The 72,089-nt window shown below is 39.0% G+C and overlaps 3 non-coding genes across 3 annotated transcripts; 1 reads left to right on the top strand and 2 right to left on the bottom strand.

Moving 5' to 3' along the window:
* Positions 1–24,420: 24,420 nt before the first annotated feature.
* Positions 24,421–24,527, bottom strand: LOC114404016. The gene has a single exon (XR_003664777.1). It is a non-coding gene; the product is annotated as a small nucleolar RNA R71 (small nucleolar RNA).
* A 15,957-nt stretch (positions 24,528–40,484) lies between these two features.
* Positions 40,485–40,588, bottom strand: LOC114403951. The gene has a single exon (XR_003664718.1). It is a non-coding gene; the product is annotated as a small nucleolar RNA R71 (small nucleolar RNA).
* Positions 40,589–47,583: 6,995 nt separating this feature from the next.
* On the top strand, positions 47,584–47,690 carry LOC114404003. The gene has a single exon (XR_003664766.1). It is a non-coding gene; the product is annotated as a small nucleolar RNA R71 (small nucleolar RNA).
* The last annotated feature ends 24,399 nt before the right edge of the window (positions 47,691–72,089 follow it).

Below are 72,089 nucleotides of genomic sequence, written 5' to 3'. Positions count from 1 at the left end.
CGAACTTCTACTGGGGCAACGCCGTATTCCTTGGTTTACAGGATGGAAGCAGTACTCCCATTTGAGGTAGAGGTCCCTTCCCAGAAGATACTAGCAGAATCGGGCCTAGAAGAACCAGAGTGGGCTCAAACACGCTACGACCAACTCAACCTTATTGAAGGTAAGCGTTTGACGGTCATGAGCCATAGGCGCCTGTATCAACAAAGGATAAAGAACGCGTTCGACAAGAAGGTACGCCCGCACAAGTTCAATCAGGGGACCTTGTCCTGAAAAAAATATCCCACGCTGTTAAAGATAATCGAGGGAAGTGGGCCCCGAATTACGAATGACCTTTCATTGTGAAAAAGGCTTTTTCTGGGGGGCTTTGGTGCTCACCAACATGGATGGCGAGGAGCTACCCTCGCCCGTGAACTTTGATGTCGTTAAGCGATATTATGCTTGAAATCTGGGGCAATTGAGGAAACCACAACATGTTCTTTTTATTTTTGTGTTTGTGTGTTCTTCTTGGTTTCCTCCTGGGATTCTTGTCCGCTGTAATTGTCTCGTCACAGTTCTTTAAAAGAAGAGAACATGCGTATGAGGTTTCAGTCCTCACTTTGGTTTTAAACCATGTGCAATTTGTAATAACCTGAGCCCTTTCGCTCAGTTCATGGGGTGCCCCAAGCACTTAATTAAAACTGAACCTAACTAGCTTTCACTAAGAAGATTATTGCATTTGAAAACATTCATGAATACGCATACGCATGCATATTTTGTGATAAATAGGGGCAGAATTGTCTTAGGCAACGATCAGAGGTCGAGACAAGGTTAAAGGCAGAAACCAATCAAGGTAAGACGACGACGCAATCACGGTTTGCCACACATTGTTGTTTCCTACTTTTAGGTACTTAGGGATGGACGCAAGTAGAGGCTAGGGTCACGACCAATAGGTCGTCATCCTTTGCCTAGACCGGGACAAACGGAAAGTGCCGCTGCAAAGCAGCCTAGTATCCTTTAAAATCTCCAGTAATTATTGCTGTTGTGTCTATAAAGTAAGTATTAGATGCCTAATCTACCCTGAGGGGTTTCGAGTAAGCGAACGCTGGCTCTTAGGAGTCTTACTTATTTCCTTAAAAAAAAATGCAGGTTAGCTCACCTAGGTGAGCTGAGCTCGCCTGGGCGAGCAACCCCTGCACGAAATGGGTAAAAAGGGGGAAGGGGGAAGGTTTCTGCACCAAAAATTCTTCCACCCCCCCTCATTAAAAAAAGAAGCTACGAGAATCACCAATTTTTGCAGCCTAGGTCACCATTTTTCGCGTTTTTGATTCCATTTTGCTCTATTATTCATCTCCAACAAGTAAGTACCTCATTCTTGGGCTCTTTGGCTTTCCATTGATATATTTTGGTGCTCTAAGTTGCATGTATTTGCTAAAAAACGTGAGGGATTTATCCTTGAATTATTGCTTGATTTTGTTGAATTGAGGGGTTGTAGGGGATGGCCTTAGGCCTAGGGTGCATTCTGAGGTGATGGGGCATGCCACATTGCCCCCATTCCTTTGATTTTCATGCTTAAACATGCTGATGGAAGCTTACTTGTGGGGCTTCTATGGAGGCCGGATCTTTGAGCTTCAATGAGGTCCTTTAATGGTGATTTTCCACCATGGAGATGCAGCGGAAGACAAAGGAGAAGAGGTGAGAGGAGGCGCCATCCACTAGGGAATAAGCCATGGAAGAAGGAGCTTCACCACCAAGATGAGCCTTGGATAAGAAGCCTGGAAGGATGCTTCAATGGAGGAAAATAAAGAGGGAGAGAAAGAGAGAGGGGGGGGGGGGGAACACGAAATTGAAGGAATAAAAAAGGGAGAGAAGTGGAACTTTGAAGTATGTCTCACAAGACTCTCATTCATCAAAGTTACAACAAGTGTTACACATGCTTCTATTTATAGACTAGGTAGCTTCCTTGAGAAGCTTTCTTGAGAAAACTTCCTTGAGAAGCTTCTTTGAGAAAACTTCCTTGAGAAGCTAAAGCTTAGCTACACACACCCCTCTCATAACTAAGCTCACCTCCTTGAGAAGCTTCCTTAAGAAGATTCATAAAGAAGCTAGAGCTTAGCTACACATACCTCTCTAATAGCTAAGCTCACCTCATTGAGATGAGAAGCTAGAGCTTAGCTACACACCCCCTATAATAGCTAAGCTCACCCCCATGACAAAAAACATGAAAATACAAAAAAAAATTCCTTACTACAAAGACTACTCAAAATGCCCCAAAATACAAGGCTAAAACCCAATACTACTAGAATGGCCAAAATACAAGGCCCAAACGAAGGAAAAACCTATTCTAATATTTACAAAGATAAGCGGGCTCATGCTTAGCCCATGGGCTCGAAATCTACCCTAAGGCTCATGAGAACCCTAGGACCTTCCCTTGAATCTCTAGCCCAATCTACTTGGAGTCTTCTACCCAATGCCCTTGCGGGATAGGATTGCATCATATGCGCCCACCAAGTGTTCGGTGAAATGCCTCAATGGCATTTGCGCATGATTTTGTGGAACTTAGCTTGTGAAACAAATTGTGCGCATTGTGAGTGTGTGGGTAATTTGTAGAAGCTAGACTAAAGTGTCAAAAGGATGACTCATGCCTAAGAATCTAAGTTTCCGGTTTTGAATGTAAAAGATGCATGAGTATTAGAATATGTTTGAGGAGTTTTTTGACTAGAATTCAAAGCTTGCTGCCTCGTGAGGAATGCCTTGCACTTAGATAGCATGAAAAAGCTCTTCGATGATATGTATGTATGTAAATATGTTGAATAAAATGCCTTGCAAAATATGAATATATATAGCATGAAAATGCCTTGCATAATATGAATATATATAGCATGAAGTGCCTTACAAAGTGTTTGGATGGGTAGCGTAAAAGTGTTTTTCAAAATATGTGCATTTGTGAGTAGGTAGCAAAGGAAGCCTTCCAAAACAAAACGTGTATATATATAGGATGTAGCATGAAAAGGTTTGTCAAAAAATATACACATGGATATGTGTCGTAAAATGCTTCTCACAAAATTTTTATGTGTACAAATGCATATGTGTAATAAAATAGCACGGCCCCAATATGATTATTTTATAAAGTGCATGTTGACACTCGCGCCATATGAAGTGTTGTTTGGCTCTTGTTTGTAATGATTGGTATATTTCTTGTAAACTAACTTTCCAAATGTTGTCCTCGCAGGAAATGCCTCCGAGGAAGCTTTCTGCAAAGAGATTTAGGAGGGACGCCGCGACCGAAGGAACCAGCGCCGCTCCAGAGTTTGACAACCATCGTTTCAGGAGCGCAGAGCTCCAACAGCGTTTCGAGGCCATCAAAGGATGGTCGTTCCACCAAGAGAGACGCGTCCAGCTCAGGGACGATGAGTACACAAATTTTCTGGAAGAGATAGCTTGCCGGCGTTGGACGTCGCTGGTCACTCCCATGGCTAAGTTTGACCCAGATATAGTCCTAGAGTTTTACGCTAATGCTTGGTCCACGGAGGGGGGCATGCGGGACATGCGGTCATGGGTGAGGGGCTAGTGGATTCCTTTTGATGCAGACGTCCTCAGCCAGTTCCTGGGTGACCCGCTAGTGTTAGAGGAGGGTCAGGAGTGCAAGTTTAGTGAGAGAAGGAACCGGGCCGATGGATTTGATGAAGAGGCCATTGCCCAGCTGTTATGCATACCGGGTTAGGATTTTTCCCAGACTGCTGCCGGGAGGCGGGTGCGGATCATGCGCTCCAGCATGACCACGTTGACCCAGATATGGATGACATTGCTGCTCAGCAACGTCCTGCCCAGCAATCATAACTCCGACCTCCCTCTGCTGAAGTGTCAGCTGGTGTATGCCATCCTGACATGGATGAGCGTCCATATGGCTCAGTTGATTGCTAACGCCATTTATTTATTTGCAGGTATTCCACCTACCAGGCACCCTCTAGACCCAGATAAGTCTAACAGGGCCTTGGGGTTTCCAGCATTGATCACGGGTCTTTGCCAGTCATTTGGGGTTCCCGTCACACCTAGTAAGGTGATTCGACCGCCGATCACCCGAGCCTTCATTGAGAAGTATTACACACCTAGACAGGCGCAGGGTGATGCACCGCAGGCCGCAGATGCACCACCACCACCTCATCAGGCTGATCCAGCTGGGTCATTTGGCATGGAGCAGTATTTACAACACTTGGTTCGCCAGCAGACAGCCAACCACAAGGGGCAGGTGCAGATACATGAGTGTCTCTACCAGCTCAGCCTCAGTCAGCAGAGCCAGGGTTTCGCTCTTTTTGCGTGCTCTACTCCAGATCAGTTCAGGGCTGAGGTTGCATGGCCCGGAGATTGGCCTGAGGCCCAGGCAGGGGAGGCGCCCGCAGAGGCTCCCGACGATGCAGAAGAGGCCCACATGGATGAGGAGATGACAAATTTACTCGGTTTCTTGGGAGGGAGTGGAGCCATATGACCAGGGGATCCCCAGATTCATATTCTCTTTTATGTTTCCTCTTTTATCTGTTACATATCATTTTATTTTTATAACTTGAGGGACTAACGTTTGTTTTGTTTTTTTCGATTGTCTTTTGTTTTGTGCATACATTTTGTTTGGACTGTTGCGTTAGTGCTTACCTCGTTATTGTTGATAATGTTTGTTGAAATTCCGGAACCTTGTAGAGTTTTCCTTTAGGAATGTCGTCCTAAAAATAAAACGAACAAAAATCATGATAACGCCAAGAATAGAAAAAAGAAAGAGGCGTTGTGAACAAATGTCGTGTCTATATATAAAGAAAAGAAAAGAGTTTTTTATATGTAAAAAAATGTATGGAAAGATTTTGTGTGTGTGTAAATAAGGTGTGAAAAGAAATTCTTGTGTGTGAGTAATGAGTGTATATAAAGAAATTTTTGTATAAACCACGAGTGTATGTTGAAAAACGAAAAAGAAATCTTTGAACAGGAATAGAGTTTTTATATAGACCGTTTTGATATAAAGAGAAAGAGTTTTTAATGCGTGTGTATACAAAAAAAGTTTGTCGTGTATAGGAATGTAGGTGTACAAAGAAAAGCTTTTCTCATAGATGGTGATGGATGTATAGTTTTTGCAAACATAAAAAATGAAACAAAAAGAAAAAAGAAAGAAATACCTCGAAGGTCGGCATGTTATGGTCATAGGAAGCATAAATCATTTGCAGAGAGCAAACATATCTTCTGGAAACAAGAGACTGATGCTAAGAGTTTATTTTCCAGAATGACCGAGATAAGAATGGATGGATTCGTTGAACCGATGAAAGAACATAATTTGGAAATATTGGGTCTACTTGTGTAAATCCCAAGCCTTAGTATCACAATGCCATAAACTGGATGCTTGAGTACCCACCTAGCTGTAGCCATGACTAATTTTGCACGTTGTTCCCAAATCATCATTGTTACGCGTGCCTCGTGGGAATAATATGGAAATTCAACCCGAGACCGACACCTTGACACACGAATTGGTTTTGCCCCAGATATCAAAATCGGGCTCGCACGATGAAAAGACCATGTTGAGACACAACCTTAAGCTACTTTGAACCTTGGCCCATGAAAAGAATCCTCATCCTTTCCCCCGAAGAAAAGGATAGCAGAATCTCCTCAAGGGAGAGCGAATAACGAATGCTAAAACCCAAATTCCCAATCAAAGATTGGAAAGGAAGAAATGAAAAGAAAGAAAAGAAAAGGAAAAAAAGGTTTCCTGATCAAAGATCGGAAGAAAGTAAAAAGAAGAAGATCGAAGGAAAAATAGAATAATTCCCGATCAATACAGGAAACCAGGAAAGAGAACAGAAGATCTTCTGACCAGATAAATTTTCGGCAGGATAAATGACTGCTGGCAAAGGAAAACCCATTTTTGAAGTAGTTCTTCCGTTGGGATTGCCATTCAAAGTCGCTCTCGATTGGTGATATCCCGCCCCACATAAACAAAGAGGAAAAGACCGAAACACCCAACTTCCTCTCCAAAAACACTACCCTCGAGAAAATCCTATTGATCCATGATTGCGCGTGTGATCTTTTGGTTCGATAGGAAATCATGTGCAAAATAAAGTCATGGTGCAGCTATGGTTTGGGATTAGGGTAAAACACTTACCTGTGTGAGTTTTTATACACTATGAGTGATTTTATTCCTAGTTTCAGTTTGACCCGACGTTTCCCCTGAATGTTCATTTAAAAGCTAAATGTTGACATCCTGCCTTTCATTTTTTATTACAAGGAAAATTGCTTTTGGCATGAGTATATTGTTTCTCTAAAATATGGTGCTCTCGTGAATGATTTATTTTTCATTGCTAAAGCATGTTCTCCTTTTTAGGTGAAAAAACTCGGTGGACATTCGGTCCTGCCAACAAATCAAGTCTGGAGCCCCATGAATTGATTGTCATTCATGCATCCTCCACCATCGAGTCCGAAGCCCCACGAATTGATTGTCTAGCGCTGTTCGTGCATCCTCTACCATCAAGTCCGGAGCCCCATGAATTGATTGTCATTCATGCATCCTCCACCATCGAGTGCGGAGCCCCACGAATTGATTGCCTAGCGCTGTTCGTGCATCCTCCACCAATGAATCTTATTCGGAGCCCCATGAATTGATTGTCATTCATGCATCCTCCACCATCGAGTCTGGAGCCCCACGAATTGATTGCCTAGCGCTGTTTGTCTATCCTCCACCCTCAAATCTTATCCGGAGCCTCATGAATTGATTGTCATTCATGCATCCTTCACCATCGAGTCTGGAGCCCCACGAATTGATTGCCTAGCGCTGTTCGTGCATCCTCCACCAACGAATCTTATCCGGAGCCCCATGAATTGATTTTCATTTATGCATCCTCCACCATCGAGTCTGGAGCCCCACGAATTGATTGCCTAGCGCTGTTCGTCTATCCTCCATCCTCAAATCTTATCTGGAGCCCCATGAATTGATTGTCATTCATGCATCCTCCACCATCAAGTCTGGTGCCCCACGAATTGATTGCCTAGCGCTATTCGTCTATCCTCCACCCTCAAATCTTATCCGGAGCCCCATGAATTGATTGTCATTCATGCATCCTCCACCATCGAGTCAGGAGTCCCACGAATTGATTGCCTAGCGCTGTTCGTGTCTCCTCACCATCCTATTCGGAGCCTCATGAATTGATTACCTAGCGCTGTTCATGCGTCCTCCGTTATCAAGTGCGGAGCCTCCGGTGACTGGAAAATATGGTTTTTTGTTATTTTCCCGATCAGTTCCTTTGCCAAACATGTGTATACGTATATATTATGTTATTGTTGTTTTTTGTTTGTGTTTGTTTTGTGTTGTGCAGAGAAAGAAGGAAGAGAGACGGGAGTCGTCATAGACTAATCACGAAGAGGGCGAAGACGGACGAAATCAGTGTTTTATCTTTTCTTTCCTCTTATCTCCGATAAAAGGTAAGTAAAGAAGGGCAACTGTCATACCCTAATTTCATCCGGGGGCTATTGTTTGATGGCATGCAACCTTTGTTTGACCGCTTCGAGGTACTTGGCACCCTTTATTGCACAATACGTGAAGTTCCGTGACATGCCAGAGATCAAAAGGAAGCATTGTTACACAATCCGTGAGATTCCGTAACATGCCGGAAATCAAAAGGAAGCATTGTTACGCAATCCTTGAGGTTCCGTAACATTCCGAAAGCCAAAAAAGGAGTAATTACGTGACCCGTAAGGTTCCGTAACCTTACGGAAAGAAAACAAGCATCGTTATGAAATTCGTAAAGTTTCGTAACGTTACGGAAAAAGAATCACAAAAAAAAGCAAGGGGGTGTATTTAGTAAAAAAAGGGGTGCAAATAGAAACCAGGCCCACTTGGGCCTTCCAGGATGTTCCTCCAGAAGGCGGTTGCTTCTGGAGAAAGCAACCTGGCTCGCCTGGGCGAGCTGGGTGGCAAGCTCCTCCCCTATTTTCCTATAAATAAGGAGAGGAGAAAAGGAGAAAGGGGTTCAGCTCTTCTGGTATTTCAGGATCACTTAAAATTAGTGAGAAAAATTGTTTCCGTGAAGAAAATCCAAGCCGAGGCGCTTCTGTAACGTTTCCGTGGGTGATTTCATGAAGATTTTCAACCGTTCTTCGTTGTTCGTCGTTCATTCTTCGTCGTTCTTCGGTCTTCAACCGGTAAGTTCCCGAAATCGGACTTTTCAATTCATGCTATGTACCCTTGGTGGTCCCCATTTGTTTTGTGTACTTTTATTTTCGTTTCGTTTACTTTCCGTACCCCCTTTTGACGTGCTTTAGTCATTTACTTAAGTCATTTTCTCGCCTAATCAAAAAATAAAATAAATTTTCATCGATCATTTGAATTGTAATATCTGTTAATCTCTGTTAAAATGAAATCCGACCGTTCGGTCATGCCATAACCACGTTGGAAACCAAAAAGAGGTAAAATAATAATATAATAATAAAAAAATATCTTTTAGTAAAATAAACCAAAAAAAAATCAATCGGACGTTTCTCTTTGGGATTTCTCTTTCTTAATTGAATTGACAAATAACTAAAGTGAAACTAAGGCTAAAATCAACTCGCAAAGTCAAGCTCGTCCTCAAAAAAATCACTAAAAAGGATTTTAAGGTTCGATACCTCAGTTTTTCTCACCAAGTAAAAATGGATCCTTTTAAGGTCCAACGCCTTAAAAGGACCACCTTCCAAGTAAAAAGAATCGCTTGATTCGTCCTTTAGAAAGCACTACGTAGGTCTGATTTCCTCTTCGATGGAGGGTACGTAGGAGCAAGAGCCCTGCTTTTGTCGACCTCAAAAATTAAAAAAGAAAGAAGAGTTTAGATACACAATTTCACACATTTCTAATTTAAGGCTATTGTCCTTTGGGACAAATGTGAGAGGTGTTAATACCTTCCTCAAACGTAAATACAACTCCCGATTCTGGAATATTCTTCATGATCGGTTTCCTTCGGTTTTTCCGACGTTTTCCACAAATAAACGTTGGTGGCGACTCCGCGCATTTTCCTCCTTTGGAAGACGCACCCGTGAGCCTCGCCTCGCTCGCCCGCAAAAGGGTACGTTGCGACACTAATCTCAAAAACAGATTTAGGACTCTCCCACTCAAGAACGACTTCTATCTTAGAGGGATCTACAACTATACCCCCTTGAGATATCACATGCCCTAGGAACCTAACTTTCTCTAACCAAAACTCACACTTGGATAGCTTAGCATAAAGTTGTTGGTCCCTAAGGGTATGTAGCATAATCCTCAAGTGTTCTTCATGTTCCTCTCTAGTCTTGGAGTATACCAAAATATTATCTATGAATACTACCACAAAACTATCAAGGTAAGGGTGAAAGACTCTATTCATGTATTCCATAAACATACTTGGAGCATTAGTCACACCAAAGGGCATGACTAGATACTCATAGTGACCATAACGGGTCCTAAAAGCAGTCTTCGGTATATCCTCAGACTTCACTCAGATCTGATGGTAACCTGACCTAAGGTCTATCTTGCTAAACACACAAGCTTCTACCAGCTGGTCCATAAGGTAATCTATTATAGGCAAAGGGTACTTGTTCTTAATCGTCACCTTATTCAACTGGCGGTAGTCTACACACAACCTCATGGTCCCATCTTTCTTCTTTACTAACAACACTGGTGCTCCCATTGGAGATACACTGGGTCTCACAAATCGCTTCTCCAAAAACTCCTCTAACTTTTTCTTAAGCTCGGCTAACTCTATAGGAGACATCCTATAAGGGGCTATGGATATGGGTCCAGCACCAGGTACCAGGTCTATGGAAAACTCTATCTCTCTCTTGGGTGGTAGACCAAATATATCCTTAGGGAACACTTCAGGAAACTCTTTGACAATAGGGAGATCACACATGGAAACCTTTGTCTCTATTTCCAGGTTAGACAAGATCATGTACACTTGAGCATCTTCCTTTAAAGTTGTCACAACTTGGTTGGAAGAGATAAACAACATATCCTTACTCACTCCAGAATCATCAAACACCACAATTTTATCAAAACAATTTAACAAGACATGGTTGGAAGATAACCAGTCCATACCCAAAATAACATCAATTTGGCTCAAAGGCAAACAAATAAGATCAATAAAAAATGTTCTACCAGAAATTTCCATAAGACAATTCAAACACACATTAGAAGTAAACACAGAACCACTAGTTGGGGTCTCTACCACCAGATCTTTATTTAAAGAAGACATAGAAAGCTTAAGTTTCCCTACACATGAACAGGATATAAAAGAATCGGTTGCACCGGAATCATATAGCACAAGTAAGGGAATCCCATTTATGAAACATTTACCTTGGATTAGACCTTTGGATTATGAAGCTTTGAAACCATTAAGGGTAAAGACTCTTCCCTTGGCCTTCGGATGTCCAGTTTGGTCATTCAGTCCCCCACCATTTTGCTCCTTCTTGGGATATGGACAATCTCTCTTAATATGCCCTTTTTGTCTACAATTAAAACAAATCATGCCTTTATCAGCACAATTTGAGGAGATGTGCCCTGGCTTACCATATTTGTAACAAGTGGTCTGAGTGGGGAAAGTATTGGGTTTGCTACCACTACCACCTACAAACCCTATAGCAACAGTTCTATGATTGATGGGGCGGTTACCATATTGCTTGGGAGGGGTCGAGTACGGTTTTCCCCGATGTTGAGGTCCATTCTTTTTGTTCTTCACTGGACCTATACTCCTATAATAGGTCGCCCTGTTTCGGGAGTCTTCATCCCAAATCCAGCACATGTTAACCAAGAGTGGGAACTGACAAACACCCTGGTAATTCACAGCTTGCTTCACTTCAGGTCGCAAGCCATTCAAAAACTTCACACATTAGGAACTTCACATCTTGACCTTCAGCCTCTAAGCATTGGCGAGTATTCTCCCACCAATACTCAGCTTCTTCCACCATAGTATATGTACCAAAAACAACTTTTTGCCCCTTCGAACATGCCATCACTCGAAAGATTTTCTCGATTTCCCTTATCCAATTCTGAGCACCATTAGGGTTGTATCCTCCATTGAAAGTAGGAGGATTGATTCGTTGGAAGAGATCCAACCCTTGGTACTCAGCAGCTCCAACAACTTCTCCCCTATTTGGATTCCCTATAGCCTAAGCTAAGGCTTGGAGAGCATTAGCTATCGCACGATCATTCCGTCCAGCCATCACTCCCTATACACACACCAGGAAGTGAGACATGGAAAGAATACACACAAGAAAAAGAACAACACAAAAATCACAACCATCAGAAGTCCCTACTTGGTTACTTTTAAGAGTTGATGCCTCGAGAAAGTATTCCTCTAAACTAGTCCTCTCTTGAGACATTAACACTCACTTTCCATCATTTGTATTTCCTGATCGCTTGCCATATGATCCCATTGCACTTCACAAATTATACATATGGCCAGTCTGATAACTCATGACACGACATTGAAACTCATGGTATAACAAACATCAGGAGAAGAAACATGTTATGACTACAACAATCAAATCTCTATAACTCATGGAAACACAACAAAGTGAGTAAGTTCCAATTGCAAACAACTAACATTAAGCATTCATCAAGGCAACCACAAAATGAAAAAAAAAACATAGCAGACTCACAACTCACTGGCCGAAAAGGTTCGACCGGCTCTGATACCACTAATGTAACGACCCGCCTCGTCGTTATGGAAACTCCTTTAATTTGCTTATGAAAAATGAAAGTAATTTTTTTCTCGATATACATTCACCAAACAACACACCATTACTTAAGTGAATATATATATATATATATATATATATATATATATATATATATAGGTATAGTAACTCAGTACACATCATTCACATAATGGAAAGTAAATTTATTCATAAATATAATTAAATTTGTAATTTACATCCTCAATTCAACAAAAGGATTATGGAACCAGCTATAGAAGATTTGATTAACAAAACACGACTCTCTCCCAAAATAATCCCAATGTCATCACGTCGGCTCGACAACTCCACAAAAGAATCTCACTTCTCGTATTCTACTACTGTCATTCTACTCCCACGAACAAAGGTTCGCGATCATCACAGGTACCAACCACACGGTACAAAAATTGCAAGGGGTGAGTTTATTATAAAAGAAATTAATACAAAATCAAATAACCATAATTAGTAAGAAAACGTTAACAAATATCATAAGCTTACACAAACATTCATTAGTCCAACACACACTCAACAAATAGTCATCATCCGTGCATAGTTCCAATCAATCAAGCTCAGTATGATGCATGCACCTGACCTCAACTCTCAAATGCAATATGGTACCATCCCCAAGGAAATAGCCTAAGCGTGTCCACACGACACTCTCACTTAGGAAAACTAGGTAGTAAGTGTCGAGGTCACCTTGTCGTGCATAGGCAACTTCCCCCCCATGGTGATCAACCCGGGTCTCAAGGGAGTTCCAAACCGAGTGACATGCCCCCAAGTACAAATATTCCTCCTCATAAGAAACTACAAGTACTTACTAACAAAGTTTATACTATTTCCATGTCATATGAAGTATGAAACATGGGCCCCATCAATGCACTGACCGTGGATAATTAAAGATTCTAAGCCATTCCCCTCCAGAGATGCTTAAAACTCTTTAACCACTCTATTTTCCCCACCAGGGATATCCAACAAGGTCACTGCCTAGTGCCCAATGTCATCATACCTACGAAGTTCAAGGTGTCAGATTTTGACAAGTACAAGGGTACTACTTGCCCCACGAATCACCTAAAAATGTACCGCAGGAAAAACTCTTGATGCATTTTTTTCAAGAGAGTCTGGTTGGGGCGGCTATCACTTGGTACACCAATCTAGAATCTTTCGGGGTTCGTTCCTGGAAAGACTTAATGGATGCTTTCCTTAGGAAGTATCAATACAGTTCTGATATGGCCTTGGATAGAAGACAACTGCAGACACATGTGTAAAAGGGAGTAGGAATCTTTCAGAGAATACTCCTAGAGATGGAGGGATTTGTTGGGTTAAGTAGTACCCCCCAATCATGTAAAGAGAAATGGTAACAATGATAGTAGACACATTACCTGTGTACTACTATGAGAAGATGGTGGGATACATGCCTTTGAGTTTTGCAGGTCTAGTGTTTGCAGGCGAGAGGATCGAGGTGGGCCTAAGGGGAAAATTTGATTATGTTGCTTTGACGAGTTCTAGCAATAGGAGGCTTGGGGCAGGTGGAGCAAAGAAAAAGGAGAGAGACGCCCACATCGGGACTGCAGTACCCACATGGCCAAGCTCCCCACAGACCCCTTACAACCCCATGTATCAGTATCCCCCGCACCAATATAATTACTTGGCTAATATCGAGTTTCCCTGATGGAAGCTTGCTTGTGGAGCTTCTATGGAGGCTGGATCATTGAGCTTCAATGAGATCCTTCAATGGTGATTTTCCACCATGGAGATGCAGCGGAAGGCAAAGGAGAAGAGGAGAGGGGATGCACCATCCACTAGGGAATAAGACATGGAAGAAGGAGCTTCACCACCAAGAATGTGCCTTGGATAAGAAGCTTGAAGGGGATGTTTTAATGGAGGAAAAGAAAGAGAGAACAGGGGAGCACAAAATTGAAGGAATAAAAGAGGGAGAGAAGTGGAACTTTGAATTCTATTTATAGACTAGGTAGCTTCCTTGAGAAGCTTTCTTGAGAAAACTTCCTTGAGGAGTTTCTTTGAGAAAAATTCCTTGAGAAGCTAGAGCTTAGCTACACACACCCCTCTAATAACTAAGCTCACCTCCTTGAGAAGCTTCCTTGAGAAGCTAGAGCTTAGCTACACACACCTCTCTAATAGCTAAGCTCACCTCCTTGAGATGAGAAGCTAGAGCTTAGCTACACACCCCCTATAATAGCTAAGCTCACCCCCATGACAAAATACATGAAAATACAAAAAAGTCTCTACTACAAAGACTACTCAAAACACCATGAAATACAAGGCTAAAACTCTATACTACTAGAATGGCCAAAATACAAGGCCCAAAAGAAGAAAAAAACCTATTCTAATATTTACAAAGAAGAGTGGACCCAACCTTGGCCCATGGGCTCAAAAATCTACCCTAAGGTTCATGAGAAGCCTAAGGCCTTCTTTATCATCTCTAGCCCAATCCTCTTGAAGCTTCTTGCTTATGGCTCTGGTAATTGTTCCTTTCCTTGGGAGGATTGCATCATCCCCTCCCCCTTGAAGAGGATTTGACCTCAAATATGTTGGTTCCTCCTCCTCTATATAAGCTCCACTTGCAAAAGGAATTAAATCAGAAATATTAAAAGTGGTGCTGACTCCATACTCTCTTGGGAGGTCCAACCTATAGGCATTATTATTGATCTTGTCCAAGACCTGAAAGGTCCATCCCTTCTAGGGCTATGCTTGGATTTCCTTTTAGTAGGGAATCTATCCTTCCTATGATGGAGCCAAACCCAGTCCCCCTCATTAAGAACTAGCTCCTTTCTTCCTCTATTGCCCTTAGTTGAATACACCTTTGTTTGGTTCTCAATTTGGGTCTTAACCCTCTCATGCAACTTCTTTACAAACTCTGACCTAGATTCCCCTTCTTTATGTATAAAAGAAGTGTCAAGTGGGAGGGGAATGAGGTCTAAGGGTGTTAAGGGATTGAACTCATAGACAACCTCAAAAGGGGATTGCTTGGTGGTTCTATGAACCCCCCTGTGTTAGGCAAATTCTACATGAGGAAGATACTCATCCCATGACTTATGGTTGCCTTTTAGAAGAGCCCTTAAAAGGGTGGATAAAGACCTATTCACTACCTCTGTTTGCCCATCAGTTTGTGGATGACTAGTGGTAGAGAAAAAAAGCTTAGTTCCTAGCTTAGCCCATAATGTTTTCCAGAAGTGACTAAGGAACTTAGCATCTCTATCTGGCACAATGGTCCTAGGAAAACCATGAAGTCTCACAACTTCCCTAAAAACGAGTTTTGAGAAGTGGGAAGCATCATCCACCTTGTGGCATGGTATAAAGTGTGCCATCTTGCTAAACCTATCCACCACCACAAAGATAGAGTCTACACCTCTTTGGGTTCTAGGGAGCCCAAGGACAAAGTCCATACTAATGTCTACCCAAGGTGCAGATGGAATGGGTAAGGGTGTGTATAGCCCATGAGGCATTACCCTAGACTTGGCTTGTAAACAAGCCACACACCTAGTGCAATGCTTATGGACATCTTTCTTCATATGGGGCCAATAGAACTTTTCTTTGAGTAAGACAAGGGTCTTGTCTATCCCAAAGTGGCCTATGAGCCCACCCTCATGGCTCTTCTTCACAAGTAATTTCCTGATGGTTCCTTGGGGTATGCAAAGCTTTCCCTCTTTGAACAAATACCCCTCAGCCAAATAGAATCCATCTTGGGCCTTTTTCCCACAACTCTTGTAAATGGGAGAGAAATTTTCATCTAAAGCATACAAGTCCCTAATGTTATCAAATCCTAAAATTTGAGCTCCTAGGGAGCAAAACAATGTGTGTCTCCTAGAGAGGGCATCAACTACAACATTTGTTTTTCCCTTTTTGTATTTGATAACATATGGAAATTTCTCTAGGTACTCTACCCATTTTGCATGCCTTTTGTTTAACTTGCTTTGCCATCTAATGAACTTAAGTGATTGATGATCACTATGAATGACAAATTCCTTGGAAACAAGGTAATGTTCCCAAGTTCAGAGTGCTCTTATTAAGGCATAAAGCTCTTTATCATAGGTGGGGTAGTTAAGGGTGGCACCATGAAGTTTTCCTAAGGACTGAAAGAACTTGCCTAAGATGTCCTAAGTGATTATCTAGGCTCCTAATGTACACTAAAATATCATCAAAATAAACAACTACAAATCTACCTATTAAATCCCTTAATACATAATGCATAAGCCTCATAAAGGTGCTTGGTGCATTAATGAGCTCAAAAGGCATCACTAGTCATTCATACAAACCAAACTTGGTCTTGAAAGTGGTTTCCCACTCACCACCCTTTTTCATCCTGATTTGGTGATAACCACTTTTAAGATCAATTTTTGAAAAGATGTTGGCACCATGCAACTCATCAAGTAAATCATCAAGTCTAGGAATGGGGTGCCTATACTTTACAGTAATGTTGTTGATGACTCTGCAATCTGTACACATTCTCCACGTACCATCCTTTTTGGGCACCAACAACACTGGCACAACACAAGGGCTTAGGCTCTCTTGGACCCAACCCTTCTCCAACAAATCTTTAACCTGAGACTCTATCTCCTTAGTCTCCTGAGGGTTAGTCCTATAGGTTGGCCTATTAGGAAGGCTTGCTCCTGGGACTAAATTTATTTGATGTTCTATTCCCCTTAAAGGAGGTAGCCTAGGAGGTATCTCTTTGGGAAATATATCACCAAATTCATGTAAGAGTTCTTGGACCTTTGAAGGTAAGGTCTCAAATGTAGGAATTTTGGCAGTGCTAAGGGATGTTTCCCTTGATAGGAGAAGGTAGAAAGATTGTTTAAGAAGGAGTGTTCTTTTAATATCACCTTTTGTTGCAAAATGATTTTCCTTCTTAACAATCTTCTTGGAGGAATCATTTTCCTCTTTTCCTGTCCCCTTGGCCTTTGAAGACAAGGCCTTACTACTCTTCTTTTTCTTTTGTTTTTCTAGTTTTTCTTCCTCATCCCTCTTATCTTTCATAGTTAGTTGATCTTTGGCCACCTGCGAAGGTGTTTGAGGATGCAACACAAATTTAGTGCCAAGATGGGTGAGGGTAATCTCATTAGTTAGGCCATTGTAAATTATCTTTCTATCAAATTGACATGGTCTTCCTAAAAGAATATGTCCAGCCTCCATGGGAACTATATCATAATTAACTTCATCCTTATAAGTCCCAATGGAGAAAGGTACCTTCACTTGTTGGTTAACTATCATTTCCCCTTGCTCATTGAGCCATTGAAGTTTATAAGGTTTTGGGTGGGGAATGATAGTGAGGTTCAACTTGGAAACTAATCTTGTGCTACAAAAATTGCAACAAGATCCACTATCCACAATGAGAGAACAAGTTTTATCTAAAATTTTGCATCTTGTATGAAAGATGTTCTCTCTTTGGGATTGAGATAGATCACAAGATTGACCTCTAAGGAGCCTTCTAACCATTAAGAGGTCACCTTCTTCATGGGGGTAGACTTCCTCACTAGACTTTTCACCCCTTACTTCATCTTCACTTCCACTAGAGGAAGGGCAAGAAGTAGTTTCCTCTTGACTACTATAAATTTCTTGACCCCTCATAATCATGGTTTTCTTTGTGGGGCATTGAGAGGAAATGTGACCTCTCCCAAGACATTTGAAGCATTTAATGTTGCTAGTCCTTTCTTAGGAACTAGTCTTAGGGGTGTATTTCTCTATGGTCTTACCCTTATCTTCCTTGGGTTTTGAAGATGTAGCCCCCAAAATTCCTTGGGCTTGGTCCTTCCTTGGACAAGAGTGAAAGCCATAAGGTTTTGAAGAAGGCTTTCTTTTTAGTTGTTGTTCCACTCTTATACAAAGTTGGACTAATTCATCTAGGTCCCTATATGGAAGGAGTTCAACCTTGTCCCTTACTTCCATATTAAGCCCACTAAGGAACCTAGCTATGCTTGTCCTTTCCTCCTCCCTAAGTCCAGCTCTGAAAAAGAGTAGCTCCATTTGTTTGTCTATATTCTTCACCACTCATACTCCCTTGTTTAAGCCTTTGGAGCTTGTCCATAAGCTCTCTTTCATAGTAGGAGGGAATGTGCCTCTTCCTAAGGGTACTCTTAATTCCAATACTCTACAGGAGGATCCCTATGAATCCTTCATTCCCTAACAAGGGAAGTCCACCAATAGAGGGCATACCCTTGAAAGCTAAGGGTAGCCAATGGAACTTTTCTCTCTTCGCTAATATGATGGCAAACAAAGAGTTTTTCAACCTTAATTTCCCAATCTAAGTAGGCCTTAACATTATCTTTTCCATGGAAATATGGAAGACTAATGTTAACCTCTTGAGGCCTTCAATCCTTTTCCCTTCTTTGGGAGTGATGTTTAGTATGTGAACTATGGCGCCCTCTATAATAGTCACTAAGTTCTTTACTTAAACTCTTGCAAGAGTCATGACTACTATAGGAGGCATTTTTTTCTCTTTTCATTTCTTTTATTATTTTTCTTCTTTTTTCCTCTCTTATTTTCTCTCTTTCATCTTGACTTATTTCTTCCACTCTTTTTTTTTCCTTTTTCTTTTCTCTCTTGTTTTTCTTTCCATAACTTGAGAGAAATCAACTCATCTAAGATTCTAGATAAAGGGTCCTTTTGACTAGTACCCTCATCATTAACACTAGTTGAATGATGACTCATGTTGGTTTCTAAGTTGTGGTTCTTTCTTGTTCAGGGTTTGAAAACAAAAGGTTAAAGAAACTATGGTTGAAACTAGCTAAAATAAACACTAAAAGAGGTGTGAAAGATAAGGTAAAAACTAATTGGTAAAATGGAAGCTATCTAGGTGGTTTGACAATGGAAGGTAAAGGAAATAAGTTATGAAAGTAAACAAGAAAAGTAAACTAGGTGAATCCTAAGAGTGTTTGGATGACCACATTCAAGGTTCCCTACAAAACGCTCACAATCCTAAGGGAAAATTGCCTAAAATTATTACACACAAAGGGAAGTAGGGTGACCTATTGGAGGCTCCCAACTTACTTCCAATGAAAGGCCTTTTTGTTACAAAATTTGAAAGCAATGAAAGTAAGTAAATTGTCAATTACAAAATTGCAAAAAGGTCCTCAATTTTGGTGGTTTTTCTCTCTTTTTTGATTCACTCAATTTGGAGTGCTTCTTAGTCCAATAGCTCTTAAGATGGTTGGCCCCTTGCTTCTTGACTCAAATTCTTCAAGGGATGGCACCAATCCTCCTTTCCAATTCCCTATATGGCAACTCACAAACAAGGAAACAAAGAGACAAGCAATAACCAAAGACAAAAAAAAGGAAATGAAAGCTAAACCAATGGAGTTTTAACAAGACAATTTTTCAAGGATTATTCAACAATTAAAGCAATGAAAAGGACATAGAAGCAAGCTAGGACTCAAAGAGAAACTTATAATGGCTCTAGAGTAGAGTAAAAAAACTAAAAAAAAAGACTCAACAAACCTCTAGCTTTGGCATTTTTTTTCACACTTATTTTAAATTGAAATTTCAGAACTAAGATTGGTATAAAATAGGAACCAATTATAGCACAAATTTCGAGCCAAAACAACAAGCACACTTCCCTTTCACTTTTTTTTTCTGGACTCTGATTTTATGCCAACTTGTGTGATTTTTCGTATTTTTTCCTTTTATCCAAATCAATTGGTTCTTTTTTGATAACTTTTTTCCAGATGTCTAGAAAATTCAGTAAAAATTTCAGCTCAAAATTCGAAGTAACCAATTCTAAGTAATTTTTACAATTTTGTATGTCCAAGCTGCCTGCACCAGCGATTTTTTTTTTAAGCATGGTATATTGATTGCCTTGGGCTTACTTTCAACCTTCCTATGTATGTTGAACTCACTAGTATTGTTTACCACAGTTTTAGGAGTTCAATATTCACTTAGGATCAACATTTCAGCCATCAATTCAATCACCAAAACTCAAATTCACAATAGACACAATCATAAGGAAACCAAAAAGTTCAAGAAAAGATTCACAATCAAAGACTCTCTAAGAATTTTGCATGAACATGTTAAGGACTAATTAACATGAAATATTTGACTCAAATAAAATAATAGGCTAAAATAATTTCATACACTCATGCACAAATGAGTTAGAAAAAGAAACAAGAAAATAAAATTCAGCACAACATAAAAAATCTTATGTGACAAGTTTCACGACTAGACATGACTTCTATGACAAAACTACAATAGGTGAACAAGTCACTCTAGATTTTTGAGGTTTTCTTCTACTTTAATATTTTTGTAAGAATTTTATGGTTTAGGTTTCAGCCACAAAAAAAAATAGCAAGAAAAAACTCAAAGGAACCAAAACTCAACACAACTCATGGTTCAAGAACAAGAACAAGAAATTTGAACCATAGAAAATAAAATCTAGCTTCTATAGCTAGTTTAATCGGTGGAAATTCTAAAGAATCATTTTAACAACATTTAGCACAAGACATGTGAGGAGATACATGGAGAAAAATGAAGAAACAACAATGGAGGAGAAGGTAAAACTGAAAATCAATGGAGATTTAAGGAGCACCTACTTGAAGCTCTTGTGCTCTGATTACCACTTGATGGAAGCTTGCTTGTGGAGCTTCTATGGAGGCTGGATCTTTGAGCTTCAATGAGGTCCTTCAATGGTGATTTTCCACCATGGAGATGCAGCGGAAGGCAAAGGAGAAGAGGAGTGGGGAGACACCATCCATTAGGGAATAAGCCATGGAAGAAGGAGCTTCACCATCAAGAATGTGTCTTGGATAAGAAGGGGATGCTTTAATGGAGGAAAAGAAAGAGAAAAGGGGGGAGCACGAAATTGAAGGAATAAAAGAGGGAGAGAAGTGGAACTTTGAAGTGTGTCTCATAAGACTTTCATTCATCAAAGTTGCAACAAGTGTTACACATGCTTCTATTTATAGACTAGGTAGCTTCCTTGAGAAGCTTTCTTGAGAAAACTTCCTTGAGAAGTTTCTTTGAAAAAACTTCCTTGAGAAGCTAGAGCTTAGCTACACACCCCTCTAATAACTAAGCTCACCTCCTTGAGAAGCTAGAGCTTAGCTACACATAACCCTCTAATAACTAAGCTCACCTCCTTGAGAAGCTAGAGCTTAGGTACACACACCTCTCTAATAGCTAAGCTCACCTCCTAGAGATGAGAAGCTAGAGCTTAGCTACACCCCCCCTATAATAGCTAAGATCACCCCCATGACAAAATACATGAAAATACAAAAAAGTCCCTACTACAAAAACTACTCAAAACACCATGAAATACAAGGCTAAAACCATATACTACTAGAATGGCCAAAATACAAGGCCCAAAAGAATAAAAAAAACCTATTCTAATATTTACAAAGAAGAGTGGACCCAACCTTGGCCCATAGGTTCAAAAATCTACCCTAAGGTTCATGAGAACCCTAAGGCCTTCTTTATCAGCTCTAGCCCAATCCTCTTGGAGCCTCTTGCTCATGGCTCTGGTAACTGGTCCTTTCCTAGGGAGGATTGCATCACCCCCCCTTGCCCAACGCCCCTCTGACCCAGAACGCCCAATCAACATAAACACCAATCCATGGAAGAATCTCCCAGAAAGAAAACCTATAGAATTTAGCCCAATCCCAATGCCGCACGATGACCTACTACCATCCTTACTTAGCAACTAGATGGCCGTAGTGAGCTTGAGAAAGGTCTATCAACCTCCATGATGTAAGCTCCATTGGAGCTTGTAGGCCTAGGATCTTCTTCATCAATGGGTTCCTTTGCTTCTTGGATGATGAATAACAGCGGAATGGAGAAGGAGGAGAGAGAGGAGACGCCACTTCAAGGAGAAGATGAGTCTAGAAGAAGCTCATCACCACCATAGGAGGTCATGGATAAGAGCTTGGAGGAAGAAGGAGATGAATGAAGGGAGAGGGAGAGAAGAGCACCGAATTTTGTGCTCGAGAGCTTTGAAATCTGAAGTTTAATTTTCAAATGATCAAAGTTAAAAAAATACACACACATGACCTCTATTTATAGCCTAAGTGTCACACAAAATTGGAGGGAAATTTAAATTTCTATTCAAATTTCACTTGAATTTGTGGAGCCAAATTTTGGAGCCTAAATTTCACTAATTATGATTAGTGAATTTTAGATATGGTTTAGGCCACTAATCCAAGATCAAGTCCAAGATTCTCCACTGATGTGCCATCATTTTCTTCTATTTTCTAAACCCTTTTTGCACCATTTTAATTATTGATTGGTCTTAATTGTCAATTAATTAGGCAGTTTTATTATTTGGGCTCATTTAGCTAATTTGATGTTTTTAATCTAATTTCAGGAATTAATGAAACATTGGGCTTAATCCGGATTTTAGTTGTGGACTTGAAGAGGGCAAATAAAGCAGCGCTTACCTTAGTTAATTTCTAATTAGGAAATTTCGCAATTTTATTTTATGTTGTTCAGTGTTTATTTCATTTTGGGCCAGAGTATTGTAATAGGGCCCAGTGACTTTGAGTGACTCTTTTTAAATAGCTGCCTTGGGATTCGTGCAAGGCATTCTATTCTGCTATTTTCATTATTCAGAGCTTTGGTTTTAGGTTTTTACGTTTTTCTGTTCCCTTGTTACAATTTTCGTTCTTAATGCAAATTTCCGTTTTCTGCTTCTAATTACGAGTTCATTCGTGCTTCTTCTTCTACTTTCATTTACGTTTCTGTTCATTTATGTTTCTGTTTCATGTTTCATTTGCGTTTTCTGTTTGAATCCATGGAAGGCTAGATTTTCTGGTGTTGTTTCCTTTTGATGACGAAGCCCAACTCTCTTTGAGGTTTCGCTTGTAATGTGGGTTCCTGGCAGTTTTCCCTTCACCCGTTATCCCAATTTCGTGAATATTAATCAGTGCACGCTTCGTGTTTGATTAATTGCCTCTGAGCCTAACTTGCGTTCATGCTTAATGGACGAAGGGCTAACTGGTGTATGTGGTGCTTAATCACGTATTGAAAACCCTAAGTTGATTTTCGCTTAGTAAATTGAAACAGGGTTGGATTAAGTGGTTGACTGTTAGGGACGAATTTTCCATAACCCAGGATAAGAGAATGGCTTCTGAATCAGAGGAAACAACCCATTTTTAATATTAGTATTTTCGTATTCCAGTTTACTTGTTCTGCTCTTTAATTACCAAACAACCAAACCCCCCCCCCCCAATCGTTACTGTTACTGCAAGTATATTATGAACATTTGGTTTGTCACTGCTCGTTGGGAAACGACCTAGGATCACTTCCTAGTTACTGCATTTTCATGTTTATTTGATTTGGGTACGGCCTCGATCAAATTTGGCTCCGTTGCCGGGGAGCATTGTCCAAAGGTTCATAATAGCTAGCTAGTGTTGTGTGTTTAATCCTTTCGTGTTTTATGTTTAATTGTTAGTATTGTGTTAGTATGTGTGTTAATGTTGTTTAGTGTCCTGGTATTTTGTTTAATGTGTGTTCTGTTTCAGTTTTCCCATTAAGCGTTTCCCCTGTTTTAGTCTTGGGTGTTTTGCTGTGAAGAGTGTGCTTGCGGCAAAAACAGAGTAGTAGTAGAAATCAATTAGAGACGGATTTTAGCGACCACCCATGCTGAATTATTTGAGATTTTTTGTTTTAGTAGCTAGGGTTGTTATTTTTGGCTGAATTTTTTTGTGGAAACTTCTTTTAATCCATATTTTGTGGGAAAAATAGCTAGAGCCTTTAGTTTGGTCAGATTTGAAAGTTCCAAAAAACTAGCAAATTTTGTGTTTGTCAAAACTTCAAACGGCCATAACTTTTGCTCCGGTTATCAGAATCGCAATTATTATATATGCATTTGGGGTAGAAAAAAATTTCCTACGCAGTGGCAGCTGGCCATAGGCTGACTGAGGTCTCCATCGTCCAAATAAAGCGATTCTGTCAAAAGTTTTTTATTTTTCAAGTTTTATTCACTTATTTTTCTTAACTTACCATTTTTAGCTTTCATAGTTAGACTTTGAATTTTTGTCTGAAATTTTTTGTGCTATCTTCTCATCATTTTATAAGGTTGCTCACAAAATTTCAAGTCATTTGGATATCATTTGAGGGTAGCTGTAGTTCAAACCTACACCTTTATTTACATGATAAGGCAACTAGTTGTGTGCATGCTGAATGTAGTGTATGACTAGAGGCAATCCATCTGACTTACAACCCTTTGATCCTGAGATAGATAGGACATTTCATAGATTAGTTAGGCATCATTTTATACCTTTTGATCATTCTGAGCATTCCATTACTGGTGAAGCTGTGCATTCTGTTATTGGTGATTTTGAACATCCTGATCTTGAGCATTATAATTTTGAGCATTCTGATTCTGAACATTCTGATTTTGCACATTCTGAGAACATGGCACAACCTCCACCCCTTGAGAGGACTCTAAGGGAAATGGCTGCACCTGATTTCACCTACGAAAGCTTGTGCATCCAATAACCTGATGAGGATGTCCCATATGTTCTTAAAACTGGACTGATTCATTTTCTTCCAAAGTTTCATGGCCTTGCAGGTGAAGACCCGCACAAACATTTGAAAGAATTTCACATTGTCTGCTCCACCATGAAACCCCCAGATGTCCAAGAGGATCACATATTTCTAAAGGCTTTTCCTCATTCATTAGAGGGAGTGGCAAAGGACTGGCTGTATTACCTTGCTCCAAGGTCCATCACGAGCTGGGATGACCTTAAGAGAGTATTCTTAGAGAAATTTTTCCCTGCTTCCAGGACCACAACCATCAGGAAGGATATCTCAAGTATTAGACAACTCAGTGGAGAGAGCCTGTATGAGTACTGGGAGAGATTTAAGAAACTATGTGCCAGTTGCCCCCACCATCAGATTTCAGAACAACTTCTTCTCCAATATTTTTATGAAGGACTCAGTAATATGGAGAGAAGTATGATAGATGCTGCCAGTGGTGGAGCCCTTGGAGACATGACTCCTGCTGAAGCCAGAAATTTAATTGAGAAGATGGCCTCCAACTCCCAGTAGTTTAGCGCCAGAAATGATGCCATAGTCATTAGAGGAGTGCATGAGGTAGCTACAAACCCATCTGCATCATCTGAAACTAAGAAGCTTGAAGGCAAACTGGATGCATTGGTTAACTTGGTAACCCAGCTGGCCTTGAATCAGAAATCTGTACCTGTCGCAAGGGTTTGTGGTTTGTGCTCCTCTGCTGACCACCATACAGACCTTTGCCCTTCCATGCAGCAACCTGGAGCAATTGAGCAGCTTGAAGCTTATGCTGCAAATATTTACAATAGACCTCCTCTACCTCAGCAGCAAAATCAACCACAGCAGAGCAATTATGACCTCTCCAGCAACAGATACAACCCTGGATGGAGGAATCACCCTAACCTCAGATGGTCCAGCCCTCAGCAACAACAACAGCAGCCTGCTCCTTCCTTCCAAAATGCTGCTGGCCCAAGCAGACCATACATTCCTCAACCAATCCAACAACAACAACAACCCCAGAAACATCCAACAGTTGAGGCCCCTCCATAACCTTCCTTCGAAGAACTTGTGAGGCAAATGACTATGCAGAACATGCAGTTTCAGCAAGAGACCAGAGCCTCCATTCAGAGCTTAACCAATCAGATGGGACAATTGGCTACCCAATTGAATCAACAACAGTCCCAGAATTCTGACAAGCTGCCTTCTCAAGCTGTCCAAAATCCCAAAAATGTCAGTGCCATTTCATTGAGGTCGGGAAAGCAATGTCAAGGACCTCAACCCGTAGCACCTTCCTCATCTGCAAATGAACCTGCCAAACTTCACTCTATTCCAGAAAAAGGTGATGACAAAAATTTACCTAACAATTTCTGTGCAGGTGAATCTTCTTCCACATGTAATTCTGATTTGCAGAAGCAGCACATTCCCCCTCTTCCATTCCCTCCAAGAGCAGTTTCCAACAAAAAAATGGAAGAGGCAGAGAAAGAGATCTTGGAAACGTTTAGAAAGGTAGAGGTAAACATACCTCTGTTGGATGCAATAAAGCAAATTCCAAGATATGCCAAATTCTTGAAGGAGCTGTGCACTAATAAGCGGAAGCTTAAAGGAAGTGAACGGATTAGCATGGGCAGAAATGTCTCCGCATTGATTGGTAAATCTGTTCCTCAAATTCCTGAAAAATGCAAAGATCCAGGTACATTCAGCATACCTTGTATCATAGGGAATAGTAAGTTTGACAATGCCATGCTAGATTTAGGAGCTTCTGTTAGTGTTATGCCTCTGTCTATTTTTAATTCTCTATCTCTAGGCCACTTGCAGTCAACTGATGTGGTAATTCATTTAGCTAATAGAAGTGTTGCCTACCCTGTTGGTTTCATAGAAGATGTCTTAGTTAGAGTTGGTGAACTGATTTTCCCTATTGATTTTTATATTTTGAATATGGAAGATGGATTTTCTCAAGGATCAGTTCCCATCATTCTAGGCAGACCCTTTATGAAAACTGCTAGAACTAAGATAGATGTTTATGCAGGCACACTGTCCATGGAGTTTGGTGATATAACTGTTCATTTTAATATTCTGGATGCTATGAAATACCCATCTGAAGATCTTTATGTATTTCGTGCTGAAATAATTGACCATGTTGTTGATGAATACATGACTGATCTTTATTCTAATCTGCATGCCTCTCACTCTTCATGCATTGAGTCTGAAATTGTACTTGATCATATGTCTGAATTTGATGCTGAGAGTGAATCTGAGAGTGATATTGATTGCATGCCTGGTGATGGTGTTTTACCTCTTGAGATTGATTTTATAAAGTCAGATAGGACTAACCATGTTTCAGGAAGTACACATACCTCTGACTTTCTTTATGAGGTAAAGGCTGAGAAACCATCCCCTTCCACCACTGTCCAGCCGACCACACCAGAATTGAAGCCTCTGCCATCAAATTTAAAATACGCTTACTTGGATGATAGCAAGAGTTTTCCAGTGATTATATCTGCCTCCCTTGCTGATGAGCAAGAGGAGAAGTTGTTGTCAGTTCTCAAGAAGCATAAGAAGGCTATAGGCTGGACCCTGGCGGACATTCCTGGTATTAGCCCATCCACATGTATGCATCGAATAAATTTAGAGGATGAAGCTAAACCAGTAAGACAACCACAGAGAAGACTCAACCCGGTGATTCTTGATGTAGTGAAGAAGGAGATAACCAAGCTTTTGCAAGCTGGAATCATTTATTCTATCTCCGATAGCCAATGGGTGAGTCCCGTCCAGGTAGTCCCGAAGAAGACTGGCCTCACAGTGATCAGAAATGAGAAGGAGGAGCTGATTCCTACTCGGGTGCAGAACAATTGGATAGTTTGCATTGACTATAGGAGGCTGAACCAGGTTACCAAAAAGGACCATTTTCCCCTGCCATTCATTGACCAGATGCTTGAACGCCTGGCAGGTAAATCCCACTACTGTTTCCTTGATGGTTTTTCTGGTTATATGCAAATTACTATTGCTCCTGAGGATCAGGAAAAGACCACATTCACCTGCCCCTTCGGCACTTTTGCTTATAGGAGGATGTCTTTCAGCCTGTGCAATGCCCCTGGTACCTTCCAGCAGTGCATGATTAGTATTTTCAGTGATTTTTTAGAAAATTGCATAGAGGTGTTTATGGATGATTTCACTGTATATGGATCCTCTTTTGATGGTTGTTTGAATAGTTTGGAAAAAGTTCTGAATAGATGCATTGAAACTAACCTTGTTCTAAATTTTGAAAAATGTCATTTTATGGTTGAGCAAGGTATAGTTTTAGGCCACATTATTTCCAATAAGGGTATTGAAGTAGATCCTGCAAAAATTTCTGTTATTTCACAATTGCCTTACCCCTCTTGTGTGCGAGAGGTGCGATCTTTTCTTGGTCATGCAGGATTCTACAGGCGCTTTATAAGGGATTTTAGCAAAGTAGCCCTTCCATTGTCCAACTTGTTGCAAAAGGAGGTGGAGTTTGACTTTAATGACAGATGCAAAGAGGCTTTTGATTGCCTCAAAAGAGCGCTGACTACCACCCCCATCATCCAGGCACCCGACTGGACAGCCCCTTTTGAGCTTATGTGTGATGCATCAAATTATGCATTGGGGGCTGTCCTTGCTCAGAAAATTGATAAATTTCCCAGGGTGATATATTATGCTTCTAGGACTTTAGATGCTGCCCAAGCAAATTATACTACTACTGAGAAAGAGCTTCTAGCCATAGTTTTTGCTCTTGAAAAATTTCGATCTTATTTGCTTGGTACTCGCATTATTGTTTATACTGACCATGCAACTCTAAAGTACTTGTTGAAGAAGGCTGATTCTAAGCCTAGGTTGATCCGATGGATGCTCTGGCTCCAAGAGTTTGACTTGGAGATCCGTGATAGGAGCGGAGCACAAAATCTAGTTGCTGATCATTTAAGTCAGATCGAACGTGTATCTGATGCAGATTCACCTATTCGGGATGATTTCCAGGATGATCATTTGTATATACTGTATAGTATTTCTGACTCTCTTTCTACTCCCTGGTTTGCTAATATTGTCAATTATTTAGTTGCTTCTGTTTTTCCTCCCTTAGCATCTAAAGCCCAAAAAGATAAAATTAAAAGTGATGCTAAGCATTTTATTTGGGATGACCCCTACTTGTGGAAATTGTGCAGTGATTAGGTCATTAGACGGTGTATTCCAGATCATAAGACTGACTCAGTCCTGCAGTTCTGTCATTCTTCCGCACCGAGAGGTCATCTGGGTGTTCAAAGGACAGCTCGCAAAGTGCTTGATTGTGGTTTTTATTGGCCCACCATCTTTAAAGATGCGTGGAAGATTTGTAGCACTTGTGAGCAGTGTCAGAGAGCAGGAAATACACTTACATGGCGACAACAAATGCCTCAGCAACCTATGCTATTCTGTGAGGTGTTTGATGTCTGGGGTATAGATTTCATGGGTCCTTTTCCTGTCTCTTTTGGTTATGTTTACATTCTCCTTGCAGTTGACTATGTTTCAAAATGGGTGGAAGCCAAGCCCACTAGAACTAATGATGCTAAAGTTGTCGCAGACTTTGTCAGGTCTAATCTATTTTGCAGGTTTGGAATACCTAAAGCAATTGTTAGTGATCAAGGAACCCATTTTTGCAACAGGACAATGCATGCCCTGCTTAAAAAGTACGGGGTGGTACACAGGGTATCCACACCATACCACCCCCAGACTAATGGACAGGCAGAAATTTCTAACAGGGAAATCAAGAGAATTCTAGAGAAGATTGTGCAGCCAAGCAGGAAAGATTGGAGTACCAGGCTTGATGATGCTCTCTGGGCACATCGGACTGCCTACAAAGCACCCATAGGAATGTCTCCTTATCGGGTTGTCTTTGGAAAGGCATGTCATCTTCCAGTGGAAATTGAGCACAAAGCATACTGGGCAGTGAAGACTTGCAACTTCTCTATGGATCAAGCTGGCGAGGAAAGGAAGTTGCAACTGAGTGAGTTAGATGAAATCCGCCTAGAAGCCTACGAGAATGCCAAGTTCTACAAAGAAAAGACCAAGAAGTTCCATGATAGTATGATAGTTAAAAAAGACTTCGTGGTTGGGCAAAAAGTGTTATTGTATAATTCTAGGCTTGGACTCATGAGTGGTAAGTTGAGGTCTAAGTGGATTGGTCCTTTTGTTGTTACTAATGTTTTTCCTTATGGTACAGTTGAGATCAAAAGCGACTCCACAAACAAGAGCTTCAAGGTCAACGAACATCGACTTAAGCCATTCCTCACGAACCCTTCTTTAGTGGACGTAGTGGTGGAAGAGACTTCCTTACTCCACCCTACTCTTCCTCCACCATGACTTAGGGAGTTTTTCTTTTCCTATCTCCTTCTTTGCTTTTATTACACTTGTCCGATTCTCTTTGATGATTTAATTGTTTTTAATCTTTTAATTGTGCTACATTGAGGACAATGTGTTGTTTAAGTATGGGGGGGAGTGTTCTTTGGTTTTGCTAGTTTTGTTGGTTTTGTTAATTTGTTAGTTGTGTTAATTTGTTAATGTTGTTAGTTTCGTCGGATTTTCAGTTTAATATTTTGGGTCAATTTTGTGTGCACGTACGACTAATTGTTTTGAAAATAAAAGTTCTTGACATTTTGTGACTTGAAATCCTTGATTCTTCTCTACATGTCATGATAGTTTTGAAAGCTCAATTTGAAAGTGATGAGTTTACCTTTGTGAGAATTTGAGCCATCCATCATCATAATCATTTGGTGTGTTTTGCCCGATTGATTGCTTGCACAATAGCCTTGGCTTGATTCTTGTTGATGCGTCCTAATTCACATGCATATTTGGAAATGATTGAGGCAATTTTGTTCTTATAAGCTTCTAGCCAAATGGACTTACCTTGAATTAATTCCTTTGATAGCCCTTTTGAGCCTTGTTTCCCTTTCCTTGTTTTGAAGCTCACTACAAGCCTTAAGTGAAAAACCATGATATCACCATATCCTTAAGGAATTTTGGAGCTTTGGAATTGTTTTGGGAATAAGTGTGGGGGGTTTTTGTTTCATTGGACAACTTGTTTTGTTGGCTATGCTTCATGATGTATTTTCGGCCATACTTGATGTACATTGTATATTGGTTAAATGTTGGACATGCTAAATGAAATGTTGTTTCTCAAAGGCTATAGAATAAAAAAAAAATTCAAAAAAAAAATTCGAAAAAAGAAAAAGAAAAGCAATAAAGTTGAGTGAATAAGATCTTAAATGGCACAAGAATGATGAAACTCTTGGTTCTACTCTTCATGTTTAATTTTTATCTTTACTTCTTTTTATTTTCTTATTTTTTTCTTAATATGCACTTATTCCCCTTTGCTCCTCTATTCCTTTGGGATTTAGCCACTTATTCCATATTTCTCCATACCTTGTCCTTGGCCCCATTACAACCTTAAAAGACCTTTTGATCCTCATGTGCTTGTGTTTGTGGGTTGATTGTCAATTTTAGAATCTTGCCAAGTCTATGTGGTGTTTGCTTTCATGGGTGCTTTGAGGGTAAATAGTAGCCTAGACACTTGAGAGATAGAGTGTATATCTTGTGAGGCTTTATCACTTTTCATTCTTGAGCTGATTAACTATTTTCCCATGATTGGGTTGCTTGGATGATTTTCATGAATGTCTTGACTTTTTGGATCTCCTTATGTTAGATGTTACCCATTCCTTTCATTCCTTGATGTTCATTGAGAAATATATGAATGTGTTTGTTTGTCTCTCTTTGATATCCTTGGATTTTGTTCTTTGTTTCATTTTGCCCAGGAGTGCAAAAGGCTAAGTATGGGGGGTTTTGATGTGCCATCATTTTCTTCTATTTTCTAAACCCTTTTTGCACCATTTTAATTATTGATTGGTCTTAATTGTCAATTAATTAGGCAGTTTTATTATTTGGGCTTATTTAGCTAATTTGATGTTTTTAATCTAATTTCAGGAATTAATGAAACATTGGGCTTAATCCGGATTTTAGTTGTGGACTTGAAGAGGGCAAATAAAGCAGCGCTTACCTTAGTTAATTTCTAATTAGGAAATTTCGCAATTTTATTTTATGTTGTTCAGTGTTTATTTCGTTTTGGGCCAGAGTATTGTAATAGGGCCCAGTGACTTTGAGTGACTCTTTTTAAATAGCTGCCTTGGGATTCGTGCAAGGCATTCTATTCTGCTATTTTCATTATTCAGAGCTTTGGTTTTAGGTTTTCACATTTTTCTGTTCCCTTGTTACAATTTTCGTTCTTAATGCAAATTTCCGTTTTCTGCTTCTAATTACGAGTTCATTCGTGCTTCTTCTTCTACTTTCATTTACGTTTCTGTTCATTTACGTTTCTGTTCATTTACGTTTTTGTTCATTTATGTTTCTGTTTCATGTTTCATTTGCGTTTTCTGTTTGAATCCATGGAAGGCTAGATTTTTTGGTGTTGTTTCCTTTTGATGACGAAGCCCAACTCTCTTTGAGGTTTCGCTTGTAATGTGGGTTCCTGGCAGTTTTCCCTTCACCAGTTATCCCAATTTTGTGAATATTAATCAGTGCACGCTTCGTGTTCGATTAATTGCCTCTGAGCCTAACTTGCGTTCATGCTTAATGGACGAAGGGCTAACTGGTGTATGTGGTGCCTTATCACGTATTGAAAACCCTAAGTTGATTTTCGCTTAGTAAATTGAAACAGGGTTGGATTAAGTGGTTGACTGTTAGGGACGAATTTTCCATAACCCAGGATAAGAGAATGGCTTCTGAATCAGAGGAAACAACCCGTTTTTAATATTAGTATTTTCGTATTCCAGTTTACTTGTTCTGCTCTTTAATTACCAAACAACCAAAACCCCCCCAATCGTTACTGTTACTGCAAGTATATTATGAACATTTGGTTTGTCACTGCTCGTTGGGAAACGACCTAGGATCACTTCCTAGTTACTGCATTTTCATGTTTATTTGATTCGGGTACGGCCTCGATCATCCACTAAGTGTGCTTAAGTGTCATGAGGCATGTAAAGCATGAAGGACATGCAGAAATTATGACTATATGATGTGGCAATGGGGTGTAGCAAGCAAATGCTCACCTTCTCCACTAAAATTTAATTGGATTGGGCTTCTCCCAATTTAATAAAATTTATTTCTCAATACACACATCAAATATTAACTTAATGCATGTGAAATTACAAAACTACCCCTAATACAAAAAACTAGTCTAGGTGCCCCAAAATATAAGGGCTGAAAAATCCTACATTTCTAGGGTACCTTACCTACATTATGGAGTCCTAAATACAAGGCCCTAAAATAATGAAACTTTAATCTGATATGTACAAAGATAAGTGGACTCATACTTAGCCCTAGTCTTCTATCCAATGCCCTTACGGGGTAGGATTGCATCATTCTCTCCCCCTTGAAAAGGATTTGACCTCAAATCCCGAGGTTCTTGAAACTCTGGGCTTTTTTCCTCAACAACTGTAAAAAGAAAAAAAAAATACATATATATTAGTGGTGTTTTGTTTGAAGTAAGGCAATGTCTGAAAACCCATTTCCTGAGCATCTTCCCATGAAGGAACATGGTTCCTCACCAACTCAATGAGTGGTGCTACAAGTATAGAAAAATATGAGACATGAGAAGCTATAATGAGTGCTTCCTCAGGAATGACCTTTATTCATTTAGGGTTCATGGGAAGCCCTTGATCACTATTTAAAAATTTAAGAAAAGTAATGCAATAAAACATACCTTTTTCTGTATTTTCATGTTGATTATTCCTACCAAAACGTATGAAAAACCTAAGGTGTCCCATATGAGTACCTAAATTTTTATTGAAACTAAAAATAAGAACAAACCTACCTAATGAGTCCCTATGTACACAAATCATGAAGATGTTGGGTGCACGAGTGATTTTACAAAATAGGGTTGCACCACTCAAAATATTCATCATACCACCTATTTTTGGCATTTGGTGCCTAATAATACCTATTTTGGGCACCAACAAAGCACAAGGATTTAAGCTCTTGCAAACCAAACCATCATCCAACAACTCTTTTACTTGAGGAATAAACTGAAGCCCAAGAGGTGTGGCAATGCTAACAAGTATCTTTTTACAAAGGAGAAAATGTGGAGGTTGTCTAAGAGAGGAAATTTCTTTAATATTTGTCTTTATTTCAAAATGCCTTTCCTTATTAGCTAACCTCTTGAAGGAGACACTTACCTCCTTACACTCCTCCTTAACCATTAAAGGTTGTCCTTCTTCTTAGGGGTAGATTTCTTCACTAGATTCTTCCCCTTTTGCTTCTTCACTTTCACTAGAGGAAGGTGAAGTAGTAGCCTCATCTTGGCTACTATAAATGTCTTGGCTCCTCATAATCATGGTTTTCTTGGTGGGGCATTGAGAAGTAATGTGTCCTCTTCCAAGACATTTAAAGCACTTTATAGAGCTAGTCTTTTCTTGCCTACTAGCCTTAGGGGGTTTCTTTTCTATTGTCTTCCCCTTATCATCTTTGGGCTTAGAAGGAGCTGCCCCTAAGATGCTTAGACCTTGGTCTTTATTTGGATAAGAATGAGAGCCATAAGATTTTAAAGTAGACTTTCTTTTAAGTTTTTGCTATACCCTTATTTCCCAATCTAAGTAAGCCTCTACATTGTCCTTCCCATGGAAGTATGTGAGGTTAATGTTAGCCTCTTGAGGTTTTCTTTCATTTTCTCGCCTATGGGAATGAGGTCTAAGATGTGACCTATGCCTTCCTTCATAATAGACACAAAGTTCTTCACTTAGGCTCTTGCAAGAGTTATGACTACTATAGGAGACATGTTTTTCTTTTCTTAATTCTTTTAGTATTTTCCTTCTTTCTTCTTCCCTTATTTGTTCCCTTTCATCTTGATTTATTTTTACCCTCTCTTTTCCTTTTTATTTCCATAACTTGAGGGAACTCAACTCATCTAAGATTCTAGATATAGGGTCCTTATGACTAGTACCCTTGCCATTAACACTAGATAAATGATGACTTATGTTGGTTCCTAAGTTGTGATTCTTTCTTGTTGGGGGTTTGAAAACAAAAGGTCAAAGAAACTATGGTTGAAACTAGCCAAAATAAACACTAAAAGAGGTGTGAAAGATAAGGTAAAAACTAATTGGTAAAAGGCAAGCAATCTAGGTGGTTTGACAATGGAGGGTAAAGGAAATAAGCTATGAAAGTAAACAAGAAATTAAAGTTCAAGAAATGCAAACTAGGCAGATCCTAAGAGTGTTTGGATGACCTCATTTAAGGTTCCCGACAAAACACCCACTATCCTAAGGGAAAATTGCCTAAAATTATTACACACAAATGGAAGTAGGGTGACCTATTGGAGGCTCCCAACTTACTTCCAATGAAAGGCCTTTTTGTTACAAAATTTGAAAGCAAAGCAAATTGCCAATTACAAAATTACAAAAAAAAAAAAGTCCTCAATTGTGGTGGCTATTCTATCTTTGGTGTTTCACTCAATTTGGAGTGCTTCTTAGTCCAATAGCTCTTAAGGTGGTAGGCCCCTTGCTTCTTGACTCAAATTCTTCAAGGTATGGCACCGATCCTCCTTTCCAATTCCCTATATGACAACTCACAAGCAAGGAAAAAAAGAGACAAGCAATAACCAAAGACAAAAAAATAAATAAAATGAAAGCTAAACCAATAGAGTTTTAACAAGACAAATTTTAAAGGATTATACAACAATTAAAGCAATGAAAAGCACACAAAAGCAAGCTAGGACTCAAAGAGAAACCTAGAATGGCTCTAGAGTATAGTAGAAAAAACTAAAAAAAAAAAAGACTCAAGAAACCTCTAGTTTTGACACTTTTTTTCACAATAATTTTCAATTGAAATTTCAGAACTAAGATTGGTATAAAATAGGCACCAATTATAGAAAAAATTTCGAGCCAAAACAATGAGCACACTTCCCTTTCACTTTTTTTTCCTGGACACTGATTTTTCTGCCAACTTGTGTGATTTTTCTTATTTTTTTCCTTTAATCCAAATAGCTTGGTTCATTTTTCATAATTTTAGTCCAGATGTCTAGAAAATTCAGTAAGACTTTCTGCTCAAAACGCGTAGTGACCAATTCCCAGTAATTTATACAAGTTCGTATGTTCAAGCTGCCAGCACCAGCGATTTCAACCTAGAAATCAAGAGTAGTGTTTATGTTGATTAAGGCTTCCGCTGGCAAGGAGATTCACCGTCCAAATGGTGTTTCGCTCGAACGAAATTAGTGTCTTATCTTTACTTCCCTTTTATCTCCAATAAAAGACAAGTAAAGAGGGGCAACTGTCATACCCTAATTTTGTCCGAGGACCATCCGTTTGTTGGGATGCGACCCTCGTATGACCACTTTGAGGTACTTGGCACCCATCGTTAAGCAATTCGTGAAGTTTCGAGACATGCTAGAAGTCAAAAGGAAGTGTTAGTGCACAATCCGTAAAGTTCCGTAACATCCCGGAAGCCAAAAAAGGGGATGATTGCGTGATCCGTAAGGTTTTGTAACATTACGGAAAGAAAACAAGTATCGTTACGTAATTCGTAAAGTTCCGTAACGTTACGAAAAAAGAATCAGCAAAAAAGGCAAGGGGGTGTATTTAGTAAATAGGGGGTGCAAATAGCAACCAAACCTACTTGGGCCTTCCAGGAAGTTCTCCAGAAGGCGGTGCCTTCTGGAGGAAGCAACCTAGCTCGCCTGGGCGAGCTGGGTGGCAAGCTCCTCCCTCATTTTCCTATAAATAGGGGTAGGAGGGAAGAACAAAAATGTTCAACCCTCTTGGTATCTGAGATTCACTTAAAATTAGTGAGAAAAATTGTTTCCGTGAAGAAAATCCAAGCCGAGGTGCTTCCTTAACGCTTTCGTGACGTTTCCGTGGGTGTTTTCGCGAAGATTTTCAACCGTTCTTTGTCGTTCTTCATTCATTCTTCGTCGTTCTTTGGTCTTCAACCGATAAGTTCCCGAAATCGAACTTTTCAATTCATTCTATGTACCCTTAGTGGTCCTCATTTGTTTCGCGTGCTTTTATTTTCATTTCGTTTACTTTCCGTACCCCTTTTTGACGTGCTTTAGCCATTTATTTAAGTCATTTTCTCGCCTAATAAAAAATAAAATAAATTTCCACCGATCATTCGTATTATAACATCCTTTAATTTCTGTTAAAATGAAATCCGACCGTTCGGTCATGCCGTAACCACGTTTAAAACCAAAAAGAGGCAAAATAATAATATAATAATAAAAAATACCTTTTAGTAAAATAAATAAAAAAAATCAATCGGACGTTTTTCTTTGGGATTTCCCTTTCTTAATGGAATCGACTAATAACCAAAGTGAAACTAAGGCTAAAATCAATTCATAAACGAAACTTTTTGTCATCGCCTAAAAAAAGCCATTTTTAAAGGTCCAACACATTGAAATGGTCTTTTCCTCTTTTATTGGTTTAATGTAGATTTCTAAAGGCCTAAAATCAACATGTAACTTTATTACCTTTTTCAAAGATAAAGAGATCATTAATGGTCCAATGCCTTAATGTTTTCTTTCTTTTCAAAAAGAATTGACAGATTGTTTTAATGGTCAAACGCCTTAAAATGATCTTTCATTCAATAAAAACATATCTTGCAAAAAAGGATAAAAAATAACTTAACTAAACACTTTGTTCTCAAAGAACTACGTAGGTCTGATTTCCTTGCCACAATTGAGGAATACGTAGGAGCAAAGAGAAACACCCTTGTTGACCACAAAAAGATAAAAATAAAAAGGCGTAAAAAGACATAAGAACGTAAAAAGGGAAAATAACATAAATTGAAGTCATATTTGCAAATTTGATTAAAGGTTGCCGTCTCTTGTGACGGACGTGTGGGGTGCTAATACCTTCCTCGTGCGTAAATACAACTCCCGAACCTTTCACTTAAAGTTCGTAGACCACGCCTTTTTTCGGTTTTTCCGACGTTTTCCTCGAATAAACGTTGGTGGCGACTCCGCGCGTATTTCTTTCTTGGAAGACGCTCCCGCGAGTCACGCGTCGCCCTCCCGCCGAAGGGTAGGTTGCGACAAGAACAATTAGCCATTTCTTGAACATATCCTATAATTCAAAGAAAAATATGCAAAGTTGTACATGAAAACAGAATTGACCTAAAATATTAAACTAGAAACCCAACAAAACTAACAAATTTAACACAAACAAAACTAACAAAACTAGCAAAACCAAAACCAAAGAACACTCCCCCCTATACTTAAACAACACATTGTCCTCAATGTAGCACAATAAAAAGATTAAAAGCAATATAACCATCAAATAGAATCGGACAAATGTAATAAAAGTAAAGAAGGAGATAGGAAAAGAAAAACTCCCTAAGTCATGGTGGAGGAAGAGTAGGGTGGAGTAAGGAAGTTTCTTCCACCACTACGTCCACTAAAGAAGGGTTTGTGAGGAATGGCTTAAGTCAGTGTCCATTGACCTTGAAGCTCTTATTTGTGGAGTCACTTTTGATCTCAACTGTACCATAAGGAAAAACATTAGTAACAACAAAAGGACCAATCCACTTAGACCTCATCTTACCACTCATGAGTCCAAGCTTAGAATTATACAATAACACTTTTTGCCTAACCATGAAGTCCTTCTTAATTATCATTGTATCATGGAACTTCTTGGTCTTTTCTTTGTAGAACTTGGAATTCTCATACGCTTCTAGGCGGATCTCATCTAACTCACTCAGTTGCAACTTTGTTTCCTCACCAGCTTGATCCATAGAGAAGTTGCAGGTCTTCACTGCCTAGTATGTTTGTGCTCAATCTCAACTAGAAGATGACATGCCTTTCCAAAGACAACCCGATAAGGAGACATTCCTATGGGTGCTTTGTAGGCAGTCCTATGTGCCCAAAGATCATCATCTAGCCTGGTACTCCAATCTTTCCTGCTTGGATGCACAATCTTCTCTAAAATTCTCTTGATCTCCCTGTTAGAAATTTATGCCTGTCCATTGGTTTGGGGGTGGTATGGTGTGGATACCCTGTGTACAACCCCGTACTTTTTAAGCAAGGCATGCATTGATTTGTTGCAAAAATGGGTTCCTTGATATTATCTTATCTTATCTTATCTTATCTAGATATTATTTACATTTGATCTCATCTAAATATTATTTCATCTAGATCTTATCGTATCTTATCTTATCTAGATTTGATTTTATTTTATTTATGGGCTTGGATTTAAAATAGATTTGTAAACTTTGGGGCTAGAAAACTATATAACAGCACCGAGGTTCTAGTTTAGGCCTCTCTTCTCTTTCACCTTTTTTTTTTCATTTTTTGGAATTCCAACTTTTACTTTTCATTTCAGCAATAAAATTTCGTTCTCTATTGATTAATGGAGGCTGAGTCCTCAACATTGTTTTCTCTTGAGGATCAAGCACAGTTCTCTTTGAGGTTCTATTATTACTTTTAAATTCTGTTCAGTTTTTCCTCTTCACTAATTACTCTGATTTTGTTGCTCTTAATTCATGCATGCTTAGTGCTTGATTAATTGTCTCTACGCTTAATTCACGTTCATGCTTAATGATCGTTTATGAGTAATTGGTGTATGTGATGCTTAATCACATAATGAATGCCTTATGTTGAATTTCGCTTAGTAATTTAATTTAGGGTTGGATTAAGTGGTTGAACTGAATAAGGATAAACTCTCGTAACCTAGGATAAGAGACTTGCTTGTGAATCAAGGGGGAGCAACATGTTTTAATTTTGATATTTTCTAATTCAATTTTACTCGCTGTTTAATTTACAACAAGGAACCAACCCCCCCCCCCCCTATTCGTTACTATTTTCCTACTATCTATCATGAACATTTGGGGTATCATTGCTCGTTGGGAAACGACCTAGGATCACTTCCTAGTTACTACTTATTAATGTTTATTTGATTTAGGTAAGGCCTCGATCAAATTTTGCGCCATTGCCGGGGAGCAGTGTCCAAAGGTTCATAATAGCTAGTGTCGTGTTAGTGTTTAATTCTTTCGTGTTGTGTTAGTATTGTGTTAGTATTGTTTAGTACCTTGTTATTTTGTTTATTGTGTGTTCTGTTTTAGTTTCTTTCTGTTCAGCGCTTCCCCTATTTCAGTTTTGGTATTTTTCTGTGAATAGTATATTGTGACGGATTTAGCGACCACTTTTGTTGAATAGAACACTTGCTGGAAAATAGGGTAGTAGTGGAAATCCCTTAGCGACGGATTTTAGAGACCACCCCTACTGAATTAATTGGGATTTTTTGTTTTGGTAGCTATAGTTGTTATTTTTGGTTGAATTCTTTTGTGGTCACTTCTTTTGATCCATATTTTGTGGGGAAAATAGCTGGAGCCCTTAGTTTGGTCAGATTTGAAAGTTCCAAAAAGTAGCAGATTTGATTTTTGTCAAAACTTCAAACGGCCATAACTTTTGCTCCGGTTATCACAATCGCAATTATTATATATGTATTTGGGGTAGAAAAACATTTCCCATGCCATGGTAGCCCACCGAAGGCTGGCTGAGGTCTCCTTCTTCCAAAAATTGCGATTCTGTCAAAAGTTTTTTATTTTCCAAGTATTATTCTCTTATTTTTCTTAACTTGTCATTTTTAGCTTCTATAGTTAGACTTTGAATTTCTGTTTGAAATTTTTTGTGCTATCTTCTCATCATTTTATAAGGTTGCTCACAAAATTTCAAGTCATTTGGATATCATTTGAGGGTAGTTGTAGTTCAAACCTACACTGTTACTTACATAAGAAGGCAACTAGTTGTGCATGCTGAATATAGTGTATGACTAGAGGCAATCCATCTGACTTACAAACCTTTGATCCTGAGATAGATAAGACATTTCATAGATTAGTTAGACATCATTTAGTACCTTTTGAGCATCCTGAGCATTCTGTTATTTGTGATTTCGAGCATTATTGTTTTGAACATTCTGATTTTGAACATTCTGAGAACATGACACAACCTCCACCCCGTGAGAGGACTCTAAGGGAAATGGCTGCACCTGATTTCACCTATGAAAGCTTGTGCATCCAATACCCTGATGAGGATGTCCCATATGTTCTTAAAACAGGACTGATCCATTTGCTTCCAAAAGTTTCATGGCCTTGAAGGTGAAGACCCACACAAACATCTGAAAGAATTCCATATTGTTTGCTCCACCATGAAACCCCCAGATGTCCAAGAGGATCACATATTTCTAAAGGCCTTTCCTCATTCCTTAGAAGGAATGGCTAAGGACTGGCTATATTACCTTGCTCCAAGGTCCATCACGAGCTAGGATGACCTCAAGAGAGTATTCTTAGAAAATTTTTTCCCTGCTTCCAGGACCACGTCCATCAGAAAGGATATTTCAGGTATTAGACAACTCAGTGGAGAGAGCCTATATGAATACTGGGAGAGGTTTAAAAAATTATGTGCCAGTTGCCCTCACCACCAGATTTCAGAGCAGCTTCTCCTCCAATATTTTTATGAAGGACTCAGTAACATGGAGAGAAGTATGATAGACGCTGCCAGTGGTGGAGCCCTTGGAGACATGACCCCTGCTGAAGCCAGAAATTTAATTGAGAAGATGGCTTCCAACTCCCAGCAATTTAGTGCCAGAAGTGATGCTATTGTCATTAGAGGAGTGCATGAAGTAGCCAAGAATTCATCTTCATCAGCCGAGACTAAGAAGCTTGAAGGTAAACTAGATGCCTTGGTTAACCTGGTAACCCAACTGGCCGTGAATCAAAAATCTGCACCTATCGCCAGACTCTGTGGTTTATGCTCCTCTGCCGACCACCATGTAGACCTTTGCCCTTCTATGCAACAATCTGAAGCAATTGAACAGCCTGAAGCTTATGCTGCAAACATCTACAATAGACCTCCTCAATCTCAGCAACAAAATCAGCCACAACAGAACAATTATGACCTCTCCAGCAACAGGTACAATCCCGGGTGGAGGAATCATCCCAACCTTAGATGGTCATATCCTTCACAACAACAACAACAACAACTTTATTTTCAAAATGCTACTGGCCCAAGCAGACCATACGTTCCTCCACCAATACAGCAGCAACAACAGCCCCAGAAACAACAAACAGTTGATGCTCCTCCGGAACCTTCCCTTGAAGAACTTGTGAGGCAAATGACTATACAAAACATGTAGTTTCAACAAGAGACCAGAGCCTCCATTCAGAGCTTAACTAATTAGATGGGACAATTGGCTACATAGTTAAATCAACAACAGTCCCAGAATTATGACAGATTACCTTCTCAATCTGTCCAGAATCCCAAAAATGTGAGTGCCATTACATTGAGATCGGGAAAGCAGTGTCAAGAACCTCAACCAACAAATGAACCTGCCCAACCTCACTCTACTCCAGAAAAAGATGATGCCAAAAACGAAAATGTAAAGAGTAAGTTACCTAAATTTCTATGCAGGTGACTCTAAAGAGAAGCAGCATATCCCTCTTCCATTCCCTCCAAGAGAAATTTCCACCAAAAAAATGGAAGACACAGAGAAGGAGATCTTGGAAACATTTAGAAAAGTAGAAGTAAACATACCTCTGCTGGATGCAATAAAGCAAATTCCAAGATATACTTAATTCTTGAAGGAGCTGTGCACTAATAAGTGGAAGCTTAAAGGAAGTGAAAGAATTAGTATGGGCAGAAATGTCTCCGCATTGATTGGTAAATCTGTTCCCCAAATCCCTGAAAAATGTAAAGATCCAGGTACATTCAACATACCTTGTATTATAGGGAACAATAAGTTTGATAATGCCATGCTAGATTTAGGAGCTTCTGTTAGTGTTATGCCTTTGTCTATTTTTAATTTTCTATCTCTAGGTCCTTTGCAGTCAACTGATGTGGTAATTCATTTAGCTAATAGAAGAGTTGCCTACCCTGCTGGTTTCATAGAGGATATCTTAGTTAGAGTTGGTGAACTGATTTTCCTTGTTGATTTTTATATTTTGAATATGGAGGAGGGATTTTCTAAAGGATCAGTTCCCATCATTCTAGGCAGACCTTTTATGAAAACTGCTAGAACTAAGATAGATGTATATGTAGGCACACTATCTATGGAGTTTGGTGATATAACTGTTCATTTTAATATTCTTGATGATATGAAACACCCATCTAAAGATCTTTATGTATTTCGTGTTGAAATAATTGACCATATTGTTGGTGAATACATGACTGATCTTCATTCTAATCTGCATGTTTGTCACTCTTCATGCATTGAATCTGAATTTGTACTTGATCATATGTCTGAATTTGATGCTGAGAGTGAATCTGAATTTGATATTGATTACATTTCTGATGTTTTACCTCTTGAGATTGATTTTATAAAGCAAATAGAACTAACCATGTTTCAGGAAGTACACATACCTTGACTTTCTTTATGAGGTACAGGCTGAGAAACCATCTCTTTCTACCACTACCCAACTGCCCACACTAGAATTGAAGCCTTTGCCATCAAATTTAAAATATGCTTATTTGGATGATAGCAAAAGTTTTCTAGTAATTATATCTGCCTCCCTTGCTGATGAGCAAGAAGAGAAGCTGTTATCTGTTCTAATGAAGCATAAGAAGGCTATAGGCTACACCCTGGCGGACATTCCTGATATTAGCCCATCCACATGTATACATCGAATAAATTTAGAGGATGGGGCTAAACCAGTAAGACAGCCACAGAGAAGACTCAACCCGGTAATTCTTTATGTAGTGAAGAAGGAGGTAACCAAGCTTTTGCAAGATGGCATCATTTATCCTATCTCCGACAACCAATTGGTGAGTCCCGTCCAGGTAGTCCCGAAGAAAACCGGGCTCACCGTGATAAAAAATGAGAAGGAGGAGCTGATTCCTACTCGGGTACAAAACAGTTGGAGAGTCTGCATTGACTATAGGAGGCTGAACCAGGTTACCAAAAAGGACCATTTTTTACTGTCATTCATTTATCAGATGATTGAACGCCTGACAGGTAAATCTCACTACTGTTTCCTTGATGGTTTTTCTGGTTATATGCAAATCACTATTGCTCCAGAGGATCAGAAAAAAACCACATTCACCTGCCCCTTCGACACTTTTGCCTATAGGAGGATGCCTTTTGGCCTGTGCAATGCCCATGGTACCTTCCAGCGGTGCATGATTAGTATTTTTAGTGATTTTTTAGAAAATTGCATAGAGGTGTTTATTGATGATTTCACTGTATATGGATCCTCTTTTGATGTTTGTTTGGATAGTCTGGAAAAGGTTTTGAATAGATGCACTGAAACTAACCTTGTTCTAAATTTTGAAAAATGTCATTTTATGGTTGAGCAAGGTATAGTTTTAGGCCACATTATTTCCAATAAGGGCATTGAAGTAGATCCTGCAAAAATTTCTGTTATTTCACAATTGCCTTACCCCTCTTGTGTGCGAGAGGTGTTATCTTTTCTTGGTCATGCAGGATTTTACAAGCACTTTATAAGATATTTTAGCAAAGTAGCCCTTCCACTATCCAATTTGTTGCAAAAGGTGGTGGATTTTGACTTTAATGATAAATGCAAAGAGGCCTTTCATTGCCTCAAAAGAGCACTGACTACCACCCCTATCATTCAGGCACCTCATTGGATAGCCTCATTTGAGCTAATGTGCGATGCATCCAATTACACATTGGGGGTTGTCCTTGCTCAAAAGATCTCCTTACTTCAGCTTACTTCTTTTCCACCATGACTTAGGGAGTTTTTCTTTTCCTATCTCCTTCTTTACTTTTATTACATTTGTCCGATTCTAATTGATGGTTTAATTGCTTTTAGTCTTTTAATTATGCTACATTGAGGACAATGTGTTGTTTAAGTATGGGGGGGGGAGTGTTCTTTGGTTTTGGTTTTGCTAGTTTTGTTAGTTTTGTTTTTGTTTGGTTTTGGTTTTGCTAGTTTTGTTTTTGTTAAATTTGTTAGTTTTGTTAGTTTTGTTGGGTTTCTAGTTTAATATTTTAGGTCAATTCTGTTTGCATGTACAACTTTGCATATTTTTCTTTGAATTATATGATATGTTCAAGAAATGGGTAATTGTTCTGAAAATAAAAGTCTCTTGACATTTTGTGATTTGAAATCCTTGTTTTTCCTCTACATGTCATGATAGTTTTGAAAGCTTAATTTGAAAGTGATAAGTTTACCTTTGTGAGAATTTGAGCCATCCATCATCATAATCTTTTGGTGTGTTTTGCCCCATTGATTGCTTGCACAATAGCCTTGGCTTGATTCTTGTTGATGCTTCCTAATTCACACGCATATTTGGAAATGATTTAGGCAATTTTGTTCTTATAAGCTTCTAGCCAAATGGACTTACCTTGAATTAATTCCTTTGATAGCCCCTTTGAGCCTATGTTCCCCTTTCTTAGATTTGAAGCTCATTACAAGCCTTAAGTGAAAAACCATGATATCACCTTACCCTTAAGGAATTTTGGAGCTTTGGAATTGTTTTGGGAATAAGTTGGGAATAAGTGTGGGGGGTATGTTTTATTGGAAGATATAATTTTTGGCCATGCTTAATGTTTTATTTTGGCCATGCTTGATGTATATATATATTGCCTAGTTCTTGCTTTAATCTTCAAATTCGTACTATTTAAAAAAATGAAAAAAAAGAAAAAAAAATTCAATTGCTGCAAATTCTACAAATTCGTACTGTTAAAAAAAAATAGGAGAAGAAGAAATGACGTGAACTTGAATAAATGAGGACTTGATTTGGGAGCCTTGGTTGACTTTGTTGATATTAGAGGGTTTGGGTTTACTAATTGTGCTTAATTGCCACTTATTCCCCATTGCTCCTCTATTCCTTTGGGATTTAACTATTTATTCCATATTTTTCTTTCCTACCTTGTCCTTGGCCCCATTACAACCTTTAAAGACCTTTCGATCCTCATGTGCATGTGTTTGTAAGTTGTTGTCAATTTTAGAATTTTGCCAAGTCTATGTGGTGTTCTTTTTCATGGGTGCTTCGAGAGTAAACAATAGCCTAGACACTTGAGAGATAGAGTGTATATCTTGTGAGGCTTTATCACTTTTCATTCTTAAGCTGATTAACTATTTTCCATGATTGGGTTGCTTAGATGATTTTCACGAGTGTCTTGACTCTTTGGATCTCTTCATGTTAGATGTTACCCATTCCTTTCATTCCTTGATGTTCATTGAGAAATATGTAAATGTTTGTGTTTGTCTTTCTTTGATATCCTTGGCTTTTTTTCTTTATTTCATTTTGCCCAGGAGAGAAAAAGGCTAAGTATGGGGGGGTTTTGATGTGCCGTTATTTTCTCCTATTTCTTAACCCTTTTTGCACCATTTTAAGTACTAATTAGTCTTAATTGTCAAATTAATTAGACAGTTTTATTATTTGGGCCCATTCAGCTAATTTGATGTTTTTAATCTAATTTCAGGAATTGATGAAGCATTGGGCTTGAATCCAGAATTGGGATTGCACTTGAAGGGGGCAGACTATTTTATTCTACAAAATTAGATCTTATCTTATCTTATCTTATCTAGATATTATTTTGATTTGATCTCATCTAGATATTATTTCATCTAGATCTTATCTTATCTAGATTTGATTTGATTTTATTTATGGGCTTGGATTTAAAACAGATTTGTAAGCTTTGGGGCTAGAAAACTATATAACAGCACCAAGGTTCTAGTTTAGGCCTCTCTTCTCTTCTCTCTTCTCTTTCTCCTTTTTTTCGTTTTTTGCAATTCCAACTTTTACTTTTCGTTTCAGCAATAAAATTTTGTTTTTCAATCTATAATTTCGTTCTCTATTGATTAATGGAAGGCTAAGTCCCCAGTGTTGTTTTCTCTTGAGGATCAAGCACAGTTCTCTTTGAGGTTCTATTATTACTGTTAAATTTTGTTCAGTTTTCCCTCTTCACTAATTACTCTGATTTTGTTGCTATTAATTCATGCATGCTTAGTGCTTGATTAATTGTCTCTATGCTTAATTCACGTTCATGCTTAATGATCGTTTATGAGTAATTGGTGTATGTGATGCTTAATCACATAATGAATGCCTTATGTTGAATTTCGCTTAGTAATTTAATTTAGGGTTGGATTAAGTGGTTGAACTGAATAAGGATAAACTCTCGTAACCTAGGATAAGAGACTTGCTTGTGAATCAAGGGGAAGCAACGTCTTTTAATTTTGATATTTTCTAATTTAATTTTACTCGTTGTTTAATTTGCAACAACCAACCAACCCCCCCTCCATTCATTACTATTTTCCTACTATCTGTCATGAACATTTGGTGTATCATTGCTCGTTGGGAAACGACCTAGGATCACTTCCTAGTTACTACATTTTAATTTTTAGTTGATTCGGGTACGACCTCAATCAATCTCCTTCTCTGCCTCTTCCATTTTTTTGTTGGAACTTGCTCTTGGAGGGAATGGAAGAGTGATATGTTGCTTCTCTTTAGATTCACCTGCATAGAAATTGTTAGGTAACTTACTCTTTAAATTATTGTCATCATCTTTTTCTAGAGTAGAGTGAAGTTGGGCAAGTTCATTTACGGATGAGGAAGATGTTGCTGGTTGAGGTCCTTGACATTGCTTTCCCGACCTCAATGCAATGGCACTCACATTTTTGGGATTCTGGACAGATTGAGAAGGTAATCTGTCAGAATTCTGGGACTGTTGTTGATTTTACTGTGTAGCCAATTGTCCCATCTGATTAGTTAAGCTTTGAATGGAGGCTCTGGTCTCTTGTTGAAACTGCATGTTTTGCATAGTCATTTGCCTCACAAGTTCTTCAAGGGAAGGTTGCGAAGAAGCCTCAACTGTTTGTTGTTTCTGGGGTTGTTGCTGTTGTTGCTGCTGGATTGGTGGAGGAATGTATGGTCTGCTTGGGCCAGCAACATTTTGAAAATAAGGTTGTTGTTGCTACTGCTGTTGTGAAGGATTCAACCATCTAAGGTTGGGATGATTCCTCCACCCGAGATTGTACCTGTTGTTGGAGATGTCATTCTGTTGTGGCTGATTTTGCTGCTGAGGTTGAGGAGGTCTGTTGTAGATGTTTGCAGCATAAGCTTCAGGCTGTTCAATTGCTTCAGATTGTTGCACAAAAGGGCAAAGGTTTGTGTGGTGGTCGGCAGAGGAGCATAAACCACAGAGTCTGGCAACAAGTGCAGATTTTTGATTCATGGCCAGTTGAGTTACCAGGTTAACCAAGGCATCTAGTTTACCTTTAAGCTTCTTAGTCTCACCTGATGAAGATGAATTCGTGGCTACTTTATGCACTCCTCTAATGACAATAGCATCACTTATGGCACTAAATTGCTGGTAGTTTGAAGCCATCTTCTCAATTAAATTTCTGGCTTCAGCAGGGGTCATGTCTCCAAGAGCTCCACCACTGGCAGCATCTATCATACTCCTCTCCATGTTATTGAGTCCTTCATAAAAATATTGGAGGAGAAGCTGCTCAGAAATCTAGTGGTGAGGGCAACTGGCACATAGTTTCTTAAATCTCTCCCAGTATTCATACAAGCTCTCTCCACTGAGTTGTCTAATGCCTGAAATATCCTTTCTGATGACCGTGGTCCTGGAAGTAGGGAAATTTTTTTTCTAAGAATACTCTCTTGAGGTCATCCCAACTCGTGATGGACCGTGGAGCAAGGTAATAAAGCCAGTCCTTCGCCACTCCCTCTAAAGAATGAGGAAAGGCCTTCATAAATATGTGATCCTCCTGGACATCTGGGGGTTTCATGGTGTAGCAGACAATATGGAATTCTTTCAGATGTTTGTGCAGGTCTTCACCTGCAAGGCCATGAAACTTTGGAAGCAAATGGATTCGTCTAGTTTTAAGAACATATGGGACATCCTCATCAGGGTATTGGATGCACAAGCTTTCGTAGGTGAAATCAGGTGCAGCCATTTCCCTTAGAGTCCTCTCACGCGGTGGAGGTTGTGCCATGTTCTCAAAATGTTCAAAATCAGAATGTTCAAAACAATAATGCTCAAAATCACCAATAACAGAATGCTCAGGATGCTCAAAAGGTACTAAATGATGTCTAACTAATCTATGAAATGTCCTATCTATCTCAGGATCAAAGGGTTGTAAGTCAGATGGATTGCCTCTAGTCATACACTATATTCAGCATGCACAACTAGTTGCCTTCTTATGCAAGTAACAGTGTAGGTTTGAACTACAACTACCATTAAATGATATCCAAATGACTTGAAATTTTTTGAGCAACCTTATAAAATGATGAGAAGATAGCACAAAAAATTTCAAACGAAGTCTAACTCTAGAAGCTAAAAATGATAAGTTAAGAAAAATAAGAGAATAATACTTGGAAAATAAAAAAACTTTTGACAGAATTGCAATTTTTGGAAGAAGGAGACCTCAACTAGGCTATGGCAGGCTGCAACGGCATGGGAAATTTTTTTCTACCCCAAATACATATATAATAATTGTGATTTTGATAACCGGAGCAAAAGTTATGGCCGTTTGAAGTTCTGACAAAAATCAAATTTGCTACTTTTTTGGAACTTTCAAATCTGACCGAACTAAGGGCTTCAGCTATTTTTCCCACAAAATATGGATCAAAATAAGTGACCACAAAAAAATTCATCCAAAAATAACAACTATAGCTACCAAAATGAAAAATCCCAATTAATTCAGCAAGGGTGGTCTCTAAAATCTGTCGCTAAGGGATTTCCACTACTACGCTGTTTTCCAGTTCACAAAATTGGTCGCTAAATCTATCGCAAATCACTATTCACAGCAAAACAAAAAACTGAAATAGGGGAGGCGCTGAATAGAAAAACTAAAACAGATCACACAATAAACAAAATAACAAGGTACTAAACAATACTAACACAGCACGAAAGAATTAAACACTAACACAAGAATTAAACACTAACACGACACTAGCTATTATGAACCTTTGGACACTGCTCCCTGGCAACAGCGCTAAATTTGATCAAGGACGTACCCGAATCAAATAAACATTAAAATGCAGTAACAAGGAAGTGATCCTAGGTCGTTTCCCAATGAGCAGTGATACACCAAATGTTCATAACAAATAGTAGGAAAATAGTACGAATGAGGGGGGGGGGGTTGTTTGCTTTTGTAAATTAAATAACGAATAGATATGAATTAGAAAATATCAGAATTAAAACACGTTGCTTCCCCTTGATTCACAAGCAAGTCTCTTATCCTAGGTTACGAGAGTTTATCCTTATTCAGTTCAACCACTTAATCCAACCCTAAATTAAATTACTAGGCGAAATTTAACATAAGGCATTCATTATGTGATTAAACAACACATACACCAATTACTCATAAACGATCATTAAGCATGAACGTAAACTAAGCCCAGAGACAATTAATCAAGCACTAAGCATGCATGAATTAATAGCAACAAATTCAGAGTAATTAGTGAAGAGGAAAAACTGAACAGAATTTAACAGTAATAATAGAACCTCAAAGAGAACTGTGCTTGATCCTCAAGAGAAAAAAAACGCTGGGGACTTAGCCTTCCATTAATCAATAGAGAACGAAATTATAGATTGAAGAACGAAATTTTATTGCTAAAACGAAAAAGCAAAACTGGAATTGCAAAACGAAAAAATGTCTAAAAGAAGAAAAGCCTAAAACTAAAAATGAAAATACGAGAGAGTGAAGAGAGAGAGAAGAGAGGCCTAAACTAGAACCTTGGTGCTGTTATATAGTTTTTCAGCCCCAAAGCTTACAAATCTGTTTTAAATCCAAGCCCATAAATAAAATAAAATCAAATCTAGATAAGATAAGATCTAGATGAAATAATATCTAGATGAGATAAAATCTAAATAATATCTAGATAAGATAAAATTTTATAGAATAAAATAGTCTGGCCTCTTCAAGTCCAAGCCCAATTCTGGATTCAAGCCCAATGCTTCATTAATTCCTAAAATTAGATTAAAAACATGAAATTAGCTGGATGGGCCCAAATAATAAAACTACCTAATTAATTTGACAATTAATATTAATCAGTACTTAAAATGGTACAAAAAGGGTTAAGAAATAGGAGAAAATAATGGCACATCACCCCCGGATATGAGAAGAATAGTGGAACAGGAAGAAAGAGAGATAAAGCCGCATCAAGAGGAGATCGAGGTTGTTAACTTCGGCACCAGTGAAGAGAAAAGGGAAGTCAAGATCAGCACTTGTGTGTCCACTAATGAGCGAGATGAGTTAGTGGCTCTGTTGCGAGACTACCAAGACATCTTCATTTGGTCTGAACAGGATATGCCTGGTTTGAGCTTATAAATTGTGCAACACAGGCTACCATTGAATCCTGAGTGCTCCCAGTGAAACAAAAGTTGAGGAGAATGAAGCCTGAGATGTCCCTAAAGATAAAGGAGGAGGTAAAGAAAGAATTCGATGTAGGTTTTTTGGCCGTCGCCCGATACCCATAATGGGTTGCCAATATCGTGCCAGTCCCCAAAAAGGATGGAAAGGTGCGAATGTGCATGGACCATCGAGATCTAAATCGAGCCAGTCCAAAGGATAATTTTCCTTTACCACACATCGACGTTCTCGTGGATAACATGACCCGTTCTACCTTGTTGTCTTTCAAGGATGGATTTTCAGGTTATAACCAGGTAACGATGGCATTGGAGGACTTGGAGAAGACAACTTTCATTACTCTATGGGGAACCTTCTGCTATAAAGTGATGTCGTTTGGGCTGAAGAATGTTGGGGCAACGCACCAGCGAACCATGGTGGCATTATTCCACGACATAATGCACAAGAAGATTGAGGTCTACGTGGATGATATGATCGCAAAATCAAGAACGAAAGAGGAACACCTAGTCAATTCGTGAAGGTTTTTCGGGCAATTACGTAAATACAGGTTGAGATTGAATCCCACAAAGTGTATGTTTGGGGTAAAATCTGGAAAGTTGCTCGATTTTGTTGTTAGCCAGAAGGGGATAGAGGTAGATCCAGATAAGGTGAAAGCAATTCTCAAGATGCCCAAGCCGCGTACAGAGAAGCAAGTCCGAGGTTTCTTGGGGAGGTTGAACTACATCGCTAGATTCATATCGCAGTTAATTGCCACTTGTGAGCCTCTTTTCAGGTTGTTGCGTAAGAATTAGTCTGTTAAGTGGGACGATGATTGTCAAGTAGCATTTGAGAGAATTAAACGGTGTTTGATGAATCCTCCTATGCTCGTACCACCAATTCCTAGAAGACCTCTTATTCTATACATGACAGTGTTAGATGGGTCAATGGGGTGTGTGCTAGGGCAACACAATAAATCCGGAAAGAAAGAGCAGACCATTTATTACTTGAGCAAGAAATTCACAGCATGCGAGATGAAATACTCGTTACTAAAAAGGACATGTTGTGCCTTCGCATGGGTAACTCATCGTTTAAGGCAATATATGTTGAGTTACACTACTTGGTTGGTATCCAAAATGGATCCAGTCAAGTACATTTTCGAAAAGCCTGCTCTCGCTGGGAGAATAGCTTGATGGTAGGTTTTGTTATCAGAGTTCGATATTGTTTGTCACCCAAAAGGCAGTAAAAGGGAGCGCCTTGGCAGATTATCTAACTCAACAACCCATAAGTGATTATCAGCTTATGCATCCAGAATTCCCTGACGAGGGTATTATGGCCCTATTTGAGGAAGAAAGTGAAGATGAAGACAATGATAAGTGGATTGTATGGTTTGATGGTTTGTCTAATGCACTGGGTCATGGAATTGGGGCAGTATTGGTTTCGCCAGACAAACAATGTTTTCCTTTCATGGCTAGATTGTGTTTCAATTGTACAAATAATTTGGTGGAGTACAAAGCATGTGCCCTAGGGATCCGAGCAGTGATTGACTTCAGGGTCAAGTTGCTCAAAGTATATGGAGACTCGGCGTTGGTAATTCATCAGTTGAAAGGTGAATGAGAGACCAAAGGCCACAAGTTGGTGCCTTACCAGGATTACATCAAGGGATTGATAGAACTCTTTGATGATATATCATTTCATCACATTCCTAGAGAGGAAAACCAAATGGTCGACGCCCTTACCACTTTATCGTCCATGTTCAAAGTAAGCCCTCATGGAGATTTGCCATGCATCAACATCAAATGTCGTGTTGGGCCTGCACACTGTTGTTTGATAGAAGAAAAAGAGGATGGTAAACCTTGGTATTTCGATATCAAACGATACATTAAGGACAAGGAATACCCACCTGAGGCCTCTAACAATGACAAGAGGACATTATAGAGGTTGGCAGCCAGTTTCCTCCTGAGTGGGGATGTCCTATATAAAAGAAACCATGATATGGTATTGCTTCGGTGTGTGACTACGAATGAGGCCGAGCAGATACTATTGGACGTACATGAAGGATCCTTTGGCACCCATGCCAATGGGCATGCCATAGCCCGAAAGATTCTGATAGCCGAATATTACTGGATCACCATGGAAAATGATTGTTGTGTTCACGTGAGGAAGTGCCATAAGTGCCAAGCCTTTGCGGATAATGTTAATGCTCCACCTATGTCGTTGAATGTGTTGTCAGCACCATGGTCGTTTTCAATGTGGGGCATAGATGTGATTGGGGCTATCAAACCCAAGGCTTCAAATGGGCATTGTTTCATCTTAGTCGCAATTGATTACTTCACCCAATAGGTGGAAGCGGCCTCATATGCTAATGTGACTAGGAAGGTGGTGGTCAGGGTCATCAAGAATGAAATAATTTGTAGATATGGGTTGCCCAGGAAGATCATCACCGATAATGCCACCAATTTGAACAACAAGATGATGAAGGAAATGTGTGAGGATTTCAAAATCCAACACCATAATGCAACACCTTATCGACCCAAGATGAATGGGGCAGTTGAGGCCACCAAAAAAAACATCAAGAAAATTGGTCAGAAGATGACAATGTCATACAAGGATTGGCATGAAATGCTACCCTTCACATTGCATGGTTATTGAACTTCTATACGCACTTCTACTGGGGCAACCTCGTTCTCTTTGGTGTATAGGATGGAAGTTGTGCTCCCTTTCAAGGTGGAGATTCCCTCTTTAAGAATTCTAGTGGAGTCAGGATTGGAAGAAGCGGAATGGGCCCATACTCATTTTGACCAGTTAAATCTTATTGAGGGATAGAGATTGGCCGCCATGAGTCATGAGCGGCTATATTAGAGCTGAATAAAGAGCGCATTCGACAAAAGGGTGTGCCCGTGTGAGTTCAGCGAGGGGGAACTTACTTTGAAGAAAGTTTCTCATGTTCAGAAAGATCATAGAGGGAAATGGGCCCCGAACTATGAAGGACCTTTTGTGGTAAGAAGGCTTTCTCGGGTGGAGCACTATTACTCATGAACATGGATGATGAAGAGCTGCCTTCGCCTGTGAATTCTGATGTTGTCAAGCGATACTATGCATAATGCTTGGGGCAGTTTAAAGGCTCGCTGTTTGGGCCTCCCCAAGGACTCATTAGGATTTTTATGTTTTAGGCTATCATTGTAAACAATAAATCACAATGTTAATAAATATGGATTGGTGTTTTGTACCTCTCTCTCTCTAAATGTGTGTCTTTTGCACTTTTTATCGTTGTTGGGTACGAATGTACGCTCCCGCATTGCTCGCTCACATAACCTACACTCCAGAGCCAATGGCCGAATCTGCCTGATTAAAAGTCGCTCGTTCGACACGTTTGTCAGTGTAAGTGTTGAGTAAAATTGAACAAAATCGCTTGGTTAATTGTTGCACTAAATGAATGTTCAATACAAACATGCATGCAATTGCATCTTATCATCTCTAAAAGTTTTGCAAAGAAAAAAGGAAGAGTCATTTTGGGTTGTGATAGGCGCCATGCGTGAGCCTTGGGTAGACCTAGAGGCAGATAGGAAAGGCGATGTAAGCATGTCATAGCATTTTAAACATTTGCGTGTTAACATTCTCTTTTTCAAGGCATTAGAGTAGGTGCCAACAGGTGCTAAGTCCATGATCAAATTTGCTCACGATCGAAGAAAAGAATTAGGAAGGATGAGATGGCGAAGCCTCGGCTACAATCATGCGTTCGACTAAAGACGTTAAAGAAGCACTCCTAGGAGGTAACCTAGTATCTCTAAACTTTGCTCTTTAATTTTATGCTTTATGCTTTCTGTTGCGTGTTGGTATTTGTTCATTTTTCATTTTGAATTATCTCATTTTTTTGCCTATGATTTATACGTAATTATAAGGCTTATAAAAAAACAATATATAAAATAAAAAGGTTTTTCACCCCCAAAGAAAAATTAGGATTGATACGTAATTTGCCTAGGTTTTTCATAAAAAAAATAAAAAAAAGAAAATTAATTTTAACTCGCCTAGGCAAGCCAGTGCAGACAACAGCTTAAATAAGGGGTCAAATCAGATTTCACCCCCATTTTCTCCAAAATTTCAAAGCTTCATCACTCAAAACCCACAAGGCATCCATTTTGGCAGCAACATCAAATCATCTAAGTGCACATTCCCTTCAAATCTTTTGCATTCCTTTCATCTCATCCAAGTAAGAATCATCTTCAGCTTGAAAGTTTCATTTTCTTCTTGTTATGTTTGATGATTTGTTCTTTCTTTTTGAAGGGAAAATGCAATGTAGATGATGGCTGTTTGGTTGTTTCTTTTTGTGTAAAAGTGTGTTGGTTTGAATCATAGTAGGGCATCCTTGTTGGTTTACCTTTTTGCTTTGTTTGACTATGCTCGAATCCTCATTTTTGCATGCTTAAACATGTGCACACCAAGTGTTCGGTGAAATGCCACAAGGGTTAGGCTATGTTCTTTTTTAATTTTTGAAATGTTGAACATGTTTAGTCACTTAATTAGGTAAGATATTGTCATACCCTAACTTCGTCTGGAGACTATCGTTCGTTGATCTTTTGATCCTTGCTAGTCGACTTACGGTGTTGAACGCCAGTTACAGTGCGACATAGAGGATCATTCAGCGTTTTGATCTAGAATGCAAAAATACCAAAAAAAGGGGGGCAAAAGGGTCTTTTCCTTGATTTTACTGGACCTTAGCTCGCCCAGGCTAGCCTCTGGCTCAGCTGGGCCACCAAATAACTTCATGGTGAAGAAACCAACTCGCCTGGGCGAGTTCATTGCTTCAGCACTAAGTTTCAGCTTGCCTGGGTAAGCTGTCTTTGCCCCAAGTGTCCATTTCCCTATAAATAGGCATGCTAGGGAGGCTGAGGAAGGGTTCCAAGGTTCAGAAGGTGAGGGAATTGAGAGAAGAGAGAAAAAAAAAGAAGAAAGAAGAGGAGACGAAGCCGATGCGCTGCCAAATCACAACTGTGACCAATCCCTACATCGTTCCTTGTTCAGTGTTCTTCATGTGACCGTTGGTTAGTTTTGTTTTTAGGATTTGAATGTGATCTATGCACCCTTAGGGGTCCCCATTTGTAGTTTTGTGCACATTCATCTTCTCCATCTATCATCGTCAATCTCTTTTTCTTTGTAAAGTTCAATCATAACTGATCACTAGTGCAGTAAAATTGTCATTAAAAAGACTTAAAGTTAATAAACAAAACCGAGATAAAACCAACTCATAACTAACTTCATTTCATCAAATATCACTTGAGATGATTCCAAGGTCCAACGCCTTAACAATTCTTTCCGCTTTTCAAAATTTAAAACATCGTTTCAAGGTCCAATGCCTTAAACGATTCTTTGTTCGCAACTAAAATGAATCTTTCAAAAGCATAAAACCAACTCAACACACAAGCTTTCAGACTTAAAGAACTATGTAGGTCTGAATTCCTCATCTCACCTAAGCATACGTAGGAGCAAGGGCAACACCCTTGTCGACCCCAAAAAAATAAAAATATAAAAAGGGAAAATAAATAATTTTGAAGTCACATTGCGCACACTCGATTAAAGGTTGCTGTCCCTTGTGACAGGCGCATGGGGTGCTAATACCTTTCCTATGCGTAAACAACTCCCGAACCCTTATTTTCGAAATTCGTAGATCTCTTTTTGGTTGTTCTAATGTTTTCCTCGAATAAACGTTGGTGGTGACTCCCACGCGTTTTCCTTTTTGGAAGACGCTCCTTTGGCTTTTCACCCGCACTCCTATCGTAGGGTAGGTTGTGACAAATGTCAACTCCGCTGGGGACGTTAGAGAGTTAAGCCATTTGATCAGTGTGCAATGTTTTATCGTGCCTTTTTCTTTATTTCTGTTCCCTTTTCCCTTTTATCTTTTGTTTTGTCCATGTTTGAATATAACCTTTGCTATGTTGTTGTGTTTGGTGTGTCTCTGTCTATCTATTACATTCATAGTTAGAAATATTTTTGTTCTATGCACCCATGGTACCTACACCTCGCACACATGTTGAGATATTAGGCACTATACCCGGGTCTATGTGAGCCATAAGGAGTGGAGGTCGATCTATGGTCATGTTGGGTCTCTAACTCGTTGGATAACAATGAAGCCTCATCTAGAGTTTTCCTCTTTTCTTGATGCATTGTCGTTGATAGTCCCTATTGCCACAATGTATTACCTAAGAGGATGATATCTCTAGAAGCCAGTAAAGTTACATGAAACCACCCTTGGGAGTTGTCACTAGAAGGGGACTTTTGGATCCTTTCCATTAGGTTCCTAAATTAGGGGGGCACATAGCAAACTCACTCTGGCTTGTTCCTTGGTCGCATCATGCATCTCTTTATGGCATCGTAATGGACATATCATTCCTGCATTTATCATTTATCATATTCATGCATTGCATTTGCATGAGTCATTGCATTATCATACATCTTCATTCAACATGCTTTTGTTTTGCCAACTGCATACATTCTATTTTCATTGTTCGCATGTTATGTTCACTTATACATGGTCCTTGCATTTTCCTCTGCAAAAAAAAACAAAAAAGAAAACACAAACCAAAAAAAAGAACAAAAAGAAAGCCATAATGAAGAATGAACTTTACACCATAGTTACATGTGTTGGGTACCATGATGATAGCTATAAACAAATCATGTTGGGATTAAACACTCATTTCTCTTAAAAAAATGATTGAAAATCATGTGAACATGGTACCTAATGCATTGTGAACCAGGAAATGATGGTTCTTTGGGCGTCTCAAGTCGATCTCATAATTACATTTGTCATGCATAACATAAGTGCCCAAGTCATTCATCTCTATGATATGTTGTCGAAGTATTAACAGTCAAAATTTCTATTCCTTGAATTATGGGTTCGAACCAAGCACATGATTTTAAGAAAAGGATTTCATCATGTCAAGGTCAAGTATGGAAGTAACCAGCTTGCGAAAGTTGGGGCAGAAGATGGATCGAGTTTGCATAGCTTCTTTGGCTACTGCCAACACATTATTGAGCTAAATAATTTACAAAATTGAGTACTATTGATGTCCATGTTTTATTTCCAATTTCACTTTGACTCTAACAAGATTTGATGAACCATGTTGCTTTAATGAAAATCTGAATTGATTCGACCCTATGTTCTACTGAATGTCCTGTGTAAAAATTGCAATACTTCAACAATATATCATTCACATACATCCATGCTTATTTTTCTTTTCACATTTGGATGCATTGCTCATTACATTCTTTCTTTCAAATCAGAACCGTAATCCTTATAATCATAAGGAAAGAGCGTGCTTTACGGCACCTTTTCCAAACACATGCTAGAGCTAGAGTAATGAGTGAAATAGAGGAGGTGCAAGAGCAGATGAAGGCTGACATGGAGGCAATGAAAGAGAAAATGACCACAATGATGGAAGCCATGATGAGTATGAGAAAATGATAGAGGTCAACACGACTACAGTCGTTGCCAAGTGTATCGCCACTGAGGTGGATCCGACTCACCCATCTGGCCTCAATCAAGTAAATTCTCCAATCTCGGATATGGTAGGGCAGGGAGGCGAAGCATTAGGAAGTACGGGTGGCCCCTATTCTGTGCAAGTTTAGAACATGCATTCCTTCCCACCATATGGCTTGCCTCCCAACTGATGCAATCTGATGAGGGCATGACCAAGAGCAAGGGCAAGGATCCACTTGAAGGACTTGGAGGGCCTATGACAAGGGCTAGAGCAAGGAAAGCCAAGGAAGGTCTTCAACAAGTGTTGTCCATACTATTTGAATACAAGCCCAAGTTTCAAGGAGAAAAGTCCAAGGTTGTGAGTTGTATCATGGCCCAAATGGATGAGGACTAAATGGCACCACTTTGTCTCAATTTTAGAGTGTTTAGTTTGTCTAAATAATGGCCTAATCCTTGTAAAGTTGGCTGACCAAAAATATATTTTGGGTTAATCAAATAAAAGGGCTTTAGTTAGGTTTAGTTCAAGTTGTAATAAGGGCCCAATTAGCAACCAAGACATCAGCCTTTTGGGAGACCAAATGGTGGCTGACTTGTTGGCTGTTGGGGGTGACTTTTGGTTGCCACAATTTCAGTTACACTCAGCCATTAAGTTTTTTTTTAATTCCCTAGGTTAATGGCATTAAGTTATTTTAATTCTAGGTTAGTGGGTCATTACTAAAATCTACTGTAAAGCTTCTATATAAGCTGAACCATTTTATCAATAAACACAAGTTGAGTTTTATTCAGAAAATTAGAGTTTATCTCTTTTATCTTAGTGAGAGTGATTCTCCTAAATTCTCGAGTGATTCAAGAGCACCCTGGCTGTATCAAAGGACTTTCACAACCTTTGTGTGTTGCCCTCGCCGGAAAGAGTGATTCTTTCCTTCCTTTCATCTTCAACCGTGTTCTTTCAAACCATAATTCCAGAAAATCCACTTCTGCCCAGAATTATCTCGTGGCCATAACTCCCATTTTACGCACTCAAATTAAGTGATTCTTGAGCCTAAATTGAATTTCAAGACGAGACCTTTCACCTCGTTTTGGAATCACCTCATTTGGATCCCTTTAGCTTGAGTTATTGCCATTTCTATATTTCTGTCCAGCCACCACTTAACCTACATTTTCTCATCTCATTATTCCATTTTATGCCAAGAACCACCTTATTAAGACCCACAAAATTTACCACCTTATTTTCCATCCTTTCCTTAATCAATTTCCGCATTTTCCATCAAGGTTTAATCCTAGACGATCCTAAATCAGCCTTTGTACAATGAAGGTTCATATCATTTGGTAATCAGAGCTCCGGTTCTAGGATCAACACTTCCTTTGTTGGAAATATTGGGTAACATCCTTCTTTATTCTATTTGCCATTTATATTACCTTCTTATTCATATTTTTTTAGGCTGAACCATTGCAAAAGTTAAGCCTTAAGAGGGAGCATGAATCTTTCAAAGAATGCGCCCAAAGGTGGAGGGATCTGGCAGCTCAAGTAGCGCCCCCAATGATGGAGAGGGAGATGATAAAAATGATAGTAGACATGTTACAGGTGTTCTACTATGAGAAGATGGTGGGTTACATGCCTTCTAGCTTTGCCGATTTAGTGTTCACTGGCGAAAGGATCAAAGTGAGTCTGAGAAGAGGCAAATTTGATTTTCCTGCTTTGATGAATAGGAAGCCTGGGGCATATGGAGAGAATAAGAAGGAGGGTGGAACCCAAGCTGTGACTGTCGTTCCTAGATGGCCAAATTTCCCACCAGCTCAACAATATCAATACTTAGCCAATATCACCCCTTCTCATTACTCACCACCCTATCAGCCAAGAACACCCAATCATCCACAAAGGCCACCCCTAAATCAGCCACAAAACCCGCCTGTTGCACATCCGATACCAAACACCACTGGTCGAGGCCGTACCCGAATCAAATAAACATGAAAATGCAGTAACTAGGAAGTGATCCTAGGTCGTTTCCCAACGAGCAATGATAAATCAATTGTTCATAATATACTTGCAGTAACAGTAACGATTGGGGGGGGGGTTGTTTGTTTTGTGATTTAAGGAGCAGAACAAGTAAACTAGAATACGAAACTAATAATATTAAAAGTGGGTTGTTTCCTCTGATTCAGAAGCCATTCTCTTATCCTGGGTTATGGTGAATTTGTCCCTAACAGTAACCACTTAATCCAACCCTATTTCAATTTACTAAGCGAAAATCAACCTAGGGTTGTCAATACGTGATTAGGCACCACATACACCAGTTAGCCCTTCGTCCATTAAGCATGAACGCAAGTTAGGCTCAGAGGCAATTAATCAAACACGAAACGTGCACTGATTAATGTTCACGAATTTGGGTTAACTGGTGAAGGGAAAACTGCCAGGGAACCACATTATAAACGAAACCTCAAAGAGAGTTGGGCTTCGTCCTCAGAAGGAAACAACACCAGAATATTTAGCCTTCCATAGATTCAAACAGAAAACGTAAATGAAACATGAAGCAGAAACGTAGATGAACAGAAACGTAAATGAGACAGAAACGAAAATGAAAACAGAAACGTAAATGAAAGTAGAAGAAGAAACAAGAACGAAATTGTAATTAGAAGCAGGAAATCGAAAATTGCATTAAGAACGAAACAATAGCATTAGAACAGAAAAACTTCAAAACCATAAACCCTAAGCTCTGAATAATAGTCTAACAGAATAGCCTTCACGAATCCCAAGGCTGCTATTTAAAAAGAGTCACTCAAAGTCACTGGGCCCTATTACAATACTCTGGCCCAAAACGAAATAAACACTGAACCACATAAAATAAAATTGCGAAATTTCCTAATTAAAAATTAATTAAGGTAAGCGCTGCTTTATTTGCCCTCTTCAAGTCCACAACCAAAATCCGAATTAAGCCCAATGTTTCATTAATTCCTGAAATTAGATTAAAAACATCAAATTAGCTAAATGAGCCCAAATAATAAAACTGCCTAATTAATTGACAATTAAGACCAATCAGTAATTAAAATGGTGCAAAAAGGGTTTAGAAAATGGAAGAAAATGATGGCACATCAACCACCCTTAACACGAACCAAAACACCAACTAGGGAAGGAATTTTCCAGAAAAGAAGCCTGTAGAATTCACCCCAATTTTGGTGTCGTATGCTAACTTACTCCCATATCTACTGAATAATGCAATGGTAGCCATAATCCCAGCAAAGGTTCCTCAACCTCCATTTTCCCGAGGGTACAACTTGAATGCAACATGTGCTTATCATGGAGGAGTTCTGGGGCATTCTATTGAGCATTGTATGACCTTGAAACATAAGGTGAAAAGTCTAATTGATGCAGGCTGGCTAAAATTCGAGAAGGACAATTGGTTGTGAATTCTGACATTGTCAAGCAACACTATGCGTGGGGCAATTTGAAGATTGTTGTTAGATGTCTCCAATGACTCATTAGGATTTTCAAGTTTATGCCATTATTGTAAAAAATTATCACAATGCTAATAATATGGATAAATTTGATGTCTTTATCTCTCATTCTCTCACAATTTCATCTTTGCTTATTTAACTTTCATTGGAATGTGAATGTAAGCCGTTGGTTTGTTTGCTCAAGTGACCTACGCTCCTAAGTTGATCTCCAAGTCTACTCAATCAAAAATTTCTCGTTCTATACATTTGGTGGGGTGTTGTATGTAGCACCCTGATATGTATATATATATATATATATATATATATATATATATATATATATAGTAATTATATTTGATGTTTGATTATTTTGTTATGTTATTTTATCCGTAATTATTTTCAAGGAGGTTAATTTAGTTCATAGAGGGGTGTGGGTAGATAAGAATCTAGCTTCTCAAAGAAGCCTCTCAAGAAATCTTCTCAAAGAAGTTACGAGGAAGCTTCTCGAGGAAGCCTCTTAATGAAGCTTCTCAAGGAAGCTAGATGAAGCTGTCTTGGTAAAAATGTTCCCCAGCCTTCGTTAACCGTTGGATCTTCTCGAAATTGGGTCGGCTAATGTACAGAACAATTTTCCACAATCTGACCGTTGCGATCTTCAATACCACGCCTGGAGTGTGAGAAGCGCTTCCTTTACCGCGAGCTGAAACACTTGAGTGTTTCAGCCTTTGCTTTTCGTGCAGCCTTGGAAAAACGCCATTTTCTTCTCCTTCCTTCTTCCAAAACCATTTCCGAAATTCCAATCTCTTTCTCCATCACCCACAGCCACTAGTAGTCACCACAAACTGTCATTGTTCTCCGTTAAAACCCCACACCGAGAGAAATCCTTCAACCGAAGCAGAATCTTCCAACTTGCCTCGCAGTTTCGGTTAAGAACGAAGCCCGGTCTGACCTTCGTGGTTTCCCTTGAGAGGCTTATGTGGAACCGACGAGCGGGGACGAAAAATAAATCTCCAAGTGACGTGACGAGGGACCCGTGGGTAGCTCACAATAGGTGAGGGGAGTTTATTATAAAATTTGCCGTGTTAACACCATAGTTAAGGTCAGGGAACTTAGCTATGAGAATAATTGTCTGTCCCTGTTGCATGCTGATTTTTCCTTTATAGAAAATGATGTTTTTAACTAATGGGATGCGATATGATTTTCCTTGATGTGCATGTAGGTTTTCCAAGAGAAATCATGTTTTTAACTAATGGGATGCGATATAACTGTTATTGGTATGCATGCTAGTTTTTAGGAAAAATTATGTTTTGACGAATGAGATGCAATATATATATTTATTGTGATGAATGAAATTATTGTCTCTATTTGATTTGTGTTGTTTGAAGATCTGGGAAGCGTGAATCTTAGGCATGAAAGAAAATATGTATGTGCGTAATGCGATTTATTGCTGATGTCACTATTGAGGATTTTAATTGATATATGGTGATATTGATAATTATGATGATATTGATTTGAGATGATGTTGTTAATAAAGACCATGTCAACATGGTTGATGTTAATGTTGATGATTATGTAAATATGAAATGATGTTGTTGTTGTTGTTGTTGTTGATAATGTCATTGAGACGAGATGATATCTATGTTGAGAATGATATGGAAATGGAATGTTGATTGATGTTGGAAATGCATTGGCATGTGCATGTTGTGTATGTTCATGGGGGGGTGCATTGACCTTGTTAGACGACCCATTCGTGGGGAACTAGAGTGGTTAAAGAATCTAAGCATTTCTACGGGGATGCTTAGGCGCTTTAATTTGTCCATGGTCATTGCACTTGATGGTGCCCATGTTCGATATGTTGGATATTGTGTATGTTCATGGGGGGCGAAGTGCACTGACCTTGTCCGATGGCCCATTCATAGGGGATAAGCATGGTTAAATAATCTAAGCATTTTCGAGGGGATGCTTAGGCGCTTTAATTGGTCCATGGTCTTTGGCACTTGCTTGTGGTCACGTTCATACGTCGTAGGTAGTGTATGTTCATGGGGAGGGGAAGTGCACTAACCTTGTCGGATGGCCCATTCATGGGGGACAAGCGTGGTTAAAGAATCTAAGCATTTCTGAGGGGATGCTTAGGCGATTTAATTGGTCCATGGTCTTTGGCAATTGCTTGTGGCCACGCTCATACCTCATACGAAACAGGAAATAGAATAACTGTGGTAGAGTGTACTTCGTACTGAGGGGGCGCGTCACCTGGTAGGGAACTCCTTTGGGCCCCAGGCTGATCACCTATGGGGGGGTAGTTACGTGCACAACCGGGTGGTCTCGACGAACTCTACATGGTTTCTTAAGTGAGAGTGTCGTGTGGACACGCTTAGGCTATTTCCTAGGATTTGGTTGTTGGTACGCACCACATTGCATCTGAGAGTTGAGTCAAGTGCATGCATCATTCTGTGTAGTCTTGATTGGATCCATGGATGGATGATGAGTAATTGTTGAATATGGATGATGAGTAATTGTTGAATGTGGATGATGAACAGTTGTTGGATGTAAGTGTCGAATAATGAATGTTATGTAAGCTCATAATGTTTGCCTGTGTTTCTTGCTAATTGTGGTTATTTGGAATTGGTATTGGTTATTTTTATAATGAACTCACCCTTGCAAATTTGTATCGTGTGGTTGATACCTGTGATGATCGCGAACATTGTTCGTGGGAGCAGAATGACAGTAGCAGGGTGCAGGGAGTAAGATTCTGGTGAGGAGCCGCCAAGCTGACGTGACGACGTTGGCATTATTTTGGGAGAGAGTTGTATTTTGTTTATCAACTCCTCCATAGTTGAGTTATGAGTCATTTTGTTGAATCAAAGATGTAAACTTCAAATTTTACTTATATGCATGAACAAATTTTAATTTTCCATCATGTGGATGACGTGTACTAAGTTGTTGTTCCTATATAAATATATATATATATATATATATATATATATATATATATATATATATATATATATATATATATATATATATTCACCTAAGTAAATGTGTATGTTTTAGCGAATGTATGTTGGGACAAAATTACTTCTATTTTCATAAGCAAATTAAGGGAGTTCTTTTTATAAAAATTGAAATTATCGCATATTAGAGTATTGATATCGTAGCGATGAGGCGGGTCGTTACACTATAAATGACGAGTAAAGTAAAAAAGAAGAAAAAAAGATTTGATTGACTGTCTTTCAAATCAAAATAAGAAGTACAAACATTCATGTGACCTTATTTTATCATTCTTAAAGGTTGTCTTTTGAGAGAAAAGTGAGTTGTCAAGAACAAGAGTCATTAGACTTAATCTGTCAATTGAAAATGTTGTAAATATTTCTTGTCCTTGAAAATTCATTTTCGAGAACCTGCACAACTTCTTTCTTGTTTCCTTGCTACAAGGTCATGACAAAAGACATGAATAGATACCTCAGAGCCCTACACAGGGACAATGAGAGGCACCACGCATGAGCCTCAAGTAAACCTAGGGGCAAATCAGAAGTTCTCACCCGGTAGGTTGAAAACCCGAAGGGGCAGTCTAAGCAAAAATTAGGGTTGATAAAAAATAAAAAGAAGAAAGAATCAGGAGCGTGTTTATCAGGGGTTTGGTCCCAAAATCCAAACTACAAAAGTATCTGGTCAAGATTTGAAATGACACATGGCCATGTTTCAACATCCCAAACACTAATTTATCCCTTGCCACCCCCTTCGAGCCAAAGCATATTTGTTTTCTAAAAACAACACAAAAAAAAAACAACAAAAACAAAATAGGAACCCTGAGTAGGAACCACCACTAAATCGGCGAGAAGAGCAATGCAAACAACACATGCATGAAGTTGGGCAACAATGAAAGGAAAAAGAAAAATAAAATCTGCCAAAGGAAAGTGAAGAAAAGGAGAGACAAAAGATCTCCCGATTTTACAAGGAAGGCAAAAAAGTGCAATAAGGATTAATGTATAAGACAAAAGAAGTAGAACCCGACCCAAGAGTTGAAAGGAACAAAAGTACAAGCAAGACTCTCAAGGTTCTTACTCAATATAACCATCAAACACTCTTTGAGCCTCTCTAATCCTTTCTTTCATAGCCCTCTTACCCCTGACCAAGTTACAAGCCCAATAAAGCCCATGTGGATCAAGGAATGACTAATTTTGCTTTTAAGTTGGGATTCTAGAATGAAACCCGCACACACTTGTGATTGTTGAATATATATATATATAAAGAGAATCCTCGAGGTTTTACACTTGCACATTTGAGAAGAAAACTCATTCAACCAGGAGCTCGTGGAAAATGCCCAAAGACAATTGTGATAGTAGGGTACATTTGATGTTAGTTGCTCATGCAGACTCCTTAGGATTCCTTTTGAATCCAAGGGTGGCCTTTGTTGTATAAATTCTTTTGGGATCAGCCCATGTCATCAAGTTTCAGCGGGATCGACAGACCTTTAGCATCACTCTAAGATCTTAAATCGGGAAAGTTTCACTTGGTCACATACCAAAGTGTGACAATCCATTGCCATCCTTCAATGGGGCGCACGATCGATCCCAAAGCCTTATGTTTTCTTGTTGTGCAAAATAATCGAACTTTTTAAAAAGAAAGGGGAAAACCCTACTAGGATCAATATTTCGGTTGATTGATTAAATGTCAAACGGCTCCATTGCCGTCATTCCAAAATTGTCAAGTGACTAAATCAAACAAAACAAACACTTTAAGGGAGTCCCTGAAGAAATTTGCAAAAAGATAGGACAAGGTCTCATGAGTTATCATGTCTTTCAGAAAGAGACAGTTAATCTGTGTTTTCCACAAGAAGAAAAAAAAAAGAAAAAAAAAATCAAATCAAAAGCAAAATTAAAAAAATAGGAAAAGAATGTCATGAGCATTACACAATTTTCATGATTCAAAACCTTTTGCATTACTAGCATTTCAAGATGAAGGTTGCATGCATCTGCATCCCCAAAATCATGTTCATATTAGATTATAAGTGCATAGATTTATCTTTATATACCAATTTCCCAAATCTAATGTCCTATCTTTTAAGTTTAGGATGAGAAACCCTCTCAAAGAGTCAACCTCTTGCTTTCTCATAAGGTTGAGCCCTTTGGTACTAGTGCCTACTGGCTTGTTTATTAGGACTCAACATCCTTTGATTTATGATTTCATGGGACTCAAATTCCTCACCTTTATCTTTCATGGGACTCAAAGTCCTCACCTTTACCTTCATAGGACTCAAAGTCCTCGCCTTTATCTTTCACAAGACTTAAAGTCCTCGCTTTTATCTTTCATTGGACTCAAAGTCCTCGCCTTTATATTTCATGGGACTCAAAGTCCTCACCTTTATCTTTCATAGGACTCAAAGTCCTCTGCCTTTATGCTTTCATAGGACTCAAAGTCCTCTGTCATTTACATTTCAAAGACTTCAATGTTTTCAGTCTTTTACGCTTTCAAAAGACTACAATGTCTTCATTTACATTTCAATGACTTCAATTTCTTCAGTCATTTATGCTTTCAAAAGATTACAATGTCTTCATTTACATTTCAAAGACTTCAATGTCTTTAGTCGTTTACACTTTCAAAAGACTACAATGTCTTCATTTACATTTCAAAGACTTCAATGTCTTCAGTCATTTACGCTTTCAAAGACTACAATGTCTTCATTTACATTTCAAAGACTTCAATGTCTTCAGTCATTTACGCTTTCAAAGACTACAATGTCTTCATTTACATTTCAAAGACTTCAATGTCTTCAGTCATTTACACTTTCAAAAGACTACATTGTCTTCATTTACATTTCGAAGACTTCAATGTCTTCAGGCGTTTATGCTTTCAAAAGACTACAATGTCTTCATTTACATTTCAAAGAATTCAATGTCTTCAGTCATTTACGCTTTCAAAAGACTACAATGTCTTCATTTACATTTCAAAGACTTCAATGTCTTCAGTCATTTACGCTTTCAAAAGACTACAATGTATTCGTTTACATTTCAAAAGACTTCAATGTCTTCAGTCATTTACGCTTTCAAAAGACTACAATGTATTTGTTTACATTTCAAAAGACTTCAATGTCTTCCTTGTTCGATGTTCTTTGTGCGACCGTCGGTTAGTTTTGTTTTTAAGATTTGAATGTGATCTATGCATCCATAGGGGTCCCCCTTTGTTGTTTTGTGCACATTCATCTTCTCCATCTATCATCATCAATCTCTTTTTCTTTGTAAAGTTCAATCTTAACCGATCACTAGTGCAGTAAAATTATCGTTAAAAAGATTGAAAATTAATAAACAAAACCAAGATAAAACCAACTCATAACTAACTTCATTTCATCAAATATCACTTGAGATCGTTCCAAGGTCCAATGCCTTAATGATTCTCTCCGCTTTTCAAAATTTAGAACATCGTTTCAAGGTCCAATGCCTTAAACGACTCTTTGTTTGCAACTAAAATGAACCTTTCAAAAGCATAAAACCAACTCAACACACAAGCTTTCAGACTTAAAGAACTACATAGGTCTGAATTCCTCATCACACCTGAGGATATATAGGAGCAAGGGAAACACCCTTATCGACCCAAAAAAAATAAAAATATAAAAAGGGAAAATAAATAATTTCGAAGTCACGTTGCACACACTCGATTAACCTTCCCTATGTGTAAACAACTCCCGAACCCTTATTTTCGAAATTCACAGACCTCTTTTTGGTTTTTCTAACGTTTTCCTCAAATAAATGTTGGTGGCGACTCCCATGTGTTTTCCTTTTTGGAAGACACTCCTTTGGCTTTTCGCCCGCACTCTCATCGCTGGGTAGGTTGCGACAGATATAAACTCAAATTGATAATTTACATAGGGCTATGAATTGAATTGAAAAAATCATTTGAGTTGTTAATGGGCAAGTAACTTGTTAGGTTTGAATCACCATCATTTTTTTGTTAAAATTGGGGTAGTTAGGTGGATTGAATTTGTGCTTAATGATGTTTTTGGTTGTAAGGCTATGCTAGACTGAACTTGTGCACAGATTAGCTCCTTGGTCGCTTAAAAATAATTTAAATATATGAAAAAGTATATATAAATGATTTTTTTTTTCAATGGCTAGCTCTTTTTGAAAATAAATTTTGCTAAGATGCTAGTGTCGTTTTGCCTTTGTTTTTGTTGTCACATATGGACCCAAAGAAGCTTTCTGCTAAAAGAGCCAGGAAAGTCGCTATAGGAGATGGATCAAGTATGGCTCCACCTGTAGACATCGAGTTTGATGGGCACTACTTCTGAAGCGAGGAACACCAGCGCCATTTTGAAGTGATTAAAGATTGGTCTTTTCTCAAGGAAAGGCAGGTCCAGCTAGCAGAGGGTGAGTATACAAAGTTTCAGGCATAAATTGCTAGGAGGCATCAAACACAGTTAGCAGAGCCCATGGCTAAATATGATCCTGAAGTAGTCATGGAGTTTTATGCTAATGCCTGACCTACTGAAGAAGGCATCATGGATAAGCGCTCCAGAGTGCTGGGTCAATGGATTCCCTATGACACAGATGCTATCAACCAATTCTTTGGGCATCCATTGGTCTTAGAAGAGGGACAATGATGCGAATACACTGAGAGAAGAAACCAATTTTCAGGTTTTGATGAAGAGGCCATAGGTCAGCTACTTTGTTCCCCCGGACATGATTTTGCATGAAGCGTAGCAGGGAATTGGGTGCGGATCATGCGCACTAGCATGACCACTCTAACTCAAATCTGGACGACCTTTCTACTCAACAACATCCTTCCAAGCGACCACAACTATGATCTCACGCTACCCAAATGTCAGTTGGTCTACAACATCATGACCAAGATCAGTGTTCATGTGGCACAGCTTATCTTAGATGCCATCCACCAGTTCGTAGGTATTGCACCTCTAAGACACCCAGTGGACCCAGAGAAGTCCAACAGGGCACTAGGATTTCCGACATTGATTCCAGGTCTCTGCCAATTCTACAAAGTACCGGTCGCGCCGACAAAGCTTATCTGGCCTCCCATTAATAGGTCATTCATTGAGAAATATTGCATGCCAAGAAAGGCACAACAGTCGGGGCAAGACCAACAGTAGCAGCCAGCCACAGACACACCTTCAGTGCCTCCACATCAGCCACCATCCCTAGTGTACATCTCAGCTCACATGAAGAGGATAGAGCTCCAGATGATACATGCAACATTTGACTGATCAACAGGTAGGAAACCATAGGGGCTAGATGTAGTTGAATGACAACTTCTATCAGTATACACTTCACCAGCATTGCCAGGACCCTAACCCTTACCTATGGCCTACTCCCGAGTAGTTCAGAGCCACTGTCGCATGGCCTAGGGACAAGCCCAACTTTCAGGAGGAGGCAGATCCTACAGATGCTCAAGGAGCTGCCCAAGGGAACGAAGGTGGAGCTGAGGATGATGGAGACATGGCAAATTTGTTTGATTTCTTCATTGGAGGAGGTTGAGCACCCTGACTACGATCTTCTAAATTTGTGAACTTCTCTTTATCTTATTTATTGCTTTGTTATGTTATTTTTTTGTGATGATTGTTTAAAAAAGAAAATTTTTACATGTTGTTTATTTTTTATTTATTTTCATGCACGCTTTGATGTTGATGGTGTAGTCATGGATTATAGCTTTGTCCGGGATTCCAACCCTTTTCTTAAAACTAATGTGCTTTTGAAAGGAACAACCACCAGTACTCTTCAAAAATTTTGTAGATCGAAACACAACAAAAAGGTTTTTTGAAAAAAATGTGTATCTTGAGGATGAAAATAATGAAGGACTTTCATGAATACCAAATGGACTCAGATGTTTTTGCATGGACTTGATAAAAGAACAACTGTTGAAACACTGATTTGATCTAAATGTGGAAACAGACCCTAAGCTTTAGTGATTGCGTGTGACCACAAATTTTATGTTGAGTGTCCGCATGGATATGTTCTACGATTGGTTTTGCATGAATTTCTAATTGTCATAACATATGATTCATGGAAGTGATATGGGCATTCTTTTTACTTTACATTTCAAGCCATTGGCCAAACAGCTGTCCCAACGCACCTTATTTTTGCCATTTTGTAAGCCCTTTGAGCCAGACACTTGATTTTTTGTCGGAACACTAAACCTAGGATGAAAACTTCCTACCTTACCTAAGGATAGGAGAGCAAGGAGAGAAAGAGTGTTTTCATGGGAGATTTCTATCATTTTTGTGGCTAGTTGTGGGTTTTGAAGGAAGTTAGGTATTTATCAAAAGTTAAAAAACAATCAAAATCTAGATCAAAAATGGAAGAGTGAAAAGGAAAAAGGAAAGAGAAAGGAAAAGCAATTTCTTTGGAATAAACAAACATCTAAACCATGTGCTGGGTTGTTGTAAAGAGTGAAAGAAAGAAAAATAATGATAACTTGGTCAAGACATGAAGGGATAGGAAGTGATTGCCCATTTAAGTTACTAGCCAAAGCTTTATGCCTACTCTCCTATTCACACCCAAAAAAAAAAAGAGACCAAAGCAACCGAAGCCAGAATCTCCTATAGGTCCAACCTCAAAAAAGACCTATTGATCCGTGATGATTATGCGCATTACCCCTTGATTTGATGGGAAATGACTTTCAAAATCAATTTATGACGTATCTGTGATTCAGAATTGAGATGAAACACTTGTCTGTGTGAAGTTTTATACACTTGAGCGATTTTCCTCTATTCAATTGAATCTAGTGTTTCTACTGATGCTCTTTAGAAAAAAATGCAAAAATATCTTAATCTCATTCTTGGTTTTGAGAATTCTATCTTTGCACTTTCACTCCTCATCGTTGCATTTTTGAAAAAAATGTGTGCTGTTCCGATTGGTTTGGGGGTTTGATTTCTTTACCAAGCGTGTTCGCATTTAGTGAAAATTTTCAAAGACTTCAATGTCTTCAGTCTTTTACATTTTCAAAAACTTCAATGTCTTCAATCTTTTACATTTTCAAAGACTTCAATGTCTTCAGTCATTTACAATTTCAAAGACTTCAATTTCTTCAGTCCTTTACATTTTCAAAGACTTCAATGTCTTTAGTCCTTTAATGTCTTCAGTCTTTTACATTTTTCAAAGACTTCAATGTCTTCAATCTTTTACATTTTCAAAGACTTCAATATCTTCGGTCTTTTACATTTTCGAAGACTTTAATGTCTTCAGTCCTTTACATTTTCAAAGACTTCAATGTCTTCAGTCTTTTACATTTTCAAAGACTTCAATGTCTTCTGTCTTTTACATTTTCAAAGACTTCAATGTCTTCAGTCCTTCACATTTTCAAAGACTTCAATGTCTCGAGTCTTTTACATTTTTCAAAGACTTCGAGGTCTTCTATGTTTTACATTTGCAAGATTTCAATGTCTGCTCTCTTTTACGCTTTCCGAGACTTCAGTGTCTTCTCTTTTGCACTTTCAAAGACTGCAATGTCTTTTGTTTTACATTTTTTTAAGGACTTCAATGTTCTATTTCTTTTTCGATTTTGCTTCTTTTTTTTCTCTAACATCTGGTTGAAAAGATGGATCGTTCGAGTGAAATTAGTGTCATTATTTTTAACAAAAGATAAGTAAAGAGGGGCAACTATCAGACCCTAATTTCATTTGGGTGTTAAAAACATTATCCACTTGTGATGTTTTGATCATTACTAACTAAATTATGGTGTTTGGCACTGGTTGCAACGAGGTTCGAGGGATTGCTCGAATTAATGTGTGATTGTCGGATCTGGGAACAAAAAC

The sequence above is a fragment of the Glycine soja genome, chromosome 20, assembly GCF_004193775.1.
Source record: "Glycine soja cultivar W05 chromosome 20, ASM419377v2, whole genome shotgun sequence".
Lineage (NCBI taxonomy): Eukaryota > Viridiplantae > Streptophyta > Magnoliopsida > Fabales > Fabaceae > Glycine > Glycine soja.
The sequence above is the reverse complement of the archived record's forward strand: the minus strand, read 5'-3'. Positions and strand labels throughout refer to the sequence as shown.